Below are 71,946 nucleotides of genomic sequence, written 5' to 3' on the forward strand. Positions count from 1 at the left end.
CGATGAACGGTTTCGAAATTAAAATGTAAAAAAGTTTCCTTTCTTCGACGAATAAAATGTCAAACGCGACAAAAAATAAAAACGGAGCGGCGTTGTTGCATTTCTTCCGTTTGCAAATTGCTCATTTTGTTTTTTTTTGTTTTTTTTTTTTCCTTTTCGAAAACAAACATTTTATGTTGTTGTTGTTGTTGTTGTTAAAAAAAAAAAAAAAAAAAAAAAAAAAAAAAAAATAACAAATCGACAAACAACACATAAATATATATATATAAATATATTTATGAATTTTATTGGGTGTTTTATTATTTTGTTTTGGTTTCGCGAAGCAAAATATTTTCACGCTTATTCCGACGACGTTATTCGACGACTCGGTCGTGTCATTAGAAGGAAAAAAAAAAAAAAATGCATTTACGTCCTCGACTTAAGCCTCCTCGTTAAGGCATTAAAAATTAATTCTTTTTCTTTTCTTTTCTTTCTTTCATTTTTATAAAATTAAACCCCCTCCCCCAAATCTCATTTCGTATCAAAACTCAAAAAGTCTAACAACAACCACAACAACAACAACGACAAACAAAAAAAAAAACAACAAAAAATACAACCGTGTAAGACAAAAAGAAAAAAAAAAATATTAAAAAATAAAATAATAATAATAATAATAATAATAAATTTGATTGTGGGTTTGCCTTACGCAAGACACAAACAACAACAACAAAAACAAAAACAACCTGAAAACTGTGTCCGCGTTCGAGATTCTTCAAGTGCCAACGCATGAAAAATTTTTCGAAACAGGTACTCTCTCGAAATTATTATTAACGATTTGAAGATGCCACCAGATGAACGACAAATAATAACAACAACAACAACAACAAACACGCACCGTAACAATTAATGGGGGGGGGGGGGAAATATATGATTTTGATTAACAAACGGCAAACGGCCGCCACCATTTTTATAAATTACCACTTGTTCTAATTCCTTCATCAAAATTTCAGGTTTTATTCTAAAAAAAAAAAAACGGTAAGTTTCCCTTTTTTTTTTAAGGGTTGCCAACTTAAAAGATCAATCCAAACAAACAATCGAAAAACAAAAGGGGATTTATTCTCACGTAAAAAAAAAAAAAAAAAAAAAAAAAAAATTCTCACGGAGAACTGATTTTTTGACTAAAACATATGGCCGATTGATTTTTCGATTTCATCCCAAAAAAAAAAAAAAAAAAACGGAAACGAAATAATCGATGAAATTTCAAGAAAATTCTAGAAAATATTCAAAAAAAAAAAAAAAAGTAGATCCTCCCCTCCACGATTAAAATCAAACGGTTAAAAACAAAAAAAAACCTGGAATTTATCCATACAAATTTTCTCTCACTTCTCTCTGGAAAAAAGTTACAATAATAATAATAATAATAATAATAATTTTCTATCTCGCGGATTCCATTCGTTGTGAATTCTTCTGCTAATCGAGAGATGATAATCAAGTAATTCTCATCATCATCATCATCATCATCATCGCCGGTACCATAGCCCGAAGCCGTATATAAACCATTTTGGATGAGTCGAAAGAATTTTTTTCCATAAAAAAAAAAAAAAAAAAATTTAACGATGGAAGTGAACGTACGTATGTACGATAGAGAGAGAGAGAGAGAGAGAGAGAGAGGCAACGATTCGATTCGGCCATTTTGTTATTTATAATAATAATAATGATAATTTAAAATTTCAAAAAAAAAAAAAATTTCTTTCTTTCTTTCGCACACACGCACACACATTTTATTTCCAATTAAATCGACTAAACTCTGGAGAAAGAACAAAAATAAAAATAATAATAAAATAAATAAATTTCACCGCCTTCTTAGTGAAAACGATTTTTTATATTATCATTATCGCGTTTCACACTTTTTACTTTATTATTACGCAAACAAAAATTTTTTCTACAGATACGTAAGTAAATAAATTTTCGATTTTCCTTTTCGTACTTAAAAAAAACGACTACATCACAATCATCATCATTATCATCATCATCGTCGTCGTCGTCATCATCATCATCATCATCATCTCCAGTCATTAGAACGGAAAATATATTAAAATTTCGATTACAGTTAAATATAATGAAAAAAAAATAAAAATGGCTGCGAAAAACGAAAATCGTGTCAAGTTCGCGAAAAACGTTTTTTTCCCCCTTCAAAATGGCGGCGATTTGGCGCGGATTTTGATTTTAAAAAAAATAAATAAATAAATTCCCACGGAGTGTCTCTTTTCGATCCTTTTCCGTTACAACCTTTTCGGTTTTGGTAAAAGAAAAGAAACAAAAAAAAAAACAAAAAAAAACGAGTTTTTAAACGTTTCATCCGTTTTTTTTCCTTTCATTCCACGAAAAAAAAAAAAAAAAAACGGAAACGGAAATGAAATTGTTTTCTAAACCGGAAATATTTACCCGTTACGTAATTTGAATTGTTTTCTTAGAGTGAATCTTTTGAATGCTTCTCTCTCTCTCTCTCTCTCTCTCTCTCTCAAAGTTTTAGTGCCCCCCGTAAAAAAAAAAAAAAAAAGGTTTGAGAAACTCTTGAAAGGGTTAGTTCCACGTTTAAAAAAAATATTTAAATTTTTTCTAACGAATTTTTTTTTTTTTTTTTTGTATTTTTAAGGTTCCGTTTTGGATTAAGATATTTCAAGTTTTTCATACCCCTCCCCTTTCCTTTTCCTTTTCGTCTTCTTTTCATTTCCGTTACAAAAAAAACCCGCGAAAATATATTTATTTAAAAAAAAAAAAAAAGTGCACGAACAACTATTAGTATCGTCGACATCAATCAACATAACAACAAAAATAATAATAATAATAAACTAATATTAAAAATTTTTCGTTATGGAATTTCATCCTTTTAAAAAATGACAGCCGAAGCAATAATAATAATGATAATGATGATGATGATGACGTCTTAAAAAAAATGCCATTTTCACGAAAATTTTTACGAAATTAACGCTTAGACCAAATTCAAAACAACTAAATGAGGTTCACACATCTCACGAGTCCAAAAATTTTTTTTTTTTTTTTTTTTTTTTTTTTTTAAGTGAGAGGCAAGAAATAATAATAATAATGATAATGATAATGATAATAAACGTGGATGATGATGATTCGAAAGTGGCAAGTCACGGTCTGATTTTTCATTTTCATTTTTTTTTTTTCTTCTCTTTTTTGTTTCTATTTTTTTTTTTTTTCTTTTTTCTTTTCTCAAGAATTTGACCCCCTGGTCAGACCTTATTTTTTTTTTTTAAGGTACCCGATGATGATGATGATGATGATGAATTTTTTTTTATAAAAAAAAAAAAGCTTTATTATTTTAAACCTGACACACACTCACACACACACACAAATCTTAACGAAATCAAAGATTTCGACCCGACTTAGAGAGAGAGAGAAAAAAAAGGGCTCGTACCTGAATCTGTCGGAAAGGTATATAAGATTTCTATCAAACTACCTTCGAGTCAAAAAAAAAAAAAAAATACGAAGACTATGATGATGATGATGATGATAATTTTACTCACTCGTAGAAAATTTAAAAAAAAAAAAAAAATTAAATACCATAAAACAAAGTGATTTATGATGGTCAAAAAATTTTTAAAAATTTAGTCCGCCATTTTTCCCCTCCCTCCATTTCTTCCTTTCTATTCCTTTTTCGGAATTTATAATACGAATTATAAAAAAAAATTGAAAATCTTAATAAAAGTTTTAAGTGATATGCCTTTCCCCCCGCCTCCCGTCCGGTCCCCCGTCTGAATTCTCACCTCGAACCCTGTAATATAAATTTTATTGGTGTTATTATTATCGTTGGAGGCGAGCCGTGGGGGGGGAAAGGGGGAGCGAGAGAGTGAATAATAAAATTAATACGTACGAAACGCTTCGAGTTATTCGAAGGCTCTTTTTTTGGGGGGCTGGATGAAGGACGAAGGGAGAAAAGACGTGGTGTTCCTTTCACGAGATTCTTTTTTTAACACGCACTCGCGCACTCACGCACGACAGAAATATTTCAAAATCCATCTTATCTTCTGAGCACACGATTATCCCCCTACTCGCCAACCTCCCCCCCCCGAAAAAAAAAACAAATTTATGGCCCTAAAGCGTTTTCTTTCTATCTCTATCTCTCTCTAAAAAAAAAAAAGTTTATGGAGTTGTCGGATGACCTTGTATAATCGTTAGCAAGATAAAAACTCAGGTATACACGACTATTTTAAATGCTAATAATATGAAAAGATTAAGTTTTTTTTTTTTTTTTTGTCTGACCCTCTTCAAAACTTCACTTGCGGTGTATATCATTTTTTCTATTTTACCTCCTTTCCCCCTTCCCTCCTCTCCCTCCGCGAGAAACAACCAAGGGTGGAGATAAATTTCCCCCTTGAACTTGAGAGAAAAAATCATCAAATCATCATCATCGCGATCATCATCGGAGGCGAAAAACGGGGAAAATCTTTTTTAAATTTCCTAACATACAACCTACCACCCCCTTCCCCCAAAAGTGGGGGGAAAAAGCGACAAATGACGTCACGAACGCAATACAAACATAAAGAGCCCACACGTCACCGTCACATTTACACCCATCGCACTCATAACCTTTCTCTACGTCGATTTTGATTCAGTGCCGTGTTAAGGAGACAGAGAGAGAAAGAAAAGTTACAATTATTATTATCATTATTAACATTTTCACAAGGAAAACCGGAGACTTTATGCGGGGAAATTTTAAATCGCATAAATCTACAATTATTATTATTATGATTTTTTTTCCTTTTTTTTTAACCCTGAGTTCTCGTATTTAAAAAAAAAAAATACGACGCCATTTTCTCTTATTTCTTTTCCTACACTCCCCCCCGCGCGTAAGAAATACTAATAATAATAATAATAAAAAATATCAAACGTAATAATAATAATAAAAGTAAAAATAATACTAAAATCATTTTGTTTATGTGGAAAACGTTAACGTTTTTTTTTTTTTTCTGTGTTTTACAGCAATTTATTTTATAGCGCGAACACGTTAATCGTTTTTTTTTTTTTTTCTTTTCCACTCTTCGAGTCGATGACTGTTAAACAGGTAATCGACGAATATATATATACGCGCACGCACTCACGCACACACACACATTATTGATGCATATAAAATCTAAGAAAGGTTGCCATAATTAGAATGAAAGGTGTTTCAAGGCTACAAAGTCGTGGCCCGAAGCGAAAACAAAAATAATAATAATAATGATAATAATATATATATATATGCGTCCGTGAGTGAGTGCGTGCGTGCGTGCGTGCGTCAGTTATTTTTTAAAATTAATTCGGATTCTTCTTCTTCTTCTACGTCTTCTGCTACCATTCCAACACTTTGAAAATAACCACCAACCATTTATTATACATAAATCTATTTCAAGACTTAAAAAATAAAAAAAATTTATTATTATTATTATTATTTATTATTATTTTTTCCCGGTCACGAATAATAATAATAATGATAATGATAATGATAATGATAATAAAAGAAATGAGAATGTGTAAATTCACATACATAATACGTTTTCACACGATCGAAAAATTTAATTTTTTCAAACTCGTGACAAACGGACGTGATTGCGTAAATTAGAGAAAAAAATATGCGTAAGTGCGTAAGTGCGTGTACACGTGCGTAAATCTACGTTTATTCGAGGGCAAACACGAATCGGGAAAAAAAAAAAAAAGAAAATTAAAAAAAAAGAAAAAAGGTAGATCGTTATGGTGCCTGAAGGAGGCGGAGTTGAGACCGAAACTTCGCGCGAGCCACGATTTCTCTCAACATAAAAAAGAACAACAACGAGAACAACAACGAGAACAACAACAACAACAAGAAAAAGGAGAGAAAAAAAACCCATCAATAATAATAATGATGATGATGATAATAATAATAATAATAATAATAGGGATGATGGGCACTAAAAAAAATGTTTCTTTTTTTTTCGACTCTCGGGAATGATGATTTTATCTAACATTCATCATGTTAAAGCCTCTATTTCTTCGAAATCTTTTCCTCTCCCCCTCCCCCTATCTCTCTCTCTCTCTCTCCCATTCCTTCGATGATGATTATCTCGTGCCTTTTTCCTACTTGCAAATATTCACGCAACATCATCCTTTCGACGATTTTTATTTTACGAAATTCGAATGCCCAAGAAAGAAAGAAAGAAAGAAAAGTTTTCAGATGACGAGGATCACAAGTTAAACGTTTACGTTTTATTGCAAGAATATTTGTCGTCATAAAAAAAAACTCGTCGGCACGTTCTAAAATCGTCAAGAAAAAAAAAAAACAAAATGGCCCTCGACGAAAATTTAAATTCCATACGTAAACAACGTTTAAAGTGAACAAGACTACAATAAAACTGGCGTCTCTTTGCGTTACGGGTCACTCACGGAAAGAAAGAAAGAAACTCCAAGAAAGAAAAATAAACAAAAGGATTGATACCATCGCCACCGCCACCACCCCCACCAACCGCCATCATAATTCCATCGGTAACCGATGCCTTCGAAAAAACAAAAAAAAATTCTTTTATTCCAAGAAATTCAAAAATAGCACCAATTCGAGAGAGGGAAAAATCACAAAAAAAAAAAGAAAAAATGTACCTGCGTGGCGTACCTGAGTACGGTTTTTTTTTTTTTCAATTTCAAAAACAACACTACCTTCTAGCCTTCTCTCTAATGCTCAACTTGAAAGGTATTATTATTATTAATAATAATAATAATGATAATACTTAAAAACGTTTAATAATAATAACGAAATCCTTTTTTACCCTCTTTCTCTCTCTCTTTTTTAATTAAAACACCGAATTTTCATTATTGGAAAACGATGAGAAAAATCGGGATGTCTGGGGAAAAAGGTTCGACGGGATGGGGGGTGGGGTAGGAAAGCGTTTAAGGAGAATCGATCATTTCCGGTTAATACCGTTCGAGACACGTTCAAAGTTCAACATCAACAACCCCACCATTTTTACATTGAAAAACGCACATAATTTACTCCACCACCAAAAGGCATGATGATGATGATGATGATGATGATGATAATAATAATAATAATAATAATAAAGGTACGTGGAACGTTTTCCAGCGGTAAAAATTTTCCTTTTTTTTTGTTACTTTTTATTATTATAAAAAAAAGTAAAATAAAATTTACAACCTACGGAAAAATCGTGCTAAGTGGCCCTAAAAAAAAAAAAAAAAATGGCGCCACTATTCAAGGTATTTCACTCACTTATTATTATTATTATTATTAACACAACACGCCAACAACAGACAGGTGATGCCACGATACCTTTTTTTTTTTTTTTTTAAAGTGCATTTTTATTAAACAAAACCTTGAAAACTATTTATTTACTTGTTTTTTTTTTTTCTTTTTCTTCTACCTTTCTTTCTTTCTCTCTTTCCCCCCTCCCCCCCACTCTCTCTCTTTTTTATGGAGTACCTGTTTTCGAAAAAAAAAGAACCTACGTAAATGCAAATAAATTATGTTAATGACGAGTTCTGTACAGAAATTAAAAAAAAAAAAAAAAAAAAATCTTGAAAATTATTTATTATCTTAAGAACGACGACGACGACGACGACAATGACGTCGACTGCTACACAACGACAAACAACAACAACAACAACAACGACAAAAATAAAGACGCAATAAAATAAATAAATAATTTTCCTCTCATTACATCTCATCAAAAACAAATTAAGAAGAAAACGGAGAAAATTTTTTTTTTTTTTTTTTTTAAACGAGACGAAATTTTTTTTTTTTTTTTTTTCAAAATGGCCGCGCCACGATTCTTGTGGGAAAATTTTCGATCGGTTCGTTACGAAACTAAAAAATTTAGGTTTTTGCAATTTGTTTAAATGCTAATCATTTTTTTTTTTTAAATAATAATAATAACCTGTAAACGTATATTTAAAAAGAAAAAAAAAATCCATCTCGTTTCTTCCGCCACGTTATTCAAAAATCGAATGATGATGATGATGATGATGATGATAATCGAAAACGTCAATTTTTTTTTCTTTTCTTTTTAAATGCAATAGAATTATTTATATTATAATTTTCTATAATATCATTTTGCCATGAAAAGAAAAAAACCCCACGCAAATATACAATAATTAAATTCGATATTCAAACTTCCCGCGCTTTTTCTCCCGCCCCCCTCTCCTCTCTCTCTATCTCAAAATTTCTATCCTTCAACTGTCTGATAACACAAGTCGTAATTTTTTTTTTTTTACCTTCCCAACATTCGAAATAAAGTTTAAATAATATCAAAAACCGTTACACGTTATTAAATACAAAAAAAAAAAAAAAATTGTCGTCTGCATGTTTTCCCTCTCTCTCTCTCTCTTTTCGTTTGTCAATGTTGTTTTCTCTCTCGTTTGTTTGCTTACGTCTTATAAATTGAAACGATAAGAAAATTTTTCTTTAAAACGAGTCTTTTTGCATTCGAGTATTATAATAAAAAAAAAACTCCACGCGGTTGTTGTTGTTGTCGTTCCTGGCTGTCGACGATAATAACAACAATAATAATAATAATATCGCATAGACGATAACAAACAACACAAACAAATAAACAAACAAACAAACAATTTACTTATTTATTTATTTTTTCAAGGCGGGAAGGTGGGGGGAATTCGTAACATTTATCGAAACGAACGATTTTAAAGGTCGAATTTATATCGAAATATCGAATTTGTAAGAGTTAAACACGATGCAAATAAATAAAAATGTCAAAGGTTGAGTGAGAATTGAGAGAGATAGAAATAGAGTTACATAGCGAGAGAAAGAGAGAGAGAAAGACAGTCGGAACAAAAGGATTAAAGAAAAAAAAAAACTTCCAGACGTTTCCCTTTTTTTTTCGTTAAACGTTTGATTAACTCGTAATTAATTTAAGCGTTGGGGGTTCGGGGGGAAGGGGAGGGGAGTAAAGAACAAAAAAACTCGAAATTTTCCATCGATCAATCTCTAGAAAAGAAAAAAAAAAAAAAATCGACAAAACTACGAGGATTGACTGATTGTCGAGATTTTTGATGTATTAAAGACTTAATCACGGCGACAGCGTTCAATGGAAACATTTTCGACCTATTGAAAAACTACATCTCCAAACAAAAAAAATTATATTAGAGACAAACAGACAAACAAACAAACGAACTTTTCTAAAACTGCACACGCACATACGCACACGAGCCCATCATCAACGCAAAAATTTTTTTTTTTATTTAAGCAATCGCGCATACCCCGTAAAATCATTTACGGCATCATATAATTCAATTTATTATTATCATCATTATCATTTTTTCTTTTTTAAAAATTGCAGTAATTGAATAAGAAAAACGGGTTTCGCAGTTTCGTTCGTGACCCTTGACATCTTCTTCTGACGATTACATTGTTTCCTCGGTCCGCCATTTTGAAAAACATTTATAAAAAAAAAAAAAAAGTATTCTTTTCTTTTTTTGAACGTTTATCATAGTCACCGTAATGATAACAAATACCATTGGGATCCTCCTCCTCCTACTACCAATCCTCTCTTTCGCACGTTATCAAAACAAATTTTGAATTTTCCCCCCTTTTTTATATAATTATTTATCAATTAAAAGACAATTTTCGAACGTCTACAAACACGTGAACGAAAAGGAAACGGGGAAGTAGAAGAAGAAGTAGAAGAAGTGAAAGAGGAAGAAGAAAAACAAAATGACAATAAGAACTCTTATTCGGTTATCTATTTTCAAGTTCAGAAAAGCAAATAATTTTCTCTCTCTCTCGCTCACTCTCTTTCTTATATTCATTCTTGTGACACGACTTCTCTGCGATATATTAAAAAAAATTCACGTTAATTTGTCGTGTCTCTTACTTTATCCATTCCCAACAATCTCATTTACGCACAACAACCCACCAACTTCTAGAATACGAAACAAGAGGAAGGGTGGTGGTAGTGGTGTTGGTAGTGGCAGTAGTGACAACAACAACAATAATAATAATAACAATGTTAACAGATTTTACGATTCGAATCCTGAGTCGTAAAAGAAAAAAACTGAAGATGAACCAGATTTGATTCGTACGTACGCCCACCTGCACGAGGCAAACAAACAAACAAAAAAAAAGAAATCGTACTACCTACAAAACAGAAAAACAAAAACATTACGAAACGTTTACAACCGGGTGATGAAGATTACGAACAAACAACAACAAACATTTTTATCCAACAGCTGATCGAACCGTAAAAAAAAAAAAAAAACCAAATCGTTCGTATTAGAATTTTATTACGACACTCGAATATTAAAAAAAAAACCCAAAGAAAAAACGAACAACAACAAAAACAAAAACAATCTCGAACAACATACGCACACGCACACACCCCCTCACAGAAACAATCTCTCTCTCTCTCTCTCTCACTTCTCACCTTGAACGTAATAAATAATAACAAAAACAAAAAAACTCTTAAACCTCCTTGATTTTTTTAAACGATTGAAAATTTGTTCAGAACGACAAACAAAAATTAATAATAATAATAATAAAATATTATTACCCAACTTCTGGAAAATTCTCTTTGATAATAATAATAATAATAATGAAATCATCGGTAATTAAAAAAAAAAAAAAAAATTAAAAAAAATTAAAATTTCTTTCGCCATTTACCACGTCAGGTGAAAATTGAATATTTTTTTTTCTCTTCAGGATTTTATACAAAAAAAAAAAAAAAATCCAGGTACGCTTTTTTTTTTTTTTTTGGAAAAATTCACTCACTTTATTTTTCCTTCACGAATATTATTATTATTTAAACTCCCGGAACACAATTAACTCGCGACGACATCATGTTTACTCTAAATTTTAAAAAAATATTCATAACACACACAACAACAAAAAAATGTTTTTCTTAAAAAAAAAAAAAACCTAAAACCTAAAACGTTATAAACAACCTTCTTCCACGGCAGTTAACGACCGACTTGAGAAATAATAATAATAATCATAAAAAAAAAAAAAAAAAAAAACAAGAAAAAACAAGGTACTGGCACGTAACACTTGGAATGTGGATGCAAAGAATTCTGGGTAAATTTACCTTTAGGTACTTAATTAAAATTATAAGAAAAACTCTTACGACATATGCGATAACGTTACCGTGTCCGTCATTTTAAATTTCTCACAACGTTTTAAAGAACAACGTTTTCTTTTGTAAGAGATTACAACGACTTGAAATTGTTTTTTTTTTTCATTAAATGATACTCGTACTCGTACCAAATACTTTTTCAAACGAGTTCTTTTTATAATTTTTTAATTACGTAAATATTCCGAGAGAAATGGTACAGACCTCTTAGGTTCGTTTCTCTCTATCTATCTATCTCTCTCTCTCTCTCTCACTCATTTTTTTTTTTTCTCCAAAACTTCATATCGCCAACTATTATCGTGAATGTTTTTACTTCGATAACAAACAACAACAACAACAACAACCACCGAAATCTTTTCACGATCAATGTTTTCCCCCCATTTTATCTTATAACGATTTTCCGATCAAAAATGGACGATGAAGTAGTACCGCCATATTTTTTCCTCCCTAACGATTTTCAAACACGAACGAACCTTATTATTATTATTATTATTATTATTAACCTAGCATACGTAAATTAATTCATAATATTTTAATTGGTTGATTTAGAAAAAAAAAAAAAAAAAAAAACACGATTTAAGGCCCTTTCACTTCAGGTTAATGCCTTTAAATTACCGGAAATGCCATTTTTTCCAGATTATTCTATTCGAAAATCTTTTTTTTTTTCATGTCAAGGACGATTTCTCTCTCTCTATCTCTCTCTCTCTCTCTCTCTCTCTCTCTCTCTCTTTCCACTCACGCAAATCATTTTGCTTTTTATTCATTTATTTATTTATTTATTAATAATCGTAAAAAGGGAAAATTTAACATATATATAATTTAACCTTTCGACATTTTTTTTTTTTTTTATTTCCTTTCAGGAGATTTTGCAATCGAATTTAAAACGTAGGTTAATTATCGATACATGATGATGATGATGATGACACCGGATCGCGTTTATGCAGCATCCGAAAGAACCAATTTTTTTGTTTTTTACGTTTCTCATTAAAGTTTTACGAAATTTTTCTTTTTTTTTTTTTTTTTTTACTTACGAAATATTTTATCAATTTTAAATAACGACGACAAATTAAAAAAAAAAAAAAAATGTCAAAATGGGGGATGTGAGAGTAAAAAAAATTTCAAAGGGCAAACCGGGTTTTGTAGAGTTCACGTGTAATGTTTATTTATCATTGATAAAAAAAAAAAAAAAAACGTGGGAAAACAAACTAACTTTCCGTTGAGTTTTTTTTTTTTTTTTTTTTTAAATTTGAAATAATATTTTGATTTCGATCAAACGATTAACGATTCAATATCGATACCCTTCTTTGTAAAATAAATAAACTCGAACTCGGATAAACGGAAACGGAAACTACGAGAATCATTTTTCGCGCGACATTTTTCCCTTTTTATGTTTTTAAATTTAATAAATTTATTTTTTGACGAAAAACGAAAAATCATTTTTAAAATTCGAATTCGTTTTTAAAAAAATTTCGTTATAAAAAAAAAGATATTTATATTTTAACCGCCTTTAATAATATTTTACCCGATGATATAACCGCAAATGAAAATTGTTTTTTTTTTTTTTCTATTTTTAAAGAAAAATGTTGGAAAAATTTTTTCAAAAATAAATTATTTTCACATTCCCTCATATTTATACATTCTTTTAAATCGAAAAGTGGTCAAAATTAATACGTCAGCGGTCAAACAATACCCGAAAATTTTTTGGTTTAAAAAAAAAAAAATTGAAATTAAAATTAAAACTTATTATTCTTTTTAAAACGAGCAACGCCTGAAAAAATTTACGGTATGCAATTTAAATGCTTACACGTTTGACTAAGTGCATAGCGTTGAAATTTAAGGCGTTTATCAAATGCGTGTAACGTTTCGAATTTTTTCAAATGTTTAAATCATATCCAAACGTCAGACACGTTTAAAACAATAAAATAAATATACTAGCGAAAATGATGATAATGATAATAATAATAATGACAACAATAGTTAAATAAACAATGATTGAATGAATTTATATATATTATTATTTAATCATCGGAAAGGAGACACCACCACCGATGGAGGCGAAAAAAAAAAAAAAAAAAAAAAAAAATTTTTCATTCAATGGAAAATTGATAAAATGTCAGGCGGAGTATCGTCTTCGATAGTGGAAATATTACGAGTAAATAGAAACCTAATGAGACCGTCCGTGGAGGATAATATGCGAATATGGTTAAACGAAACGCAAAAGAAAAAAAAAATTTACAGCACAATTTTGAAAAGGGAAAAACGAGGAACAAGACAAGAAAGACAAAAAAACTCATACGAATATTCGTAAAAAAGGTAGAAACGATGATAAACATAAAAAAAAAAAAAAAAAAAAAAAACTTCACGGTAGAGGAATCACGAGGTAAAAAGATAGTAAATCCGACACCGAAACCGCTACCGCCACCGCCACCGCCACACACATGATTTTCCAAATCCATTCTCAGTTACACGCACATACACACGCACACACACACACGCGCACGCATACACGTATAAAATCATAAAGAAATAATAATAATCATCGTAAAGACATAAACACAAATTATACAAACGAAGTTATTTGAGTTTCAATGAAACGCGAGATTTAATGAGTAATTTAAATGACGACAAATAGTAATAATAATAATAATAACAATAATTAAAATAATTTTGTATTAATTAACCGTTGATCATTTTAACCATGACTCTTTCAATAAAACCAATCAAATCAATAATGACGCATTGACAAAAATAAAAAACAACAACAACAATCATCATTTTTTAAATTATATAAAAATTTTCTCGTCGACATAAAAAAAAAATTTCTTTTTGTTTAAAAATGGCGGAAACAACGAAATTTTATTTTTTAGTTAAAAAGTCTTCGAAACGCCGTTTATTAACAAAATAATAATAATAATAATAACAATAACAATAACAACAACAATGAAAAAAGAAATTTTTTTTAATAAACGTTCAAACGAACTTAAAAAAAAAATAACGGAAATTATTAAAACGGTAGGAGTCAATGTTTTCGTGTAATTAGAACAATGACGCTGTGCCTAAAAACCTGTTTTTCTTATTTTTGCGGTTAGAAATGCGAAAAAAAAAACAAAACAAAACAAAATGAAAATTTTTTTTTTTTAATACTCGGATCAGAGTATTTTTATTTATCGAAAAAAAAAAATAATAATTTCTATCGAAAATTTTTCATCCTTTCACGATCAATGAACAACAACAACAACAACAACAAACAACAACAATCAAAATCGTAACAAACAAACAAACATTTTTACGCGCGCCATTTTTTTTTTTTACCCTTGGGAGAAAAATGAAAAAAATTTTTAGAAACTCGAAAAAAAAAAAAAAAACGAAATTAATTTTCTTATCCTCTTTGTAAGTAGGCTGTTGGTTGTTGGTTGTTGTTGTTGTTGGGTAAGTCGACCTAAGGACTCCGATATAAAAAAAGTAACAAAAAAAAAAATTCGTACCATGATAAAAAATTAAATTAAATTAAATTAAATTAAATTAAATAAAAACAAACTACTTTCGCTCAATATCGAAAACGCGTCGAGTGTTCTCGAAAAAAATTAAATATATATTTTTCCGTTATAAATAAAATGAAAATAATAAGCGGATTTATCGTCTGCTTATTTATTTATTTATTTATTTTCAAAAAAATAAATATATAAATAAATAAACCAAAAATTTAATTAGTAAAAAATAACTCGTTCTTCAAAAAAAAATTTTTTATCTTATTAATAAAATAATAATAATAATAATATATTAATTTCACGTTATAAATACGTCACGCGAAAATTTACCCCACACGTGTTCCTTTTCACTTGAAATTTATATATAAATGAAAAATAATAATAATAATAATAATAATAATAATAATAATAATAATAATAATAATAATAATAATTGGAATGAATAATATAGATCGGAAATCGATTTCTAATCGATAATGATACTTTTTAAAAAAAAAAAAAAAAATTTAATTTGTTTGTTGTTGTTTTTTCCGGCTGACTCACATGACGTCACGATTCAAAATGGCGAAAGAATTAAAATCATTTTAAAAATCGTACCTGAATGACCTAACGGATGGGGAAAAAAAAGCGTCAGTAGAAAGAAAGAAGGAAAATAAAAAGAACAAACAAAAAAGTGAAAAAAAAAAAAAACTATTTCTCTTCTCCTTTCTTTCTTTCCTTCTTTCTTTCTTTTTTCGATTGTATAAATTGAAGAAATAATTAGTTGAAGGCAGAAATAAATCAGGTCATAGGTTACGTTGAGGAATGAACCATGTTGGCTATCATCGATTAAAAACAATCTTCATTTTAACAACTTTTTCTCTCTCTCTCTCTCTCTCACTCTCTCTTCGTCATATTCATCATCGTTTTGTTAATTAACGACGACAAAAACATTAACCAGACGACGCACGTACGAATTCCAAAAAAAAAAAAAAAAAAAAAAATTTAATTTTTCTTCTTCTTTTTCTTATCAATTTCGTCCTTGAAATTTTCAATTTACTGATAAAATCCCTCCCCCCCCTCATAAATGATACGCACTCTGTGCTGTTGTACCTGACCTGACGACGATAACAATCCTACACCTTTTCAAAAACAACACAAAAAAATTATAAAAATTTTTTTGACAATTACTACAACAGTTTTGCCAACTTTACAAAAAAAAATAAAAAAACGTCGTTTCGTAAATGAATTGCAGCCGATAATTAAGAGACCGAAATTATAATTGGAAGCAAAATTGCGATTGACAAAAAAAAATTTTAATTGTGTCACAGACGAAATGTTTTTTTTTTTTTTTTTTTTTTGTTATGAAATAGCTTACGTGTGATGTCATTAAATGATGGAATAATAAAAAAGAGAGAGAGAGAGAAAGAGGGAGAGGAAGAGGGGGGAGTAATAAACGTTACGAGAAAATAACTAACAAAATATATAAATATACAATAAAAATACAAAAAAAAATTTTCTTCATTTTTTTTTTTTTTTTTTTTTTTTTTTTTTTACGACTAATTCAAACAAAAATTTTAATTATCATCATTATTATTATCATCATCATCATCATCGTGGCAACCGTAAGTTTAACAACCAAAAAAAAAAAAAAATAAAAAACTCGTTCTTTCATTTATTCCATTAAGGCTCTCAATTTAACAGAGAAAAAAAAAAAACTTTCCATAGAACAAGAAAAATTACAGTGAAGAATTCTTTCATATTTGCAAGAATATATACAACAAACACAACAACAACAACAACAACAATTTTTTTCTATACGAAGTGGAAGTGGAAGAAGAATCGCGAAAAACTTGTTTTTTTAAGTGCACGCACGCATTCTTTTCACCTTTTCTCTCTCTCTCTCTCTCTCTCTTTTCTTTTGCTACAATTCATTCTTTTGCTATTACTCATTAAACGCGAATATACAATTTTTTGAAATAAAAAAAAATTTTAATTTAGACGTCGGCCATTTTGTTTTCTTTCCCCTCCCTCTCCTCGTATTCGAAAATTGAAAATCCATTCAGATTCGAATTAAACTAATAATAATAATCAAAGGTATTGTTATTTCTTTAACCCTTCTCCTCTCTTACCCCCCCCCCTCTCGAAAAACGCTGGAAAAAATGAATTCTCCAGTTTGAAAAAAAAATGCGTTCGTGCGACGTGCGTTTAATTAATATTTTATATACGTAACCTTTTTTTTATTTCGTGAGAACGAACGTGAATAAATTTTTTTTTAATAAAAAGCCATTTTGGATTTTTTCAGGTATACGCGGATAATCGTGAATTAATTACGGTCATTAGAAATTTGAATGACACGAACAAATCGTGTGAAAAATCTTTCGCCCCATCCCTTCCTCCCTCCCTCTCTTTCCCTCTCCCTAAAAAAAATCAAAATCGATTTCATGTTTTTCTCAAAACAATAATAATAATAATAATAATAATAATTTTTTATTAACGGGTTAAAATTTAAGCAAACTTTTCCGATCGAAATCAAAAACAAAAAAAAAAAAATTTTCAAAACTTTCGCTTAACCTTCCGGTAGAAAAACCTTCTTTAGATGACTAAGATGATGAGAAATTAAGTTTCCAGCATCCGGAACGATAAAAAAAAAAAAAACTTAGAGGGTTATGAGAGAGATTTTTTTTTTTTTTCCTTTTCACAATTAATAATAATGGCGGAAGGAAATGGGATGATGATGATGATGATTTTGTTTCTTAATACAAAAAGAAAGAAAGAAAAAAATTTATCTGGTGCATCCTTGAACCGTACGAGTTCCGGTTAAACAGGAAACATCCCATTCAAAAAAGAAAAAAGTGCAAAATATATTAATAATAATAATAATAACAAATCGGGGATGATTTTTTTTTCTCATGACGTCATCGTAATCGCGCCATATTTTTTTGTATTTCATTCATTCTCAAATTTTTAAATTTAAAAGAACAAAAAAAAAAATAAAAAAAATTTATTATTTCTCTCTCTGTCTCTGTTTTTAATATTAAATTTATTCAAGAATCGGTCGAGTGCGTCAACAAACAACAAACAACATAACAACAACAACCGTGTGCCCAGAATTCCAGGTACGAAATTTTTTTAACATATATATTTATAATATTTTATATTCAAAGTATGACTCGATCGTAAATATGATTCTTTAGATATTCGATATGAATAATTATTTTTCGTTTGTTTTCCTTGCGTACCTCATACGTTTTCGAAAAACGATTATTATTATTATTATTATTATTATTATTATTATTATTATTATTATTATTATTATTATTATTATTATTATTATTATTAACAACAACAACAACAACAAAGTCATTTTGTTTTCATAAACGAAAGCGAAAAAGTTTTAAAAAATTTTATAAATTTAATATAATTACGAAAATAAATATTAAAAAAAAAAAATATGGCGGCGATGGTTTTTAACCTCCCTCCCCCTCCCCCCACGAAAGATAATAATAATAATAATAATTTTTTCACTTTTTTTTATTTTGATTAATTGAAAATGTTAACAATAAATTTAACAAAAAAAAAAAGAAATCTATCGTAATATTAGAAAAACAATAAAATTTCATTTGTCGAATCGAAAATTATTTTTCCTTATTTTTTCTCACGGTCAAACAAATATTGCAATTCCCCATTTTGAAAATGAAAATGAAAATAAAATTATGCAACAACGTTTTTTTTTTTTTTTTCCTATTCCACAGAGTAAATAAACGACAAACTAAAGATGATCAAATGTAAAACGATCAAAAGAAAAAGAAAGACAATGAATACAACAAAAGGTTTACATAGATCCACTACCACCACCACCGTGACGACAATCACGACGTACCTACTACCACCCACCCCCCCACATAAACAACAAAAACAACAACAACAACAAAACATCCCTAAAACCCTTTTTTTCACGACACACAATTTGTTTCAAAATGCAGGTTGTGTGTGTGTATGTATTCGTATGTGCGTGCGTGTGAATTTACCCGAAAAAAAAAAAAAAAAAAAAACTCTCGAGCCTAAAAACCAAGGTTACAATTCTCCAGAATCAAAAAATTAAATTCCCATGAGTTTCTCTAAATTGAATTATTTATTTAAAAAGAAGGTAGATGAAGAAGAAGAAGAAGAAGAACATGTTGTTGAGATACCGAATCGCACCATCGTCTTTTATTATTTTTTCTTTTTAAATGTTTTTTTTTTTTTTTGTTTTTGTCGTAGTCTCGTAGCCGTCGTCATCTTCGTTATTATTACGGTTATAAAACGTGGAAGAAGATACGGACACATATAAAAATAAGGTGAAGGTTTGTACATACAGTCAGTCAGTTCCCAGGCTCCAAATTAAGGTCTCGCGAATCTTAAGAAGAAGAATAACCGAAATGTTTTTTGATTCTTCATCATCTTTGCATTTTACGACAGACAAATGTTTTTTTTTTTTCTAAACTACTACAGATGTTTTCGGTCGGAAAGTGTGTTCACTCACATCTTCTCGTAAGGTTTTAATAACCCGATTTTTAAAATCCGCTATGAAGAAGGACTCCATTTTTTTTTTTCTCTCTCTCTCTCTCTCCTTTATCTTCAAGTTAACCAACCCCCTCTTAAACGATTTGTAAATAATTGACTCATAATAATAATAATAACAACTTTTTTTTAAACCTATAATCAATATTTGGCAAATGTAGTATTTAATTACAAACGATATAGATTAACGACAAGGGCGATTACTAATCGAATCGAACAACAACGACAACAACAACAACAACCGAAAAAATCCTTTTTCAAGCCGTCCTTTTAACATCCTAAAACGGCTTTTCCTAGTCCATTTTTTTTTGAACTTTGACACTTAATAATTCATTATTATTATTATGATTTTTAATCATTATCGCGCGTTTTTCTACGGTTATCAGAAAAGAGTTTAGAAATGAGTTTAGAAAATATTGACATTCTTACCTTTTTCTTCGATTGTTCCGCATTCATTTTCCTTTATCCAATTGAATAAATGTAGTAGAGTCAACCATAGGAATTTCGAATTCGTCCAAATCTTCATTTTCACGTCGCGTCGCACATTTATTATACAAAAACAAAAACAACAACAAACACAAACACAAACACAAATACTTAATATATATATATTTAATTAAACTCCCGATTCGAAAAACATATTCGCGACACAAACACACGCGAAACTAACGAACGAACAAACAAACAAACGAAAAAAAAAAACCAACCCCGTTATTAACAAACAACTTTTTTTTTTTTTAAATCTTCGCGAAATAATAATAATGATAATAATTAATTATAAATTTAGAACAAAGTTAGTTTTTTGTTATATTGTGTTACGTTTATTCACATAAAACTCGCGTTTTTTTTCCATTTGAATTTTAATAATAAATCCGCCATGTTTTTTTTTTCTTTTTTTAAAGTTGTATTAAATCCAACGAACCTGAAAAAGATAAGAAAAAAAAATTAATTAATTTAAAAATTATATAATTAATACCTACAATAATAATAATAATAATAATAATATAATGGTAGGTTTTTTGTTTTTATTCTTATACACTTCGGTTTAGAATTTGGATATTTTTTACGTCACGTTGGCAAAATTTATTTTGTTTTCTTATTCAGGTATAATACTAAAATGCTGACGACATCATCTCAAGTATCTTACTTCTTATTATTTATTGTCTGTCCCGTCCCGCGTTTTCTATCTCTCTCTCTCACTCACTCTCTTTGTTTCCAACACGTGATTATATAAAAAGAAAGAAAAGAAAAAAAAATTGCGTTTCCGGTTTTTAAATAAAAATTAATTTTTTCACCGGGGTTTTCAAAATAAAAAAAAATATAGTAAAAAATTTAATCCATTAGCCGCAAAATGAAAAAAAAAAAAAAAAAAAAAAAAAAAAAATCAGGTTCATTAAAAATAATAATGATAAACCTAACGCACGTATGTATATATATATATATAACTACGTGTAAGCCAATGTAATTAACTACTACAAGTAGTCGAAATTACCACTTGGCCACCGCCACCGCCACCACCGCAACCACCATTACCAACATCAAAAAAAAAAAAAATACCATTTTGGTATTTTATCTTTTCACTTTTTCAAAAATTTTTTTTTTTTTTTTTTCATTTCCGTCACGACGTTTCGAAAATATTATTCGATATACATATATACATATTTCTTCTCGTTTTGACATTTTTGACCTTTTTCCCTCAATTCTTTTTCTTCTCATCGTAATACCTTCTTCTTCCTCCTCCACCTCCTCCTCCGACGATGACTCTCTAAGAAATCGTAACAGAGAGTGTAAAATGAATAATGCGAATCCATATTACCGTGACCGAAAGGACTCCACCCAAAAAAAAAAAAAAATTTTATCCTGAAACCCTGGCGAGGTTTTAATAATAATAATAATGATAATAAAAAACCTTCGGGCATTTCTTCGGTGAGTAATACCAAACTCTTCTGGTTTTTTTTTCTTCTTTTTTTTGCCATACCATCGCGGCTTAACCGTATTATTAATATTATTATTATTATTATTTTCTTTTAAATTCAAACAAAGAAATTTCCCATTTTATTATTATTATTATTTTTTTTAAACCGGATATAATTTTTTTTTTTTTTTACGAGTGCGAAAAACGTTTTTTGCCTTTGTCCACCCTCGTAATAAAACCATAGAGAGTCGGTCGTCGTTAAAAAATTTTAAAATGTCATAGATTAAACAAAACATTTACGAAATCCGTTACATTTTCTTCAATTGTTGTTTTACTTAACGTTTGTTTTGTGACTACATTTATTTATTTATTTATTATTAAACATTTAAACCCGATTGATTATTGTTCGATTCGATAAAAACAACAACAACAACAAACGATATTTAAATAATTCTTGGGTGGTTGCATTTGTGTTTTTCTTTCGAAAATTCTGTAACGAATCGCGCCATCATCATCATCATCATCATCATCGAATTTTTTTTTTTTTTTACTTTGATTATATAATTGGCATTCAAAATATAGAAAAAAAAAAATCGAATCGTTCGACCGAAACGAATTCACGTCCCATTATTTTTTCGAAAAAAAAAAAAACAAAACAAAACATGAAATTATTATTCGTGATATTTAAGGTTTGTCTTTCGTACCTTAATAAAAATCCCTTTTTTTTTTCAAACATTCTTTTTCTTTTGTTATTTCTTATGTTTTAACGATGGATCCGAACCTGAAAACGAAAAACATTTCGTTTGTTTTTTTTTTCCTTTTCTATTCATTCGACAAAAGACCGCCTATACGATTTATATACTACATTTACATGATTACAGATGTTATTAATAATAATGATAATAATAATAATAATAATAATAATAAAATTATTACGATCCGCAGTAAATCTTTTTAATTCTTTTTGACTCGAACAATTAAAGAGAGAGAGAGAGAGAGAGTCAGACCCCCTCCAGTCATTAATTGAGACCCCATCGATCAAAAAAAAAAATTTTTCATATTTGGTTAATTTTTTTTTTTTTTTTCAAGTTATTAATTACGAATGGCGGCATGTTTCTTTTCTTTTAATAATTTTTTTTAATTATTTTATTACTCTATGTTTCTACCCCGGCTTCCCCCTCTTTCCACCCCCGCGTGGTTTACAAACTTCCAGTAAAAAAAAAAAAATATATGAAAGAAAGAAAAATTCAAGGAACCCATGTATGTTATCGAACATAATTCAACAACAACAACAATCAACCAAACAACAAACAATAGGAAGAGAGTGGACAGATGGAATTTCAAATAATAATAATAATGACAAAAAAAGAGAAGAAGAAGAAGAAATAGAAAAAAAGAAAAAGAAAAAATACAGAAAACACCGATCGTTCAATGTACAAAACAAGGTATTTTACACCTGCGCATGAACTCAATAAGAATTTTTTTTTTTTTTTTTTGTCCTTTTGAACCTGATTTTTCTGTCTCTTTTGTCTGTCGCACTCTCTACTCGAGAGAGTTCATAAAAGGGGATCATAAACAAAAAATACACATACACATATATATATATGCGAACGTATTAGGAGGTGTCGAACAAATTCAGGGGATTTTTTTTTTCTTTCTTATTCGTATCAAACACCATATGGGAACATATCCGAAGGAAGAACGAAACCTTGAAATACGTTGTTAAATTAAATATTAAACGCAACATAAAACATAAGAAGAAGAGGGGAGGAAAATAAAAAAAAATTATTAGAGGAGGAAAATTTTTTATATCTTTGAGGAGGTAAATTATTAATAATAATAATAATAATGCCGTTAAATAATTTCTTAAAAGGGCAACAACCAACAATCAGAAAATAAATATTAAAAAAAAAAAAAAAAATAACCTGTCGAGGAGAATTATGAATGGAATTTTCAAAACCGCAAACTTTTAAATTGACTTTCCTCCTTCACCGTTCTCCCCCCCGTTCCCGCTCTCACTCCCACTCCCCGGAAAAACCCTCAATTTTTCGTTGCCTTCAAATTATTTGTTTTTTTTTTTAAAAGAGTCATAGAGTAACAAAAAAAAAAAAATAAAAATCGTAAGAAATTTGTCACAAACAAATATTAATTAATAACTTTTCCTATTACTACTTATTATTATTTTCTTTTTGTCGTTGTCGTTTGTTGTTGTTGTTTGTTGTTGTCGTAATAAAAAAAATATTAAAAAAATAAATGTGTGTTGTGTCGTATATATACATAAAACGTATATTTATCGATTTATTGAGATTCAGGGACGTTTATTATTATTATTATTATTATTATTTCGATTGTTTCAAATTGAATTTAAATTTGACTCGATCGTAATGTAATGTTTTCGACTTTCAATATGATCAATACGTTCGATGATGATATTGGAAAGTCGGTTTTCCTTTTTCTTTTCCTTTTCCTTTTTTTTTTTTTTACCTTTTACTCGACATTGTTCGATCGAAAACTTAGAAAAATAAATAACAAATTCAATTTGTTTAATTTTTTTTTAATAAATAATAATAATAATTTGTTTTCGTTGTTTTCCTGCTCGCGTACCTTTACTATTCCTATCAATTTTTTTGTTTTTCTTTCCTTCTCTCACATTCAGTACATACGCACACACTCTCTCTCTCTCTCTCTCTCTTTTTAACCAATCGTTTAAAGTACCCTTTATTGAAAACAACTAGTAAAAAAAAAAAAAACAAATACTAATAGATGAGTATGAAATTTCTATTAATTTTTTATGTACGGCGTAAAATTATAAACTCTCTCATTTGATTTAACGAACTGCAAAAAAAAACAGAAAATCATTTCGTCCCATTCTCTCTCTCTCTCTCTTTTTCTGCAATTTATTAAAAATCATTGAATTCTCATGAGGAAAAAAAACCGTTTTATTATATTTTTCATCGTCGTTATCATATAAATATAAACATAATAGAACATCGAAAATATAATTTTTTTCCTTTTAAATTCGGACGCCATTTTGAAAAATAAACGATTCCGTAAAAATTATTATTATTATTTTTTTCTCAAATCTTTCTCGCAACCATAACTTTATTACAAAAAAAATTTACACACACACACAGACAAACTGGAGAAATTTATAAAAAAAAATGATAATAATGATAATAAAATAACAATCGTTTTTTTTTTTTACGTAATTAAATTCCCATCGTTCTTTAAAAAAAAAAAAATGATGGCATCCGACGACGACTTTTTAAATCGTGGGGGTTATTGTTTCGGCCCCTAAAAAAAAAAAAAAAAAAGTACCTGACGAATTTCGGGTCCGCGTATAAAATAATAATAAAAACTTTTGGGATCCAGTTTGATCTTAAGGGATAGAGAAAGAGAGAGAGAGAGAAGTTCCCATCATCATACAAAATTCATTCAAAAAAAAATTTTTTTTTTTTCTTTCCACTTTCATCTCGTTCGCATCGGAGAGGGGGAGTTAGTTAAAAACGAGACAAGACGATATTTTTTTTTTCTATTCGAGAAATCTAATAACCCCCCGACAAATGCTAAAAAATCGTAATTCGATATCGAATAATATACTGGGACATAATATTTTTTTACAATAAGAAAGAAAAAAAAAACTCGCCAACATATATATATATATCGAAATAAGACGGGATTTCCCTCGATCATCCGGATATCATCTTACTCAACCGACGAACATCATACCTTTTCTCATCATATCATTCAACTATTATATTTCCATTACAATTTCACGTGTAAGAAAAACAAAAAAAGTACAAGAATAATAATAATAATATTAAAAAAAAATGTTCTTAAGTCGTCGATCGCGGTGAAGATGAACCCGAGCATTACAACAACAACAACAAACAACAACCAGGAATAAAAAAAAAAAAAAAAAATGGCACACGCAATTCACTGTTTCACGGCCAAGTGATTTTCATTATTCAGACTACTATATCTAAAAGTATATATATAGTAGTAGAGTTTAATAGAATTTCGTGTACCTTGCCTAAGGTCCAAATATCAATGATAAAAAATTGTATTATCATCCATCATTCTTATTAATAATAATAAAAATAATAGATTTTCGATTTTTCCCAACAATCCTTCGTACGTTTAAACCAATTAAATGAGAGGTAGTATCATTATCTTATCACATACCGAGAAACAAAAACAAAAGATATTTAAACTTTTAAATATATATATATGTACGTAATATCTAATTTTAAAAATTCGATTACATCGATATCGTTTTAATTATTTAAATATCTTTTCTTTTTTTTTTTTTTTTGTAATTAGAAAAACAAATTTTAAATGAAACTTACCGAGTTTTCTTTGCCGGAAAATTTCCAAGTAAAATCCTATAAAAATTCTTTTTTTTAATATTACTGGCACTTTATATTTTTCCCGCCACTTTAAACAAAAATCACTTTTTTTTTTTTTTTTTTTAATCGATTATGTTTGTTTTTAATAAACGTTTCACGTTACCGAAAAATAATAATAATTAATAAAAAGAAAATTACTTATTAATAATTTAAAAAAAAAAAAAAAAAAATACCTACGACACCCACGATATAAAATCAAACTAACCGAAAAAAAAAAAAAAAACTTGAAGGGTGCGCAATAATGTACAACATGTGTGCGCCGAGTTGAAAAGTTATTTCGTAATAGTTCGATAAATTGACGCTCGCAGCGCTCTACGACGAGTAACAACACCATCTTGCGGATTTTTTATAAACTAAAACGCCATCTCCCTCATGAACTTTTTTAATCTTTTTTTTTTTTTTTTTGGGAACCTGTAAATTGAATATCACATTCAGTATATGAATTTAATTCTTGCTGAAAAGAAATAATAATAATAATAATAATGATAACCACAAAACAAAACAAAAAAATAAATGAAAAATGTGGGAACTCATAAAAATAATGTACCTTCCTAAAATCCTATTGCAAAAGAGCAAAGACCTTTTATATGAGAGAAAAAAAAAATACAACTTTTACCTTCTTGGTAACAATAAATTTTTCTTTTCCTGTTTTTTTTTTTTTTTTTTTTTTTTTTTACTCGTACGAGTTAATGAAATTCTTAAAATTATTAAATTGTCATATCACGACAAATAATAATTAACGTTTATTTATATTATCATCATCATCATCATCATAATTAAATTAATAAATAAACGTTATTAAAAAGTGCAACACAACAAACGTGAACATTTTAAATCATAATTTTACATATAATACCATTCAAAAACATTTTTTTTTTTTTTTGTTTAAAATACGTTTTTTGATTTTTAAATATATATATATGTATCAACGTGTTATTATCGTATAAAATTTAAATATTATAATAATAATAATATTTCATAAACTTAAAGTTTTTTTTTTTTTTTTAAAAAAAAAGACACAAGAATTTATTCATCTATCATGACATTATTTATCTTTTCCTTTATCACGATTATATATTAAAATTATGAATTAAAATGTTTGTTTTTTGTCCAGACACACACACACAAATTCAAGGTGAAAAATGTTATTGCATAATAATGAAATTATAAAAAAAAAAAATAAAGTTACATTTCAATCCCTGGAAGATGTCCAGTCCTTATAATATGACAAGTTTTTTGTGCCAATAATATCAGTGAATTGTATTTTATGAAATTCTTTAACTCTTCACCTAAAAAAAAAATAAAAAATAATTAAATTAATAAACCAACTTGAATAAAAAAAATAAAAAGTTTTTGTCATAAATATTTACATTTCTCATAACTGTTTTCTCATCATGAGTGTTATTTAAATTTCAAATAATTGCAAATTCATTTAAATTGAATTAAATAAGATTGAGTGTAGTAGCAGAAGTAAATAAATCAATAAGTTCCATGTTAAAAACTCTCTTGTAAAAAAAAAAATTTTTCTTCTTCAAATGTCAAACCCTTGTTTGAAGGTATTCACAGGTCATTTACACTTATTTTATTAATTGATTGATTTTATCATCATCATCATCATCATCATCCTACATTCATATATCGATCGGCCCTCCTTGATTATAGTTAATATCTATAAACAAAAAAAAAAAAATAATTTAATTAATTCTGAAAAAAAAATGATAGCAAATGAAATAAAATTGAACAAGAAAATGCTTTATTTGCTAATGATATGTTATGAAAGGGAGGAGGACCACACACACACATATAGAAAAAGAGAAGGAAGAAGTGGATGAAGGGTGTAAGGAAGGGATGATTTTTTTATCCAAATATTAAAGGATAATCTATCAGGAAATTACATTCAATTCTTCCCCTTTTTTTTAAATAGATATTTTTATATCATTTATGTTGCATTATAAAACTTCATCAACTACCTGAAACAATTAATAATTAACCACCAAATCAAAAAAAATAGAAAGTTAATCATCATGACTTTAAAAGAGTTATAAATAATATTATTTATGTATTTTTTTCTTTATAATTACCTACCTCTTGGTTTATTTTAATAAAAAGTATACAATTAAGCAATTATATTACATTTTTATTATAGTTTTATAAACTTTTATAGTAATAAATTTTATATATTAAAACTTACATCATGGCATCATCAAAGTCAAATTCAAATTCAAATTATAATTATTATAAAAATTACAAATAAGTTACAAATCAAATCATTTCTTTTATATTATGTTTTTTTCTTAAAAAAAATTCTGCAGTATGATATTTTACAAATAAATATGAATTATTAAAATCAAACGTGATGAAATTTTTTATTACATAAGTTAAAATGTCTTTCATTTGAATTCGTTTTATTATATATATATATATTTTAAATTAAACGTATATTTGAATCGAAAACAAATATTTTATTAATAAATTTTAATTTTATCCTTCCTTGGCAATAAAAATTATGTTAAAAAACAAAAAAAAAAGGAAAATCAACGCTATGAATTATAATTACCCTTCTTCGAAGCTTCTAGAAAGTAAAATGGCCGACTCCGTGAATCGAGTATCATTTGATAAATTCTGCTTATGCTAACATAAAAAAAAATGTTTGGCTCATTTTTAACCTTAAAAAAAATGTCGTTGGAAGAAAAAAAAACTCAAAATAAAAACCTGATTAAACAAAAAAAAAAATGTCAGCATTTTTAATAGATATGGGACACGAGGAAGCTGCGATAATTTTTTTTTTTTACTTACTTGAATAAAATAAAATTTTGAAGTTAACGGATTTGGAATGCGTATGTTGAAGCCACCGCCTTCTAAAAAAAAAAAAAAAAGTAATTAACCGCCAGAATTTTCATTGTTGCAATTAATTTTTTGAAAGTGGTGACGTTTAAGCAACGCATTTGTAAAATTAATTTGAATAATAAATAATTTTTAGCGCAATTTAACAAGTAAAGAGTGTAATAAAACTGTAAGAGGTAATATTAAATTTAATCTTATTAATTATATAGTTTGATTTTCAATTAAAAAAAAAAAAAAACTTCATTTGTCATTTTTCATATAGTAGCTTCTTGATTGCTCAACCCTTGAAATAATTTTATGTGTCCATGAGAAGACTATCAAGTAAAAAAAAAATATATTACTTTAATCAAAAGGCAATGGTGGAAATGAAACAACAACCGAAACCTTATTAACTTAAGATAAGCATTTCGACAGTGATAAAGTTTAATTGTTGAAGTTAACTTTGATAGGCCGGAACTTTCTGGAAATCAGGTAAGATGGCCGCCTTTTTTTCCCCTCATTTTATTTTGTGTTTTAATTTTTACTTCGATCTGTAAATGTTTTGCAAGTTGATATTTTTTTACAAAAATATTTTTTCATTGTTATTATTATTATTTTTCGTTAATATTCAGGTTTAAAAAGGTTTTAAAAAAAAAAATTAAACTTCATAAAATAATTAATTACATTTTGTATACCAAATGAGAAAAAAAGAAACCTTTTTTGTTTGCCATTATTTGAATAATACAAAGATGTGTTTGCATGTTCAGGTATCATTTGTAACAACAGGTACAAGTTTTTTTTTTTTCAAAAAAGTATATGTGTGAGTTCAATTCAAGGGTATTATAGAAAATATAATTAATGAAATATAATTTGGTTGGCGTTAAGACCACTCACTCACTATTACTTTATCAATATAATAAAAATTTCTTTTGTTCAATCAAAAACACAATTCATAAAAAATTAAATGGTGATTATTTTGTTTAATTTATTACTTTATTGTCATGCATTTTATTTATTTAATTCATAATAATAATAAATTATTATTATTATGTATCACAAAATTGTTTGAATTGAACAGTTGGAGTTATTCAACCACATATCTATCAAATATAATTCACTATTTAAAAAAAATTTGACACTTAGGATTTGCAATACATGTACACACACACATGCACACACACAAACACACACACACATGCACATACATGCACACACACACACACACAAACTTGCACACACACACACACACACACACACATAAATTTTCATTTAGTATCATATTTTAATTTTATTTAATTTTTTTTTAAAACCTTTACATATAGTAAACAACTCTTCTGATAATAAATTTGTTTTTCTTTTTCAGCACAATAAAATCATAAAGGTATATATATGAAAAAAGGAAGCAAATAAATTATGAACATGTTAAGATGTTTAAATTCATCTCTTAGTAGAAGAAGAAGAGGAGGAGGAGGAGGAGGAAGAAGAGGAGGAGGAATATTATTTAGCGATATACAAAATAATGGCGAAACAATAATTAAAACTATTTCCATCGATGAAAGTAACGTTAGTTTAATTAGTTATTTTATTTTCGTATAAATTTTTTTTTTTTATACGATAATAATATAAAATAAAAAATTTTAATTAACTATTATAAATTATAGAGAATTAAAAAAAAAATAAGAAAAAGTTAATTAAAATTTTTTTTTTATTATTTACAGGGGATTATTTAAATTTAACAATTATAAAAAAAAAAATTCATTGTGTAGGATATATTTATTCCTATTTCTTCGATTCAATTATTTAAAAAATTAATTGTTTATAAAAAAAATTTTTTTTAACCTTGATATTGAAATTTTTGCAAGACATCTTGAACCGGCATGTGTGTTAACATTTCAATTAAAATAATTTTTATTAAAAAAAAAAAAAATTTCGATGTTACAGGGCGTCGAATCGACAGACAACAATTTAACATCGGTAAAAAATGAAAAAAATTACGCCGAAGGATTACAACAAAAGGAATTGAGAATGATGCAAGGGAAATATATGAAAAATAATGATGATTCAACTGGAAAAATTAATAAATTTAATGGAGAATTATTATGTTTTCTCACGGAAAGTCCTTTTCGAATACTTAGAGTAAGTGTAAAAAAATTTCATAGGGTATACATAGGTCGGGAGATATCCAGAGATGTCGTCTTAAACATTACAAAGATTTTGTTATTAAAAAAAGAAAGCATAAACACGATCATGATAAACACATCGTAATAAAAAATTAATGAATAAGAACGGAGAGGGAGAGGGTGGGGAGGGAGGGAGAGAACAAACAAACGCGCACGCATGTACGCATTTTGATACGCATCAGACACTCCCAATTGGTTTCAATCGTTTTTTTTTTTACTTTTTTTCTTTTCCAAAAAACCTTGACCCTCCTCAATTATATATACATCACGAAACGACGAAATATGTATTTTTATGTAAAAAAATTATTATTATTATTATCATTATTGCATGACGGAAATTAATTTTTTTTTATTAAATTTAATTATTTTTTGTTTTTTGCGAGTTATCAGGGCCGTGGTCACTATAATTCAGTCTCGAATAACCCCAAAAAAAAATAAAAATAAAAAAATAAAAAAATTTTTTTACAACTTGTTGACCAATGTCTTGTGTGTGGGTGTGTGTGTGTGTGCGTGCCTGCGTGTGTGCGTGCGCGTGAAATTTATCTTAAATTAATCCGGGAAAAATATATGTGTATGACAGATGACTATTTCCGGGCGGATATGCTTAAATATAAGACGAATTTCGGGGGGGGGGGTTGGGGGAAAGCGGAGGGTAGTGTGAAGGAAAATTTTTTTTTATATGAAATTTTCCGGCAGACTTTAAGGAAAATAGAAAAATTTTGTTAGTTCCGATTTTCTCCACAGGTGGTTTTGGACCAATTTTCAAATATCTCATAACAACAGTTTCCTGTTGTTATCAGATGTATTCGTGCGATGATAAATCATCATCATCATCATTATTAAATAAATCGGTGAAAGATAATATTTTATTTATTTATATTTACTTATCGATATTATCGTTACCTCGAACTCGTATTTTATTTTTTTTAATAAATAATTAATAATTATTTTATTATTTAATGGATTTATTAACTGTGTAAAATCAATTTTAAATATTTGTGTGTTTATTATTCGAAAGAAAATTTTTTTTTTTTTTTGGAAAATTTCTACGTCATCGAGTTAAATTTTTCATTTTGCTTTTTATGACAGACGAATACTCTACGAAACGATTATTTTTTTTATCATTCGTTATTTTTTTAATTTTTTTTAAAAAAATTTATTTCCGCGAAAGTTTTCTTTTCTTTTCTTTTCTCTCTCAAAAAAAAAAGTGAGGAAAAGTTTTTCTAAAAAGAAAATATCCGAAGAATAAAAAAAAAAAAAAATGAAGAAAATGTGAATGATTTTGACATTTTATTATAAGATTTTTAACATTAACATCTTTAAATATAATAAATATTATTTATAAAAAGAGAAAAGAAAAGAAAAACTTTAAAATTTATAAGAAGGATAGAAAAAGGAAAAGGAAAAGGAAAGAGAAGGAAAACACACAAAAAAATTTGAAAACCGAACGATGGGAAAATTTTTTTTTTTTTTTGAAATTTAAGATTTTTTTTTTTTTAAATTAAACCCGTTGCCAGTTAATTAGTCTCTTTATAACAGTCGTTTTACTCTCTCTCTGGATTAACACCCCCCTTCCCCCCCACAATAAAAAAAAAATTTATAAAATTTAAGCGTAAATTAGGGGGGAAGAAAAAAGCAAAAAAATTTTAACGAAAAAGGGATAAACAAACAAACAGAGACACAAAAAAGATTTAAACCTTTCTAACAACTTATTCAAATTCTAAATCAAAGAAAATTATTATTATTATTATTATTATTATTATTATTATTATTATTATTATTATTATTATTAGTATTATTATTATTATTATTAAAATGAAAAAAATTCGTTTTTTTTTTTACTTTTAAATCTTATGAATATTTAACAAGAGATACACATTCAAATATTTTATTTTTTTATTTTTTTTATTTTTCAAAGGTTGGACACGAACGAAAACGTGAATTTGGAAACTAAAAATTATGAGAAGAAAAAAAGAAAGAGAGAGAGAGAGGACGAGAGAGAGAGATAGAAAAATTTATTGTTTTTAAAAATCAGTATAAATCAAATCGTACCTGACAAATTTAGCAATGGATACGTTAACAAGAATAAGGAAAAAAAACCTGAAAATAAATAGTAGGAAAAAGTTTATATCCGGTACTGTTTTTATATCGATAGTTATTATTATTATTATTATTATTATTACGTTCACGTTATTATTATTATTATTTTTTGAAAAATTTTAATGCTATTTAAATACTTTTGGGGGTTGACTAAGTAATGAGAAAGAGAGAGAGAGGGAGAGAGGGAAATTTTATAAATGTAACAACAAACTCACGCAATTTTATTTAATCTCAATGAAGACAAACAAACAACAACCACAACCACGAAAGCAAAAATTTTCTTTTGTGCGAAAAAAAACATGAGAAGGAAAATAACAAAAAAAAAAATTTTTTTTGTTCTTTTCATTCGATTGTGTGTGTGAGTGTGTGAGTGAGTGTTGTTGATCGATGTATTTTTAGATTCAAAATAAACTTTCTTCTTTGTAAAAATCTGTCGGGAGAGTAAAAAAAATTCCCCCCCCCATCCCCCCATCCCCCCACTCGTTCGCCATTTAATTTTCAAAAAAATGTATATATATAAAACACAAAACAAAAAAAGAAAAAAGTTTATCATAAATTTTGATATTATTTCAAATCGGCTTATTATTTATTAATTTTTTTTTTTTTTTAATAACTAAAACAAACGAACAAACAAACAAACAAACAAACGCAATCGTGCACGCATGCGTGAACTAATGAATTATTAAAATTTATTTTTTTTTTTTTTTTTAAATTTTATTCGATCATCCATTAATAATATTTTACTTTAAATTTTTTTTATTAAAACTCATCGACCGATTTAAATTTATTTATTATTATTATCATCATTGATGATAAATTTTTATTTATTTATTTTTGATCTCGATTATTAATAATAATAATAATAATTAATAATTTTTTTTGTTTTTTAATAAATTTTTCGTTGGGTTAATAATGACGACACGATCATTTATTTAATTTTAAAAAAAAAAAAATGGCGTAGAAAAGATTTTAAGGTTTTTTTCGCAAGGTTATAGGGAGATGTAATTAATGGGTCGTGAGGAGAGGGGGGGGGGTAATTAAAAAGGGGGGTGTAGATGGTTAATAATTAATTCGTTTGTTTTTCTCTTAACTTTAAGAAATGGAAAGAATGAAAAATATGACGAATTTGCGGTTGTTGCTGTTGTTGTTGTTGTTGTTGCTGCTGTTTGTCTTTTAATAATTAATTAATTTTAGAAAAAAAAAATCCATTGGGAAATTATTTAAAATTGTTTGTACCATGAAAAAATATTGATTAACTAATGAAAATGTTAATAATAATAATAATAATAATAACAACAACAGCAACAACAAAAACAACAACAATCGCAAACTATAAAATTATATATTGAATTATGTTTCCTTTTTTTCGAAGGTTTTATCATTATCATCGTTATTTGTATTATTATTATTATTATTATTATTATAGTTTTGAAAAAGGAAAGAAAAGGTTTCGAATAAAATTTTTGTGTTTATGACCGACAGGAACGAGATTTTTATTAAGTAAGGTTCTTTAAAATCGAACGAATCTTATTTCAAATCCATAATTCGTGTTATCAAATCAAATATTATTATTATTATTATTATTATTATTATTATGTACGTACGTAATAACGATGGGAAATTTATGAAAAAAAAAAAAAAAGGAAAAATTATTATTATTATTATTATTTGTTTTCATTTCATTTCATTTTTTTTATAAAATCGATTAGATTTCAATTAATTTTATTATTTTTATTATATATATCTCATGAGATTTTTTTTTCGGGAGGGGGAGAGGGGGAGGGGAGGGGAGGGGAGGGTTTCCCTCCAATCATTTTATTTTGAATTGAAAAGTTTTTTATTATAGGAGATCAAGTTGTTCGTTCGGGCAGGTTCGGGCAGAAGAAAAGAAAACTTCGATAATATAAAATAATAAGAAAAATTTTTTTTTTCTAAACAGGAACGACATTTTGTCGCAAGTTTAAAAAAACTATTATTATAATATTTATTTATTACGTATAAGTGTTAAAAAAAAAAAAAAAACAAAATGGTTCCTCTGAGAGACAATATAAGAAATTTTTTACCTAATTTTATATGTCGAAGAGATACGGTGACACCGAAAGTCACACCACCGACAATTGTCGTTAGAAATTGGAAAAAAGTTTTATTAGGTTTTCCATTTTCACAAAAATTATCTCCCGACGAACTCATAGAGGTATGTCCTCGATTTTCATTTTTTATAATAATTATTACTATCATTATTATCATTATTTTTCTTGTTTTTGGTACGCAGGCAGCTGAAAGTGGAAATCTAGAAGATTTCGGTAGATTATTTATGGCGGATCCGAACAGATTAGAAATTCGAGATTCGAAAGGTAGAGCAGCAGCTCATCAAGCAGCAGCAAGAAATAAAGTCAATATTTTACAATTTATACATTCGCACGGCGGTGGTAATTATTATTATTGTTATTATTATTATTATTTACCGCTGGAGGGAATATATATATATATATATTTTTTTTATTTGAACGAACGGTGATTTAGATAATATTTTTCACACGTCAAAGATTTTCAATTAATGATATTCGATGACGTATCATTTCGATCATTTTTCCCTTTTTTTTTTTTTCAGATCTTAACATAAGAGATTATGCCGGAAATACACCTTTACACGTGGCCATTTTAAACGATTCTTATAACGTTATGGATTTTTTATTGCAATGGTATGAAAAATTAAAAAAAATTTTACGTACGTGCCACGCACGTACACACACACACGTGTGTGTACGTATGAGTCTCAAATAAGGGAAATTTTTGATTTCAGCGGCGTAAACACGAGTATTTTAAATGAAAAAAATCAAGCACCGATACATTTGATAACGGAATTGAATAAAGTCAAAGCACTCGAAGTATTGAGCAAACATCGTTCGAAAATAGACATACAACAGGGTGGAGAACACGGGAGAACGGCATTGCATTTAACGGCTATTTACGATTACGAAGAATGTGCCAGAATACTGGTACGTTATTAACGTTTCAAAAAAAAAAAAAAAAAAAAAACGGTGAGACAAAAAATGAAAAAAGAGAGAGAGTGAGAGTGAAAAAATGTTTGTTAATTACTTTGTATGTTTTCAATGAAAGATCACCGAATTTGGAGCATGTCCGAGAAAACCATGTAATAATGGATACTATCCGATACACGAAGCAGCTAAAAATGCATCGTCGAAAACGATGGAAGTTTTTTTACAATGGGGAGAATCTAGGGGATGTTCGAGAGAGGAAATGATGAGTTTTTACGATTCCGAAGGAAACGTACCACTTCATTCGGCCGTACACGGAGGAGATATAAGAGTAAATTTTTTTTTTTTTTTAATTTCAATGTGACAAAATTAAAAAAATTGAACGAAAGCCAGAGAAAAAGAAAAAAAAAATGAATTTTAATGTCAGAAATGTGGATTCATTCAAAAAAAAAAAAGAAATATTTACTACGTTTTTTTAATGTAAATAATTTTTTTTTCTTCTTCGTTTCGAAAGAAGAAGACGAGAGATAGAGAGAGAAAGAGAGAAGGAGACATTTTGTTTTTTTTTAATTAAATTAAAGTACTCACCCGGTTAATTTTTTTTTGCACCTTCAGGCTGTCGAACTCTGTTTGAAATCCGGTGCTAAAATATCCACGCAACAGCATGATCTATCAACGCCCGTTCATTTGGCTTGTGCTCAGGGTGCCATAGAAATCGTTCGTCTCATGTTTAAAATGCAACCCCACGAAAAAGAAATATGTTTAACTTCTTGCGACGTACAAAAAATGACACCCTTACATTGTGCCGCCATGTTTGATCATCCTGAAATAGTAGAATATTTAATATCAGAGGTATATTGGATAAATTTATTATTATCATGAAGCGAATGAAAACTTTTAAAATGATAATTTTTTTGCGTTTGCGTTTTTTTCCAGGGAGCTGAAATCAATCCACTGGATAAAGAAAATAGATCACCTTTACTACTTGCCGCTTCTAGAGCCGGATGGAGAACAGTTTTGACATTGATTCGACTCAAAGCAAACATTCTTCTCAAAGATTCCAGTTACAGAAATATATTGAGTTTGGTCGTCATGAACGGTGGAAGATTAGAAGATTTCGCACAAGAAGTGTTGAAGGTTTGTTCGTTTTCGATCGAATCATTACGACGTGATACGACGATTATTTTGGCATTTTCAGGTACAATCTAAAAAGGATCTCCTTTTGCTTCTCAATGAAAAAGATATATCCGGGTGTTCGCCGCTTCATTACGCGAGTCGAGAAGGCCACATAAAATCTCTTGAAAGTTTGATCAAGTTAGGAGCTTGCATAAATTTAAAAAATAATAATAATGAAAGTCCTTTGCATTTTGCTGCAAGGTACGGTCGTTACAATACCGTAAAACAACTTTTGGATTCTGAAAAGGGAACTTTTATAATTAACGAATGCGACGGTGAAGGTTTGACTCCGTTACACATCGCTTCAAAAAATGGTAAGAAAATCGTTGGTTTAATTTTTTAATATGAGAATTAATTATTCGGTTATTATCATCATCATTATCGTTATTTTTAGGACATTCGAGAGTTGTCCAATTACTTCTTAATCGTGGAGCATTACTCCACAGGGATCACTACGGAAGAAATCCTCTTCATTTGGCTGCCATGAACGGTTACACGCAAACAATGGAACTCCTTCATTCGGTTCATTCCCACCTATTGGATCAAGTGGACAAAGATGGAGTAAGGAAAAGCGGAAAATATTCCATTTGTACAATTTACGAACGCGGTTCGTTTTCCTATCGTTTTTGTTTTTTGTTTCGACAGAACACGACGTTACATTTGGCATCGATGGAAAACAAACCGAACGCGATATCGTTGCTCCTTTCGTTAAATTGCAAATTGCTGTATAATTATTTAGAAATGAGCGCCATTGATTATGCCATTCATTATAAATTTCAAGAAGCCGCACTCGCGATGGTGACTCATCCGACGCGATCCTGCGAAGTGATGGCACTAAAATCGGATAAGCATCCGTGCGTGACACTCGCACTCATAGCATCCATGCCGAAAGTATTTGAAGCCGTACAAAATGGTTGCATAACAAAAGCGAATTGTAAAAAAGATTCAAAATCCTTTTACGTCAGTCGACATTTTTAATTTTTTTTTTTTTTTTTTTTTTCATCCACCGGAAACGAGGAAAAAAAAACCGGGAAAAATTTGAATTTTCTGATTTGTTCCAGGTTAAATATCATTTTTCCTGCTTGCAGTGTCCGACCATATACGCTCAAGTCGATGAAAAAACAGGAGAAACATTAACGATAACAAATCCAATACCTTTGCCAGCATTAAACGTACATTCTTTTTAAAAATTCTTACGGGGGCGGGGGAAGAAGGAGGGAGGGATGTAGGGGAAGATGGAAAAAAATTAATTTTTTGATTTTTGCTTTCAGGCTATGGTATCGCACGGTAGGGTCGAATTATTGGCACATCCCCTAAGTCAAAAATATTTACAAATGAAATGGAATTCGTATGGGAAATATTTTCACTTGATTAATTTATTATTTTACACGATATTTCTAACCGTCGTAACAACATTTACGGCACACCTGATGCATTCAAACATAACGACGACCTGCGAAGAAAGTAATCAAACTGTTGTTTTATCTGTAAGATTTTAAACAAAAATCGTAACACCAAAAATCAAAAAGAAAAAAAATTTTTTATAAACAATAGAGAATCATTTAAAAAAAAAAAAAAATGGAGGGAAAAATTAATTTTTTTTTTTTTTTTTTTCGTTTTTTCCAACCGAAATCTTTTTTGTTTAAGGAAATCTCGCTGAGATTGGAATCATCGTCTAATTACACGATAATATATACTACGGCCGTGGCAATAGCCGTTTACGTATCCGTTCAATTATTTCGCGAAACTATACAAATGTATCAACAAAAATGGAATTATTGCATGGATCCGAGTAATTTCATATCGTTGGGATTGTATATTTCTTCGATAACTATGATCGTTCCCATTTTCATGGATAAATGTACGGATTTGCAATTTTCCAGCGCCGCCATCACAGTTTTTTTAAGTTGGTTTAATTTATTATTATACCTTCAAAGGTAAAATAAATTTCTTAGAATGCGATAGGACTAGTCATAATGATAATAATAATAATAATAAAAGAAAATTTACGAAAACAGGTTCGATCAGGTTGGAATATACATCGTCATGTTTTTGGAAATACTGCAAACTCTTATCAAAGTCCTTTTGGTCTTTTCGATATTGATAATAGCTTTCGGATTGGCTTTTTACATACTCTTATCGGGGGTGAGTCGAACCGGAAGGAGAATATTCGAACGAGTTAGAAAAAGGAATAATGATGAATTTTCCTTAGGGATCTCATTTGTCGTTCAGCACGGTCCCGATGTCTCTCATGAGAACTTTTGCCATGATGTTGGGCGAAATTGATTTTTTGGGAACGTACGTTCAACCGTTTTTTAGAAAACCCGAAGATTCGGACGACGTGTCGGAAGATAAAATAAAAACCTTACCGTATCCGTTTCCGGCTTTTTTCATACTGGGAATATTCATGGTACTCATGCCGATTTTACTTATGAATTTACTCATCGGTTTAGCCGTTGGTGATATAGAATCCGTGCGGAGAAACGCTCAACTCAAACGTTTGGCCATGCAGGTGCGAACCTAAAAAAAAAAAAAAAAAAATTGTAAAACGTAATGATAATAATAATGTTAACGGGTTTGTTTTGAATTCAGGTCGTTCTTCACACGGAACTCGAAAGAAAATTACCCAAATGTTTATTGGATAGAGTTGATAAAATGGAATTGATTGAATATCCGAATGAGAAAAAATGTAAATTGGGATTCCTGGATACGCTCCTCGGGAAATGGTTTTTCAATCCTTTTTCAGACGATGGTAATAAGTGTGTGTGAGATGTGCAGAGCGGAAAATTGATGATTTATTATTATTATTGTTGTTGTTGCAGTCGGTTGGGAAATGGTCGTGGACAACACGGAAGATTATCTAACGTCGGAAATGGCAAAACAAAAAAAAAAATTAAAAGAAATATCATCGTGTCTGGAAACGCAACAACTTTTCCTTCGTCTAATAATACAGGTATGACACACGTGATAATAATAATAATAGTCGAAAATTATGTTTAATGATAATGATGATAAAATGTGTAGAAAATGGAAATAAAAACGGAAGCGGATGACGTGGACGAAGGGATATCACCGAACGCATTGAAAAATCTATTAAACAGGAGCAGTTCTAGTTACACGTCACCGTACGCAAGGAAAAAATTACGTTCGTCACTTAGCATTACGAAATCATCGAATTATTAGTTTAAAATTTTTCACTTTCTTTTTTTATGTGTAATAATAATAATAATAATAAATTTTTGATAGTCGTAAAAAAAGGTGAGTGAGAGAGAGAGAGAGAGAGAAAGAAAATCTCTCAACGATTTTATATGTTCCCGAAGGAATAAATTCTCACCTGAAAAAAAAAATTTTAATATTATAAATGTTTCGTATGATAAATATATATTTTAATTACAAAAACAAAAAATTATGTTATGCTTATGATGATAAATATATTAAAAAATATTTTCACTGATAAATATACGTTTGTGTATTTTCCATTGAATTTTATCCATTGAATTTAAAAAAAAAAAAATTTTTTCTTTCCCCTCGATCGTGTATTGAATTTGATTTGTTTTTATTTAAAATTTATTACCGTTAGATTTTTAAAAAAAATATAATTTATTTATTTTCCTTTGAAATTTTACCTTTTAGATATTATTATTTTCTATTTAAATTTTTTTCCATTGAATTTTTAACTTAAAAATTTGTTTTTTTATGAAGTCGGTTTCTTTTTCAACTTGAATTTCCCTCCTCCTTTCCCCGCCTCCCCCCAATCACACCCCCCACCAGTTAAATTCAAATAAAACTTACCATTGAATTTATTCCATTTGAAATTTTCCTTTGAATCGTTTCAATCATTTTTTTGTTTTGATTTAAATCAAGTTAAAGAAATTTTTTTTCCATTGAATTCTTTTCCATTCCTTTGTAATTTTTTTCCATTGAATTTCAACCATTAAATTTTTCCCGTTCCATTTCGCTCCCCCCCCCCCACATTAAATTGTAATAAGTCCAATATTAAAACATCATACAAAATTTATCCATTGAATTTATTTCATTTGAAATTTTCCTTTGACTATAATTATTAACATTAAATTTTTAATTCCGAGATATATATTTGCAATTCCCCCCCTCCCCCCGCGTTAAAATCAAAAACATTAATTAGAAAATTCAAATTGGACATAGTATGTTTTTAATTTTAAAGAAATTATCCGATCGCTTAGTATTTATTGCAAAAACGGACTATGTGAATAGAGAAAAAATTAAAATTTAATAAAAAAAAAAATTTTTATTTTTTTTATTTTTTTTTTCAAATATATATATATATATATATATGTAATCAACATTATTAATTAATTAATTAATAAATAATTAATTAAACTAAATTACAATAAATAATTAATTAACAGTATCTATTTTACATAGATTATTTGTCATACAATTGAATTTCTTTTTCTTTTTTTTTTTTTTTTATACCCCAAAATCTCTCATTAAATCTTTCTATTTAACCGTTATAACGAAAACAAACAACAACAATTGTGAGAAAAATAACAAACGAACAAACAAACAAAATGATAAATTTTTCTTTTTTTTACAATAACAAACAAATCCTTTTACTACCTTTTCATTAAATACCCAACAAAACAGAAAAGAGAGATAGAAAAAAAAAAACTAAAAAATTAATTTTATTTTCTTCCTTTGTTTTCCTTTTTTCCTTTTCTACAATAATAAATATATATATATATTAAAATTAAAACTTTTTTAAGCAAAAATTAATAACAACAAAATTTCCTTTTTTTTTTTTTTAACCAACTACTCACACCAACAACAACGAAAAAAAAAATAACAAAAACAATTTTCCTTTTTTTCCTTTTTTTCCTTTTTTCCTTTTTCTAATTAATTAATTTTCTATCTTTCTCTTTCTTCTTGTTTTAAAGCACTACAAAAAAACAATTTGCTCTACGTAAAAAAAAAAAAAAAAAAAACAATTTTTTATCATCATTATTAAAAAAAATTATTAGCAATTTATTTATTTAATAATTTATTCGTAAAATTATTAATTAATTAATTAATTAATTAATAATTAATTAATAAATAAATACAAATTCCCTGCTATTAGTTTGTTTATTTATTTTATTTTAATTTAACTAACTCATGATTGTACGCCAGTAAAATTTTTTTAAGCTTTAAACAAAATTTTTTTTTTTTAGTTTTTATTTTTTTTTATTTTTTTTTTAAATATTTTTTTTTCTTATTTTATTATCAACGGACAAAAAAAAGCAATTCGTTAATAATAATAATAATATATAAAATAAAACAAACAAACAAACAAACAAACAGAATTTTTCTTAACGTTTTTTTTTTTTTCATTTAAAATTTCAACAATAAAATGATCTATATGTATATGTATATATATAGAATCAAAGATGGCGTCTTTTGTTTTTTTTTTTTTGTTATATTTTCTCTTTTTTTTTATATAAAAAATTTTTAATAAAACCTTCAACACAAACTATCTAACTAATGCGAGACGATAACATCGATCTAAATTTTTTTTAAATAATAATAATAATAATAATAATAAATAACGAAAAACCGAAAAAAAATTAATTGAAAAAATAATAAAAAACGTTTCAACTTTTTTATTTATTAATTATTAATTATTATTAATCATCGTCCATGTCAATAAGTTCACCTTGGTATCGACTTTTCGTTCTACAGAACATTGTCAAACAGAATAATCTGAAAAAAATTCTAAATTGAGGGCTGAACGTTAGAAGAATTAAAGATTTCCATGCGGAATTTGCAACGCCTATCCAAACGATTCCAAATTGTAAAAGCGGTATCTGAAAATGAAAGACAAAGGATTCGATATATCGATATATCGATTCGATCGATTTCTCCCACATCGACATACATACTAACCTGTAATTTACTTCCGGTTACGTATTCGTACAATCTCACGCCTGCGTACGGCGTCCAAGATATCCAAAAAATTGCTATTAATAGAAACGACATGACGTGACTCGGATTCGCGAGATTTTCCGCGAGCGCCGTTGCATATTCTTTATCGTGTATGGGCACGCCATGTTTTAATCGTCTCATCATTAAAAATATGTACCAATACGTGTACACCATCGTGAACAACGTTGGCACCAATACCTGAAAATAAAAATAAATAAATTACTTACGGCGAAATTTCCCGGAGAATCGTCCGGAAAATGAGACAAAACTTACCAAAATGGCGAGCGTGATAGTGTACGCCGCCATGTTTCCCCAATCTAACATGCATATGTGAGCTTCTTTATTGTACAAAGGTTTGTAAAATCCCAACAGGGGTGGACAGCATAACATCAACGATGAGATCCACGTGAAAACCATCCAACACTGACATCGAGTTTTCGTTTGTACCGTGTCGTACCTCAACGGTTTTCTAACAGCCAAATATCTATCCACGCTCATCCACATAAATGAAAAAACTGTTACAACCCAAAGTGTAACCTGTGGAAACAATCGAACAGAAACGTTAAGATACCTCATTCGTAGGAAGATGAAGAGATTTATAAATGGAACGACGACAAACTTCGACGTATCCGGCCAACATGCAAATAATGTCACCATATATCCACCGTTGAACCATGGCGGGATAAACGGATAAGGGCACGACAAATAAACCGCATATTAGATCAGCAGTAGCAATCGAAAGAATATAAATGTTAATCACTTCTTGAGGGCCTGTAAGGAAAACAAAAACGACATGATCCGTCGCGACAAACAGAAAACAGAAAAATCATATTGACCCGGGTCAAGTGCGTAACGTACCGTCATTCATACAAAGATGAAAGGAAAAAGGAGAAAGAAGAAAGAGGAAGAAGAAGGAAGAAGAAAGAGGAAGAAGAAGAAGGAAGAAGAAGGAGGAAGAAGAAGGAAGAAAAACGCATTTCATTCACGGTCTGCTAAAAAAAGAAACGACAGATTCATCATTCAAAAGTTTGTCAATTGTGCGGTCAACCAAATCCCCATATACAAACGTCGACAAAACGTTTTCTCTCTCACTCACTCTCTTTCTCTCTCTTTTTAAAAATAATAATAATAATGAAAGATATTTAAACGCGATAATATTAATAAGAGTTCGTACAAAACAAAATATCCCGATCGATTACAATTTTGGAATTTTAAATGTAAAAAAAAAACTTTCAAACAAAATCGATAAGAATTTTTCCAGCTGGAAATAAAAAGAGAGAGAGAGAGAGAGAGAGAGAGAGAACCATTAAAAATTTTCCATTTTCCATACACGAGGCTTTAATAATTACCTCGGGCGTTTAGAAACGTAGCAATTATGACGACATTTGACACAATGATGGCGACTCCTAAGCAGGAAATAACGGTTGCTTCTGTAAGAGCCTCCAGATTGAAATCTTCGTCCTCTTCGTCGGTGAGGATAATCATGCCTGTAAAAACAAACCTTTTTTTTTTTTTTTTTTTTTCGTCGTTTGTTTTGTTTGTTTTCTTTTGTTGTTGTTGTTGTTTTTTTTTTTTTTTTTTTTTGGCGTTATGAAAATAAAATCTCACCGGGGTACATCCTCTCAACTCCGTTTTTAGGCCATTTGACCGGTTCGGTCAACCACCCGATGCCATTTTTAATGGATCGAACGTGGGGCACAAGCCCCGAATCCTTTGATCACCGACTCACAAACGTAATCTCCTTTGACATTAGTACCATCGATCTGTAAACAAACAAACAAACAAACAAACAAACAAATTATGACGAGGGAACGTTAACGATTTACAATAAATATTTAAAAATTTCGAAAAATATATCATTATTTCTTTTACTCTCCTTCACACACACCCCCCACGTTCTGCCACGTCTCGCACCCCCCCCCCGAAAAAAGGCAAAAAAAATTAAAACCTTTACCTTACCCCCTCCTCCTTTCCGAGAAAACGAAAAAAAAAAAAACAATTCTTAGCATGATCATTATACCTTTTTAATAACAACCCTTAATCAAAGACGTATTTATTGCAGTCACGAAACAAACGTTCAACAACAACAACAACAACAACAACCACAACCAAACAAAGAAAAAATAAATTAAAATTAACGCGATGTAAATGAACAACTACAACGAGGGATTTTGAGGTCGTGACCCCGCCCCCCCCCACGAAAATCGTTAAATATTTTTTTTTAATAATAACAAACAACTACCCGTTTGTTCAACACACCAGACGACAAACACAATTTTTTCAAAAATTAATTTCACCTCACTACCCCCCCCTCCGTACACGACAAACTACTACAACCGACTAGAGAGAGATTCAATGGATTCTCATAAAACGTTTGTCCGATAAGTCGTCGTGAACTAAGAAAGAATCGTCGTGGCATTAACATTAATTAACCTCCACCCCCTCCGTTCAAATCCTCCTCCTCCTCCCCCTTTTCGATTACTTTCTTTCTTATCCTCTTCCTTATCGATAACAACTTTTTTCGCCTACCATCACCACCACCACCCTCCTTTCCTCCCACGATGATTTCATTGTATTTGAATAATTTATAGAATATCATCATCATCATCATTATTGTTCTTTAAAATTGAAAATAAGTTTTGCAATTGAGAGAGAAAGCGAGAAAGAGAGAGAGATAGAGATAGAGAGAAATAACTTTTGTTTTCGGAAGGGAGGAGGGGGAGGGGGGGGAGGATTTTCCCATCGAAAATTTATTCGTTCCTTTTTATTAATTTAAACAATTAAAAATTAAATTTTCAAATTCGAAAAGATTATTAAAACGATGACGTCACACATTTAAAATACGATTCCTATTTCACATCGTCGTAACATTTTATATATATTATAATAATACGAGTTGTAAATAACGATAAGATTATTATTATTATTATTATTATTATTATTATTATTATTATTATTATTATTATGCGCGAGAGGAGGGAGGGTGGGGTAATGCGGGGATCATAACGATCGAAAAAATTTTTATTTAATTAATGCGAAAAAATTAATAATAATAATTTTTTTTTTGGTGGGTGGGGGAGGAGGAGATCCGGTGGGGGGAGGGGAGGCGAATAAGTGATGGCGGTTGAATCGGCGTGTCGGCGGTGAAATGTAAATTGTTTCCGGTAAATAAAAAGGCGGTTACGAATACGGAAATGGGGAACGGAGGAGGAGGAGGGAGAAGGAGGGGGGGAGGAGGAGTCGATGGAAACGAACGGCAGTAAAAATTCATGCAAGAAACGTCATAAGAAAATAACGATAACACGCATCATCATCGTTTCGTGATATTACATTTTTTTTTTTTCTCCATTTTTCCATTTTTTTTTTCCTTTTTTTAATTTTATTCCTTTGAATTTTTTTTTACGAACGAACGAACACGTCGAAAAATCAAAAATTTCCTTTTTTTTTATTTTTTTCTTTTTTTTTTTTTTTAATTATTAAAACTTCTTGAAAACTCTTCGAAAAAGAAAGAAAAACTTGAATGGTTTTCCTTTTATTTTCCCTAACAAGAAAAAGGAAAAAAAGGAAAAAGTTAATAAATAAAAATTTTCTTTTCGGTGAATTCTTTTCCCCTTCCTCCTCACCCTCCTCCTCCTACTTCTTACTCCTCCTCAACTTTTTTTTTTTTTTTACCCCATCAAATTTCCTAATAAAACAAAAAAAAAAAAAAAAAAATCCTCCCGAGAGTCTTTCTTTTGCCAACTTGATTTTTTTCATGTGACAATTGAGACGTTTAACAACAACAACAACGACAACAACAACAACAAACACGACGACAAACGACGTCAAAAAAAAAAAAAAAAAAGAAAATTTATCAAACGACCAAATAAAATTTTTACTCCATTTTCTCTCTCTCTCTCTTTTTCTCCCTCAAAAAAAAAAAAAATTATTTTATTTATTTATTTAAAATCTCCCCAACAATTTATAATAATAATAATAATATTTCTGTGAACGGATTGTTTGTTTTCCCCCTCCCCCGTCTTTTTCTTCTTCTTTCTAAATTTTAATTTTCTCACGAAAATTAACATAAAATTATGCAAAATATTTTTCCCTTTTTTCCCTTTTTTTCCTCCTACCAAAAATATAATCAAAACAATTTTCAACCCTTAAATTAATTTAAATTTCACGGAATTCACCACGAGGGCGGGGGGAAGGTGGAGGAGGGGTTGAGAGAGAGAGAGGGGGTTGGAAAAGAAATAAGAAAAAAAAAAAAAAATGAGAAGGAAACAAACCGAATCGTATTTAAATTTTCTTTACAACACATTTCCTTCAGCATCTTAATAAAAATTTTCCCACATCTCTCTCTCTCTCTCTCTCTCTTTCATCCCGTCTATATATTCTACTATCCCACTTTTTAAAATTTTTAACTTCTCTCCTTTTCCCCTACCCCTACCACCACCACCACCACCATCCCCACCATCATCCACACACGATTAACGTAAAGAAAAAGGAGTGCGAGGGGGAGGGGAGGAGGAGGAGAAAAATCCTCTTTTATAAATTTTCCAAATGCAAAAGAAAATTTTTTTTTGGAATTGTTAAAAAATGTAAAAATTTTCGTCGTAATTTTTCCTTTTTTTTTCTTCCTTTTTTCCTTTTTTTTGGCGGGAAGGGAAAAAATTTCAAAAAAAAAAAAAAAAAAAAAAGAATTCGGGGAAAGAAGGAGAATAATCGATTTTTCGAGAGTTTAAAAAAAAAAAAAATTTCAACCTAGTCCTTTAACAATAACAAAAAAAAAAAAAAAAAAAATTCCCAATAGCTTCTTCGCGTCCTAGATAAAAAAAAAAGGTGAATAATAATAATAATGATGATGATGATGATGATGATGATGATGATGATAATAATAATAATAATAATAATAAAAACATACGCAAAAAACAAACAGAAAATCTGAAAAAACTTGTTAGAGAAGTGAGACAGAAATCATTGAAAAATAAATGAGAGAGAGAGAGAGATAGTTCGATAGAAAATCTACTTTTTTTTTCCTTTTTTCCTTTTTTTTTAATAATAAGTTTCCTTTGATTTCGTACGATAATAACAAAAAAAAAAAAAGGGGAAAAAAAATTGGAATATATATACAGTTTTTGCTCCAGTTCACATAACCAAAAACAAAAAACAAAAAAAAGAAATTTTTTCTTTCTTTCCGAATGTAAAATTATTAAAATTTTATGCAAAAGTTGAAAAAAAAAAAAAAAAAAAAAAAAGTTTTCATCTAATTCCACGTCAAAAAAAAAAAAAAAAGAAAAAAAAAATTTCTTTTTTTTTTTTTATTTCACGGCTCAAAGGAATTTGATGTCCTTTAATTGGAACGAAAACTTTTTTTTTTTTTTTTTTGTTCCACCCCCATTTCCTTTCTCTTATCCTCTCCGCTATCCTCTCCCTCTATCTCTCTCTAACCTTACCTACATTCAAAAGAACTTTTTTTTAAAGGGGGAAGCGGGGAACAGGGAGTAACGTAATAGGGGGCGGGGGCGGGAAATAAAAAGTCGATGTCGTTAAAAAAAATAAGACGATATAAAATAAATAAAAAAAAATGAAAGATAAAAAAACTAAAAAATGATGAAATGTTTCAAACATTCGGAAAATATTAATAATAATAATAATAATAATCGTTGTCAATTCAACGCTGTCGTGAAAAAATAAAGAGAGAGAGAGAGAGAGAGAGAGATAGAAAAAGGAAAATTCAGCACGATTCAAACTATTGATTTTCATTATTATCGTAACCTACTACGACTATCAACATCATCATCATAATCATCATCATCATTATTATTATTATTTCATTATCAAAACGTTTTTTTTTATTGCTTTCTGTAATAATTAATAACAACACGACCTGGTATTGTGGGGGGAGGGAGGCGGGAGAAAAATATTAATCCGCAAGGATAATAGAAAAAAAAAAAAAAGAAATGAGTAGAGAGGAATAACTCGGGGGGAGGGAAATGAGAGGGAAGGGGAGGGGAGGGGAGGTAGCAGAGGGGAGTACGGATGAAGCAAGCTAAGAAAATAATAATAATAATAATAATAATAATAATAAAGAAACAAAAATTGCGAAAACGAAACCTAAATTCATAATTAAAGTAAAAATTTTTTGCTAAATACGTAAGTAACGAGTGTAATTTTCCCGGGGGGCGAGGTGGGGCGGGAGGGGAGAAAGAGGGCGGAAAGGGAGAGGGGGAAAAGGAAAACGTTAATTATCAATTAATAAAATTTTTCAAAAAAAAAAAAAAAATTATTAAAACTTTCACGTTTTGCGACGACGACGACGACGACGACACAATTTTTCCGTCAGAAAAAACAGTAAAATGGTCGGTGGAGTAAAAACAAAACCTTTTTGCCTTTTTTTTTTTTTTTAATTCTTTTCCTTTCTTTGCAATTTTTTTCTTTTTTTCTCCATAAATTATTACAAAAAAAAAAAAAAACAAAAAAACAAATAGAGAAAAAAAAAAAAAAATGAAATCCCATTCATGAAAAAGGTTTTATTTTACGTATTAATCTCAGGTAAAAGTCAGCAAAAAGGCTGAATCGATTTGTCAAGGTCTAAACGTACATACGAGAGGACAATGCCAAAAAGGATTCATCCTTACCCTTATTCATCCTAATATAAATAATAACGACGACGACGATAATAATAATAATAATAACAACGGTAAAATAAAACGCGTGGAATAAAATAAAAAAAATAAAATAAAAAAATGAAATTTCGTCGACTCCCCCCCCCCATTTTTACAGTCTCGGATAAGATGTCGGAGAGTCAAGGTTGAACCTTTCGTGTTTTCCTATCATAAAAACAAAAAAAAAAAAAAAAAACCTTTTCTTGTATTTAAAATAAAATGGGTTGTGCCTTTTCTTTTCCTTTTTTCCCTTTTAAATAATAACATTTCACTAACAACACCTTACGAATAATAATAATAATAATAATAATAAAAAATTAAATAACCTTTTTTCACATTATACAAAATTTAAAATAAAAAAAAAAAAAACGTCACGTGGTTTATTATTAGCAAAAGTTTTCCTTTTTCTCTCTCTCTCTCTCTCTCTCTTTCTTTTCCCATAAAATTTTTGTATTTTTTTTTTTTTTTCCTTTTTTTCGTCACCGTCATCGTCATCGTCATCGTCGTCATCGTCGTCTTTTGTCGATAAATCGAAATCAATTTTCCAAAAAAAAAAAGTCACAAACTTAACAATAAATAAAACGCGACGAATTATTATTATTATTATTATTATGTATTCACGATTACCAACGAAAATAATTAAAAAAAAAAAAAAAAAAAAAAAAAAAAAAAAAAAACGTGACATATGAAAAAAAAATTAAAATTCGACGAAGACGTTCGAGGAGGACGTCGAGGACGTCTTCGTCGTCGTTTTCCGGTACCAAATTAAAACCTTTAAGAACCTTAAAGGAAAAATTATATTTTCGTTGATATAACGTGTGGGAAAAAAACAATAATAATAATAATAATAATAATAATAAATAGAATAATGAAATTAAAAAAAAAAAAAAAAAAATTAAAAATAATATTAATTACGATCGATCGTTCCTCGTGGAAACATTATTTAAAAAAAAAATAATAATAATAATAAATAAATAAATAAATAAACTTACTGATAAGAATCCAAAGGAATTGCATGTGTTGTAAAGGTTCGAGCAACGAATTATATGTCAAAAAAAAAAAAAAAAATTTTTTCTTTTCTTTTTTCACCGACCGAATCCTGGGCTCGATACGTGCGCGAGCTTTTCGCGTTGCCCGGGCGAAACCCACCAAAAAATTTTTCCAACAAGTTTATCTATACGCAGAAACACAGCGCTTTCTCCAGTTCTATTCTATCTTTCTCCCTCTCTTTCCTTTTTCTTTTCCCTTTTTCTCTCTTTTTTTTTTTTTTTTATGTATTTTTCCGTTTTCGAATCTGTAAAAACAAAAAAAAAAAAAAAAAAAAAAAATCACAATCCGAATAAAAATAAAAAAATTCAATTACTAAAAAAAATTAAAAATCGTCGTTATCATTATTATTATCATATTCTTAATTTTTTTTTAATCCCTTAAAAAAATTTATCATTATTATTATTATTTCTTAAGCTCCCATAAAGAATTTTTTTTTTTTTTTTTTTTGCATTTGTTGCCAAACATAATCATCATCATCATCGTTATACGATTTATACGGCTAATTAAGTTTTTATTTCCGGTTATTTGGTTCCTTTTTTTATCCCACACATCCTCCCCCATACGCCCTCCCCATTTACAGACAACAGCAAAAAAAAAAAAAAAATTTGCTGTTTTTATTTATTGTTTTTTTTTTTTCGCATGAAAAAATTAATTTGTTAACTTATTATTATTATTATATACCTTTTCACAAAAATATTTATTTTATTATGTTGTCGTCCTGATTTGTTTCTTTTTTTTTTTTCCTGTCAAAAAATCGACGGAGTGAATTCACGTACGAATAATAAATGTTAAAGAAAAATAAATTTTTTCTCGTGCTGTCGTCTTCCTCCTGTCGTTAACATTTTTTTTGTTAATAAATATTTTCCGTTGGTCGAAAGTTGACGACGAGAGTTTTTCCAAATTGTCGACAGGTTCGATATTTAAAATTTTTTTTTTTTGGATTTTATCTGGAAGAAATGATTTTATTAAACATTTAAAAACGTTGTTTATAATTACTTTACGATATTTAATTACGTTAATTAACCTGATTAATTATTTACTTATTTAAATATTCCGGCATGTTTTCTCCCCCCCCCCCATGTTGAAACTTTTTTCCCTGGATTTTTCATTCGAGAAAATCTGGATAAACGCAGGTTCCTGGAAAGAAAAAAGAGAAAATCTCTATATAAAAATTGTAAGTGATATTTAACGTGTTTATTTACATAGACAAAAATTTATGTCTCAAAATTATTCCTTCCTGTGGCAAATAATAATAATAATAATAAGTCAATGATTTTCACCGAGCCCGGCCATATGATGAAAGAGTAGTAGTTAATTTAAAAGCCACCGTAATTTAATTTTTCATAAGCGATCGTGCTGCTCTCACGTGAGTAAAATAAAAACTAAAACAACTTCTTCACAAAATTGAAAACGTTTTAAATTTTTGTTAAAAGATGTCGCGATTGTATTTTTTCGTTTTCCATTTTTTTTTTTTTTTAGTAAAACTCACTTGATTTTTTTTCCTTGATTTTTTCGACGAAGATTGAATCATCATGAAACTTTCTCCATGGTCCCTCTCAAAACTGAAATAATAACAATTTATTATTATTATTATTTTTATAAAAATTAAACCTCATTCGAATATATAACAAAAAAGTACCCATGAATTCAAAGAAAGAATCATTATTATTATTATTTAAATGCGTAATAGTAAGCAATTTTTTTTTTATGATTTTCATTTCAGAAATTTTTTTAATTTAACCTGTTTTGCACGTTTTTTAAATGCTATTCTTTTTTACATTCAAAATAATATGTAAAAACGTTTAAGAAAATTCTCTTCTATGCAAAACAATAACAACAATTATATTTATGTGTTATTAATAATAAAACTTACTATGTGTGATCGATTTCGAAATTTTCTTCTTTTTTTTAAAATTTGGGACGAAATATATATATATATAAGCATGGCATAGAATTTTGTCCTCTTGCGTCATGAGCTCAGATGAAACTTAAAATCAATAATTTCTACAACAGATAAATGACAGGGTTTTTGTTTTGTTATTGTTATTATTTTTTCAACATAAACTTTAATGAAAATGAATTCAATATAAACTTTAAAGTTAATTTTACATGAATATACTCACTTGTTTGTCAAAAAAATTGAGTGCAAAGAAAAACCTATTCATGTAATGATTAGAATTACACATTCTAATACTTTCACTGGCAACCAAACACATACTTATTTATTTTCTTCTCTTCTTTACTTTAAAATGAGATAAAAATAGGTAAATGTTTGTCAACTTCATCTGAAAAAGAAAAAAAAAAGTCAAAATTTTACATGTGAACATTTAATTAAAGGTTATGGCATCATGGCAGGTCTTTCATAATTCCATCACAATTAGTAAAAATTAATTATTTTTACATATTCATACAACGTAATAATGTATTATATAAATAAAATATAATATTTAATAATAATAATTCATTATAAAAATCAAATAAAATTGACAAAAAATAAAATAAAAAACCCACGTGTGTTGTAATGGCCTATTGCAACAATTACTGCAATGAATATGAATTAATTTGCATAAGAAAGTTTCTTCTATGGCTAACGATATTTATTTAATAAAAAAAAAAATATCCATCAAAAGTAATATTAATAATAAAAAAATAAAAAACATTCCATGTAATTAAATATTTAAATAAAAAAAAAAAAAAAATTGTAGTAAAAGAATCTGGTTTGATTAGTCATACGGCATCCGTTTCTAAGAAACTTCTAGAAAAAATCTAAATTGTTCCTATAAAAAACCCGCGATTTCAGACTGTTTACACCGGTCACTACGTTAGTCAAATAAGATTTCATCACGCGTTTTATTTTCTATTTACGTGGCGTTTTAGTTTTTGAATTTACTCGTTAAAATTATTTCGTAGTTTTTAAAATTAAATTGAAAAACGTTCGATTAAAAAAAACAATTTGAAATATATCGTTCAAGTGCCTTTATAGAAACGTAGAAGGGTAGAATGTTCTAGAACATTGGAGTGAGAACCAATAAGATGGCATTTATTAAACGCGTTTCCGGTTTTTTCAAAGCGCAGCGCACAAATTCTTGTAGAATGTTCCAGAATATTCTACGAAGTTATTTAAAGATTGCTTTCCTTCTGGATCATTCATTATTTAATTGACTGCGTGAGAGTTTACTCCAAGTTTGTGCTGTGCTAAAATATATTTAATAAAAAGTATTATTATTTCCTTTTGTGTTTTAAAAGCATTCTCATTAGATTTGATTAAATAAATATTATTTATTTCACAAAGGTAAGATCAATATATTTTATTGTTGTTTATTTTATTCGAAATTATTTTGTTACAATGGTGTCATGGTGTTGTTATTGAAATTTTTTTTTTTTTTTTTTTTTTTTGTGAGAAAAGGAATTTGAATGTGATCAAGTGTTGAAAAAATGTTTGTAGCCATTCTACCATTTGCATTATATTGTTTTTTTTTTTTTAAAAAGTGAGTGCTTGTTAGTTTATATCGGTTTTTTTTTTTTTGCAGATGCCGGAAGACGTACAAATGAAAGAAGCCGGTGAGAGCGAGGGAGAAACCTTTGCCTTTCAGGCAGAGATTGCTCAACTTATGTCTCTCATTATCAACACCTTTTATTCAAACAAAGAAATATTTCTTAGAGAATTAATTTCAAACTCATCTGATGTAAGTAATTATTTTTATCCCATTGTGATATGAATAGGGATAGGGGAATATGTAGTGCATTTAAAAATTTCATTATTTCTAACTTGCTCTCTTGTTTGTCGCAGGCTTTGGATAAAATTAGATATGAATCCCTCACTGATCCTTCTCGTCTTGATAGTGGCAAAGAATTGTACATCAAAATCATTCCAGACAAAGAAGCTAGAACTCTTACCATTATTGATACTGGTATAGGAATGACAAAGGCTGATCTTGTCAATAATCTCGGTACAATTGCTAAATCAGGAACCAAAGCTTTTATGGAAGCTCTACAAGCAGGAGCTGACATATCGATGATTGGTCAATTTGGTGTGGGTTTCTACTCTGCTTACCTTGTGGCAGACAAAGTCACAGTTACATCCAAACACAATGATGATGAACAATATTTGTGGGAATCATCTGCTGGAGGTTCATTCACAGTCAGACCAAGTCCAGATGAACCGCTTGGACGTGGAACCAAAGTTGTTCTTTACATTAAAGAAGATCAAACTGAATTTTTAGACACTAAAAAAATTAAGGAAATAGTCAAAAAACATTCACAATTTATCGGATATCCAATTAAACTCCTTGTCGAAAAAGAAAGAGAAAAAGAATTGAGTGAAGATGAAAGCGAGGAAGAAAAAGAAGGATCCGAAGACAAGGACAAAGAAAAGCCCAAAGGTGTAGACATTGAAGATGTCAACGAAGAAGAAGAAGAAGGAACAAAGAAAGAAAAGAAAAAGAAAACGATAAAAGAAAAATATGTCGAAGATGAAGAATTGAACAAGACTAAACCCATTTGGACCAGGAATCCGGATGATATAACTCAGGAAGAATATGGTGAATTTTACAAATCACTTACCAACGATTGGGAAGATCATTTGGCTGTCAAACATTTCTCAGTTGAAGGTCAATTGGAATTCCGTGCTCTTTTGTTTGTTCCAAGGAGAGCACCCTTTGATCTTTTTGAAAACAAAAAGAAAAAGAACAACATTAAATTATACGTCAGAAGAGTTTTCATTATGGACAACTGTGAAGATCTCATTCCCGAATATCTTAACTTTATCAAGGGTATTGTCGACAGTGAAGATTTGCCTCTCAACATTTCAAGAGAAATGCTTCAACAGAGTAAAATCCTCAAGGTCATAAGAAAGAATCTCATTAAAAAATGCCTTGAATTATTCGAAGAATTGGCCGAAGACAAGGAATTGTACAAGAAATTCTACGAACAATTCGGTAAAAATTTGAAATTGGGTATACACGAAGATGCTCAAAGCAGAAACAAAATCGGCGAGCTTTTGAGGTATCAAACATCCGCATCCGGCGACGACATTTGTTCCCTTAGTGACTACGTCGGGAGAATGAAAGAAAATCAAAAACACATTTACTTCATCACCGGTGAAAGCAAAGAACACGTCGCCAATTCATCCTTCGTCGAAAGAGTCAAGAAGAGGGGATTCGAAGTTATTTACATGACGGAACCCATCGACGAATACGTCGTTCAACAATTGAAAACGTTCGACGAAAAACAATTGGTTTCCGTGACGAAGGAAGGACTCGAATTGCCGGAAGACGAAGAGGAAAAGAAAAAGCGGGAAGAAGACCAAGTCAAATTCGAAAAACTATGCAAAGTCATGAAAGACATATTGGACAAGAAAGTTGAAAAAGTTGTCGTCTCGAACAGATTGGTCGAATCCCCGTGTTGTATTGTCACGTCGCAATACGGTTGGACGGCCAACATGGAAAGGATCATGAAAGCTCAAGCTCTCAGAGACATGTCTACGATGGGTTACATGTCCGCGAAGAAACATTTAGAAATCAATCCCGATCACCCGGTCATGAACACGCTTAGAGAAAAGGCTGAAGCTGACAAAAACGACAAAGCCGTTAAAGATTTAGTCATGTTGTTATTCGAAACGGCTCTACTCTCTTCGGGTTTCGCATTGGAAGATCCGCAAGTTCATTCCGCTAGAATATACAGAATGATTAAATTAGGTTTGGGTATCGACGACGACGACGACCCCGTCGTGGAAACTCAAAAAGTTGACGAAATGCCAGATCTCGAAACGGTCGATGCAGACGACGCAACGCGAATGGAAGAAGTCGATTAAAAGCCGCAATCGCATCCCCCATAAGTTAAACATTACCAACCACCGCAACAACAACAAGGAAAAGTTTTACGAAAATGTAAACATGTATTCTTCTGACGTCACAACAACAACAACAACAACAAGAGTACCTTCAACGTAATTGTTTGTTTGTTTGTTTTCTTTTTTTTTTTCGAGAAGGGGGAAGAATGGAAAAAACAAAATGGCCGTCGCAATTTTCCCCTATTTGCCTATTCTTTTACACCTGTATCCGTTTGTTTTTTTTTTTTTTTTTTTTTTTTTTTTTAAATCACAATCAGCGGATAAATAAAATAAAAAAAAAAAATTAAAATGTCGATAAATTTTTTTTAAAAAATAATAATAATAATAATAATGATGATGACGTAACTAATTTGCGTCACACAAAGAAATTTTCGGTTAAATTCGCAAACAAATATTATTATTATTATTATTATATTTTATCCGCGTTTTTCTCTCATGCGTTACAACACACCAAAGAATAAGAATAGAAAGAGGCAAAATAATGATGACGTCATAAACAATACGTCACGATCTCCCTCCCTCCCCTCAATATAAGTAAAAAAATTTCAATAAAAAAAAAAATTAAAAAATAAAATAAAAAATTTGAAATAAAAATAAATAAAAAAAAAATTTTAAATTTTAATTATGTGTGTATTTTTTTTCTTCTCTTTCCTTCTTTATCATTCTTCATCTTTCCATCCTCTTTTAAATATATAATATATATATATATATAAAACACAAAAGATAATAATAATAATAATAAAAGGTACAAAAAATAAGTAAAGTAAAGTAAAAAACAAAGTAAGCGTCCTTTGGTTAAACAATAATAATAATAATAATTTCTTTTACAATATAGTTATCATTGTTATCATTATTATTATTTTCATAGTCAGGTAATTGGAAAATCTTACACGTCCGTTAATCAATCAATCAATCAATCAATCATCGATCATATATATATATATATATATAAAAACAATAAACGTAGAATTTTCTCTTTTCCTCATCATTTTTTTGTAAATTATGTACAATAAGAAAGCAGAAAAGAATGGCTTATAATAATAAAAAAAAAAATGGAATATTTACCCCGTCACGAATCGTTTTTAACGGGAAAAACGACATTAAAAGCCTCCATTTTCTTTCAAATCTTAAATATCGTGTCTACACGTAACTCGGCTGCGTCCGCCATTTTGTTTACCCGCTCTTTTAAAATAACAACAACGTCTAATCGATTAATCGTTCGATATATCGATTCTTTAAAAATATTTGTTTTGTTTTGTTTTGTTTTGTTTATTTACATTAGTTTTTGTTCTTTGAGGCTTGTTTTCTTTAAAAAAAAAATTTAACAAAATTAAAAATTAAAAAAAAAAAGGTTTACATATATATATATATATATATATATATATATATATATATAGATAAACAAGAGGTAGGCACAAACCTTTTTTTTAAAACGAGGGGGAGACGACGATGATAATAATAATAATAATAAAATAAAATACAATTTTTCTTTTTTTCTTTTTTTTTATACAAATTTCTTGAACGCGATTCAAATTGTTTTCGATTATTATCGATTATCGATTTTTCTTTCTTTCTTTCTTACGTTTTTCTCCTCCCCTTTTTTTTACTCTTCGCGTTTCTTGCACTTTTTTCTTTGTCCGAAAAAAAAAAAAAAAAAAACGAATAAAAAAATTTAAAAAAAAACACGTTTCCGCGCGATCGACACATTTTTTTTTTTTTTTTTTAACGTTTTTTAATAAAGTTTTTAAAAATTAATTAATTACGTTTTTTTTGTCCTTTTTTTGTCCTTTTTTTTCTGTTCCCCTAACTGCTAAATTTTCACATCTTCGGAAGCGCCTAAATTGGCCAAAGTCTTTTTTATCCTAAGGGCAGTCAATCTTGCGGCTTCGTTTTGATACCAACATTCTTTCATTAATTTGGACATCACGTGAAGAGCCTGCAAAACACACACGCATAATAATAATAATAATAATGATAATCAACATTTTTCGGTTTTTCGGAATGACTCGCATACCTCGCACGAACCCCATCTGTTGGGTATGGATGGCCTTTGTTTATCGACGCAAACGACCTTTCTCATTTCTTCTATCGTCGGATCGCTAGGAACTAGGTCGTAATATGGTAATTGGTACTCGTCGTATACCCCTCCGACGTTGCACCTCCTCGCTATTTCCCAATATATCAAACCGAGAGCATACACGTCGGCTCTTTTGAACGATTCGAAATGATTCATGTTTATCATTTCTTCTAAAACCTGAAAAACCGTGAGTAAATGACAAAGAAGTCAAGCCTTTGAGTGAGTAGGTTCAAGAGAGTGAGATGGAGAGAGAGAAAGTTTGCCTCTCTCTCTCTCTCTCTCTCTTTCTCTCTCTGTGCCTCATTTTACTAACTTCTGGCGCCATGTATCTCTTGGTGCCTACTCTATTATTAAATGGAATATCGACGACGTTTAAAACAACATCGTGTCTAACGGCGAGTCCGAGATCTCCGATGGCGCACTGACCGTTTGATTTAACGAGAATGTTTTTAGATTTTAAGTCTCTGTGAGCAATGGCCGGCTTTCCTATACGAACAAAAAGACTTTATGAAATAAAAAAAACGAACGAATGAATGAATGAATGAATGAATGAATGAATGAATAATTAACCCTGGCTTCCTAAAATATCCATATGGAGATGAGCCAATCCCGTGGCTATGGACAAAGCCATACGGATCATACCGGACACGTCCACCGTGGTCCGATTTAAAAAATCGAATAAACTACCATTTTCGTGGTAATCCGTTATCAACCACAATTGCGTCCACGTTCCATTATCTGGAGAGAGAAAAAGAAAAACGTGGAAATAACAGAAATCTTTTATTTCCCTTCCCTCCCTCCCCCCCCACTCACCTTTATTATCGGCTGCTATAAACCCTAATATGTTATCGTGACGCAACATGACAGTCTGATATATCTCCGCTTCTCTAAACCACGACCTTTCCTCTCTCGATGAAAATATTTTAACGGCAACATTTTCACCTCTCCACCTTCCTCTCCAAACCTCCCCGAACCTTCCCTTTCCGATGATATCAATTAATTGTATCTGACGTGCGATGCTTCTTTGTACAAGTAAAGGAAGACCTACGAACACACAAACCCGTTACTCCTGCGTGCGGACATCATCAGGGGGGGAGGGTGGGGGAATATGTATATCCTACCTGACCCGGACCCGCTTGTTGTCATTTCAATCATATCCCTTATTGAGTTGACACCTAATATCGGATGATCTGGATCATCCACGGATTCGTCCACCCTGAGCCCGGTATGTACTCTTTTCCTTCTTCCGCAAAGAGTATATGCCACGACGACGACGAAACATATGATGGCGATCGGCAAGGCAACGGCAAGTGCGACTTCGACCGAAGTTAAATTGGCACCAAATCTACTTGACGGTTCCTCTACACAATAAATAATCATTTAAAATAAAAAAAAAAAAAACGAGGAAATCACCCTCTTCCCCATCACCCACCCCCCTTACGTACAAAAAAAAAAAAAAATTTCTTATTTTTTTGCTACAAATAAAGCTTTCGACCTTTTTTTTTTTTTTTTTTAAACGCTCGTGATGACTTTTTGCCCCTCATCGGTCGATTCAGCTCCCCACCCACCCTCGTCCCCTTTTTTCCCCCCATTACCCTACGTCATCACAATTAATAAAAGCATCACCGATCGGCGGCCCTATATATATAAAAAAAAAATTAATAATTACAAAAAGCTCACGATGCAAAATGAATATATATGCACAAAAGACGGGGGGGGGAGGGGGAAACAGGTACATCCATTCCCCATATGATATTCATGCAACATGCAAAAAGCGACAGAATTTTTAAGAAATTTTTTTTTTTTTTTTTAATGTCGGGTAAATAGAAAGTGATCGTAAGTCTTTGTCATCGTCATCATTCAACCGTCAAATTTTTTAAAACCATTTCCCCGCTCCGCCCCCCGCCCCCCTTAACAATACATCGAAGACATAAACCCGCGAAAATGAAAATTTTTTTTTAAGATTTATATTACCGGGTTTAATACTTACGACCAATTTTTTTCATCCGTGTATTGTTTGTTGTTTAAACAAACAACCGACGACAAACAATCGAAACAAACGAACGCATTTATTCCATTCCAAGATCGTGGAGGCAGAACAAAAAAAAAAAAAAAAAAAAAAAAAAAAAACAATCCCGGAAGAAGAGGACAACTTGAAATTCTTCTTAAACTTTTTTTTTTCCCCACAAAAGCAATCGGGTTCTATGAGGAAAACAAAGTGTGTGTCGGTCATGGAGGAAGAGGAGGATACCTGTGGGAGAGAGAAAGAAAAAGAGAGAGAGAGATGGGATGGACGTTTGTATTCTCAAAAGCAAACACAAGCAAACGAGGATCACGACATTTCTTTGTAAAAAAAAAAAATTTTCCCTTAAAAGCAACAAAAACGAAAACTCTTCAAACAGCGACAGCGGGCGCCCCAATTTTTTCTTCGTCTTCTCCTTATTCCAACCTTTGTAGATCTACCAAAGCGATCGCTGTTGGAAAAACTTATTAAATATAATAATAATAATATTATTTTTAAAAAAAAGCACGACGTGAGGACCAACGAAAGCGACAGAACGTGACGGTTTTGTTTTTTCCCCCTTGCCCCCCCCCAAACGTAAGGTTGTTGTTGTCTCACCTGAAAAAGGTATTTTGGGAGATAAATCCTTGTTACAATAATTGAAATTCTTGCAGCATTGAACGACGTAATACTCCTGTAGGTCGACACCGATTTCCAACGTCTTATCCGAGATGAGAGGGCACAACCATCCCAAATTTGGATAATCGGGGGGGAAAAGCTTGTCGCGATGAAAACACCTAGGGACATTTTTCACCAAAAACCGTATGTATAATCATCAAAGTTTTTCATATATATATAATACGCACACGCACACGCACACGCACAAACTGCGCGCGTTTATAAAAAACAAAACAAAAAGATGGAAAGGAAACATTTAAAGACGAATGTGACAATTTCCGGTTTTTTTACACAGTATCGACAGACAGAACAAACAAACAAAAAAAAAAAACATATCGAGATGGAGGAGGAGGAGGAGGAGGGTAAGGGGAGGGAGGTAGAGAGCCGATATCGAACTTTCGAGAATTGTCGATACGTCGACAATCAAACGATACGAAAACAATCAAACAATATAAAACGATTTCATTTTGTCTCTAGTTCGTTTGTTCGTTCGAATACGAAACAAACGACAAAACCATCAAAACAACCAAACAAAAGAAAAAAATGGCGACGAAAAAATTGAGCCGAAAACAAACACGAAACAAACAAACTTTGAGAAAAAGTCTCGAAGTTTGTAAAAAATTACAAACGAGTAAAAAGCGGAAACTATTTTTTTTTTTTTTTCCGCGAAAAAAGAAAAACGGAAGTGAATCGTTACTATTATTATTATTATTATTATGAGTGAACGACTACAAACAAAAAAATACCTGCACCACGACAAAAAATTTAATTACGAATAAAAAAACAAACAAAAAGAAAGAAAAAGAAAAACAAAAAAAAAAGAAAAGAAAAACAAAAATAAAAAAAAAGAAGTTAAACAAAAACTTTTCGTTTGTTTGTTTGTTTGTTTTCTTCCTTTCACACGCACTCACGCACGCACATTACGTAATGTTAACAACTACTTCCGAATAATAATTACAAAAAAATTAACCACAAAAAACAATCACAATCACAACAACAACAACAACACTTTTTTTCGTTTTTCTATTCGTTTGCTTTTTCCGTTTCGCGCGCGTTTGTTTGTTTGTTTGTTTGTTTGTTTGCGTGAGTAAATAAAAAAGAAGCTTGCTTTGCCTATGTCTATTTATATACAACAGAAAGTTTTTTTTTTGTCTTTTTTTTTTTTTCTCGTTTTGTTCTTGTGCAAATTTTATGAGCAAAAGCCTTAAGTAAAAACAATAAGAAAGACAGTAAGAAAGTAAGAAAAGAAAAGAAAAGAAAAGAAAAAAAAAATAATAATAATAAATAAAAAATGGCTGAAAAAAAAATTTATATATATATATATATGTACAATTTTCGTGTCTCCCCGCTAATTAGGATGCATATAACAATTTTTTTTTTTTCTTTTTTCCGTTACGTGAATTTTATGTATAAAAAAAAAAAAAAAAAAAAAAAAAAAACAAAACAAAACAAAACGTACCTTCTTTCCCGACATGTAGAGGTGGCCTTACGTCCCTATTACAATAGTCGACATCCTTACAACACACAACGACAAACGTTTCGTTTTTTTTGTCCGAATAATGACAAACAATCGGGTTGCCAGGAGGTTGGGAAACATTTGGCTCCACACAACTGCAGAAGCAGCATAGATGGCGGCATGGAGAAAACACATACAACGGATTACGGGAGGTTTAAAAAAAAAAAAAAAACAAAAAACAAAAACAATAGTAATAATGATGATAATGATATGATAATAATAATAATGATCGATTGTAAAATAAAATACCGAAATTAATAAATAAAAAGTTTCAGAGAGGCAGAGTGAGAGAGAGAGAGAGAGACAGAAAGAGGGGGGTGAAATCATATTATTAAAAAAAAAAAAAAACGTGGCAGAAGAATTCGCGATGGCATCGATACGATTTGAACCCATGATCGGTTCGGTTTCGTCGATCGCCATTTTGTTTATTTGCCTTTTCTTCTTCTTCTTGTATTTCAACACTTTTCCGAATGTTTCACAAAGCGAGATATCGTTTCGATTCTCGAAATCTCCGATAGTGAACCATTCGATTTTCGATAGAAATACGAAGAAGATAAAATTTATTTATTATTAAAACACAAAAAACAATTTTTCAAATCTAACAAGGACGGACGTGAGATTCCATATGAATAAACACGGTCGTGAAAATTTATTTAAAAAAAAAAAAAAAAAACGGGGGCGAGAGTTGATGTAAAAAAAACAAGAGAGTGTCTGATGTATCGAAACTGAGAGAGAGAGAGAGAGAGAGAGAGAGAGAGATGAAAAAAAAAACCGGAAGTAATACGTCATCAAATTTACATTTCCCCTAAATATTTTTATTAGTTGTGAAGATGATTTTTAACTTCTTTTTCTCTCTAACATAAAAGATTTTTAAAAGATGGTGGTTTGATGGGGAGAGAGAGAGAGAGAGCGAAAGAGGGGGAAAAGGGGGGGGGAAAGGTCAATATTTGGTTTTGTTGTGCTCTCAAATATAATCGTATTTTCTTTTTCTTTCCTTTCCTTTCTCTTAAATTTATTAATAAACAAAACAACAAAAATATGCACGAATATTAAACAAAAGTGATGACAAGCAATAATTGAGCAAAGGATATTTTTATACTTTTCATTTACTAATGTAAGAAAGCTATAAAATCATTTTTTTTTTTGAAAAAACGCGCCAAAAAGGACATTTAAAAAAAAAAAAAAAAACATTTCCGGTTTATCGATGGGCATCAGAAAGAAAGAAAGAAAGAAAGAAAGAGAGAAAAATGTGCAATTTAAACGTAAAAATAAAATTAATAAATAAGACTAATTAAACTAATAGTTTGTCGTGATACTTTTTTAACTTTAAGACACTAGGTTTCTGTACCTGTGTCAGGTACTTTTAAAAAGAATAATAATAATAATAATAATAATAAACGCACACGTTCAAGTGATGATTTTAATAAGCTAAAACAATTGATTCGTTTCCATTCATAAAAAATTACACACACACACACACACACACACACAAAATTCGAACAGTAACATATTGGTGCATGAAGCCTCACATTTGTGTGACATATACACAAACAAATACAAACACACTCACGCACTCACGCACGCACACACGCACTTTAATTTAAACGTAAAAAAAAAAAAAAGAAACAAAAGAAATTTTCAGCGTAGCGTACGAATAATCAACACTGTTAACAAAAAAAAAAGTTGTCAAATGATTATGATAATTACATAATTTTGTTTGTTTTTTTTTTTTTTTTTTTTTTTTTTTTTGACTAAAAGCATTAGAGCATGACTAGTCAATTGGTTTAACAGGTAATGAGACAAAATATATAAATCAATAATAATAATAATAATAATAATAATAATAAAACAATATAAGATAGAGATAAGTTTATCATCAATATTAGTATCACATCAAACTTTTGTTTAAAAAAACACATGAAAGTAGTAAAAAACCCACTAGTTAATAATTATTATTAATATTTCAAGGACAAATTCAGTCAGATTAAAGCAGGTACATAGATATAATCATCATGCTGCCAAAAAAAAAAAAAAAAAAAAAATTAATAATAAATAAAATAATCAAAAATCTACTACTGGATTTACATCTAAACAAAAAAACAGGCAGCAGATTTTTTTTAATATATATATATATTTAAATAAAAATATATATATATATATCTTCTTTTCGTCTAAAAATAACATTTAGAGTTTTTCATTTCATTTTGTTTTTGTTTAAAGAAAGAAAAAAGGGGGCAAACAGAGTACAGCTGTGTTCAGGGTTACTAAAGAATTAGAAAGAAAAAAAAAAAAAAAAAAAAAAAAAAAAGAAAAGAAACAAAATTAAATCGAAAAAAAAAAAAAAAAAGAAAATTAATCATGTTTGAAAACAGGACCACTCTTATCCTACCTGAAGGGGTACTTTCGTCGCTAGCTAATGTTGGCATAAGTTTTAAATTGCACCAATCTGAATCTTCACAACATAACACAGAGGATTGGTCGGGAACAATTGATGGTCGAGTACACCATCTACTCTCGTGGCCAAGAAGGAAATTTTTCTTCGCGAGGCAGCTTTCACCCCACAATGAAAATATCAATGTTTATTCATACTGAATCTCTCATTGTATGTCAAAAACTTTTCACTTATTAAATTATTGGTATTTTACAATGAGTAACAAATAATAAAAAAAAAAAAAAATTTGAATTTTATGAATAATCAATCAATCAATCATGTAATTCACACTTAAATCAAATTCATCTCGATATAGTTTTCATTAAAAATTTTATAATGAACCAAATTATTAGAATTACATCATTGATGATTTGGTCGAATATATATATATATAAAAACAACACCTACATATATAATAGTATGAGAATATTTTAATTACCTGTATGAGTGCCTGAGAATCCCTGTCGATTTTTCTAAGGATGTCGATGCGAAACACAATCCATCTGTTTCGCATGTAAAATTTGTGCTTTCGCATATGTCACAATGACATAAAAGCCCTAAAAAAAAAAAAATTACAATTATCAATAATGTTATCAATTTAAAATACATAAATAAGTTTCAATCAATACATAAATGAATTTTTTTGTCGTGGCATTAAATCATTTAATAACTTATTAACATACATAATGTTTATGATTTGAATTATCGAGTAAACATATTTTTAAGCAATTTCTTTCTTCTACCACGTTTCAAAGATTAGAGTAAAACAAAAGAGAAAATTAATAATAAATACATAATACATAAAATTTTAAATTAAATAATTAATTAACATCATAAATAATAACCCTACAACGATTTATTCCATATATATATATAATGCTCTTACCTTTGACTTTAAAAGCCTGAAGTAAAACGATAATAAAAAAACTAAATAAAAAATTGAGTAGTATCATTTTTTTTTTTTTTTTTATATAAAAATGCTAAGAAATGGAAAATAAAACAAAATAAAAAAATTGCGTAGAAACAAATCGTTCCATGATAAATTTTTTTTTTTTTTAAATAATATTCGGCACTAAGTTATCCCGTAAACAATGTGTCAGACCAACAATTTGCCGAGCAATCTGGATAACACATAACTCAAAATATAATTTTTATTTATTATTTACATACGATATTAACATTATTAATCATTTTGTATAATAATAATGATAATACGTCATTTAATATTTAATATAAACGATGATAAAATAAATGAAATCATATTGTTTTAAATGCAATTACTTATTAATACAGTATAAAAATAAATACGGCGTCTGCTTGATTTTCCTTTGAATTTTATTACCATTTACATTTAAAAAAAAATTTTCCATTGAATTTCACATCTCCCTTCCGTTTTATTTTATTGTGATTCATATTATTTTAGTTACCTTCAGAGTTTTTTTTTTAAATATTTTTTATTGATCAATTATCGTTTCCATTTTAATTTTTTTTTTTCGTTAACATTCCCAAAATATCTATTCGTATGTGAACATCATCAACCTTTTTCATTTTTTTTTTTTTAATAATAATAATAATAAAAAAAGTAAAATTAATAAGTAAAAAAAAAAAAAAAAAAAAAAAAAAAAAAAAATGGAATTCAACTTTAACATCAACAACTTTTTCAAAGATGAAATCACCAAAGTCGGATCCAGACTCATACCTGATAATTTTACAGGAGATAGAAGAGAAGTTCAGTAAGTTAATTATTATTATTATTTTAAATAATCATTATTATTTTTTGAATCAAAATCATTACGTTAAAATACGTGTCATTGAAGCGTATGGTAATTTTGACGTTTCTTCAAGGTTAAATGATGATAGTTTTTGTCACATTATTATTATTATTATTATTAAAATAAACAGTTTAAACGTTGAGAAAAAGGAAAAGAATCAAATTATTAATAATATTTTATTTTAGGGATTGTTTATCTAAAGTGAGTTATGTATTAACTATCCTTGGTGAAAAATCAGCAAGAGCTCAAGGTCTTCAAAAAGTTATTACAAGTGGAGAAAAACTTAGAAATTCAGATCATATTGTTTATATATTAATCGATCCGAAAGGTGGTTCCAAGTAGGTTTCTCTTCATTTTAATTTTACTGCCAATTATTTATTTAAATATAAAAAAAAAATAAATAAATAATTTTTTAATTCAAAGGGGTTATGGAACAGTTTTGGGAATGTTAAAAATGGGTTTAAAACATTTATACGTATTCGATACTGGAGGAAACAATCATGAAATAACAACAAAATGCGTTTTGGATTTTTATGTTCACGAATCAAAACAAAGAATGGGGTTGGGAAAAAAATTATTTGAATATATGTTAAAGGTAAGAAAGAGAATCAAATTACTATCAAAAGTAGTGAAAGGGCCTTAGAAATTTTTTATGCATCTTAATCGATATTAATGATTTTTTTTATCAATTTTTTTTTTATGCGATATCTTTTCTAAAATTATCTCTTCCCTATAACCTTGTAAATAATCTACGACTACTAGTAAATATTATTATCATTTGCAATTTTTTTTTTGTCTTCTGCTTTGAAATAACAATTTTTATGGATCATTAATTTTAAGGTTTAATCTTTTTAAACGCATACATTATAACTCACACACACCTTTCGCATAAAGTCGTAACATGTTTAATATATTTTAATGGTAATGTGTTTGATCCATTTCCTGCCATTATGTTTTTTCAATAGTTGAGTACTTCCTGTTTTCTCTCTCTCTCTCTCTCTCTCTCTGTCTCTCTCTCACACACTCTTTCTTCTATTTAAAAAATCCCATGACCCTCAAATACATTCAAAAACTCGACACGAAAAAACGTAATTAAAATAATATAAAAAAAAAAAAGAAAGAAAAAAGTTTTTTTTTAAATTTCAAATTTTTTTTTTTTTTTTCAAAATCAATGTCGAGGATTATTATTATTATTATTATTTAAATGACGTGCAATTTCCACGTCTCAAAAATTTTTCTTCACTTTCTTTGTTCGTGAAAAATAATAATAATAATAACACGGTGAAAATTTTTTCTTTTCTTTCTTTCTTTTTTTTTAGTAATAATTTGCATACAATTGATCGATCGATACACACATGAAAAAACGATAATAATAATAATTTTAGCACGGGTTCAACGTGTAATTTTATTAATTAAAATTGTTTTGCTTGTTTTCAGGAAGAAAAAACCGAACCTGTACATTTAGCTATAGATAAACCATCTCCAAAGTTTTTATCATTTTTAAATAAACATTACGGATTGCAAAATATAATACCGCAAATGAATAATTTTGTCGTTTTCGAAGGATTTTTCACCGGACGATCATTTGGTAAAAGTCAAAATCAAAAAAAAAAAATTATTTTTTAACCTGAGACTAAAATTATTATTATTATTACTACTACTACCACCACCACCACTACTACTACTACTACTACTAGTACTACTATCATCATTATAACACGCATTAATGTTATTAAATCGGTTATGGAATTATGATAACCTACAATTATTATTATTAACAATTTGATTAAAAAGAAAGTGATAATGATGATAAAGAAAAAGTTGAAATTTCGATTATTATTATTATTATTATTATGAAAGGGAAAATAATCGATCGTCGCGTATCCGATTTTGTAATTTTTTAAATGATTTTTAATTTAAAAGAAAAAAAAAAAAATGGTGAAAAAAAACTTTTGTCATTTTTTTAGGAGAAGATGCAGAAGAAAATTCAAAATTATATTCATCTCGTATAAGTAATATTAATAGTACGTATGGAAATCGATATAAAAGGTTTGTTAAATAACGTTTTATTATTATTATTATTATTATTCTTTTTTTTTTTTTTTTTTTTTTTTTTGAAATTGTTCATGATGATGATGATGACGGTGATGATGATGACGATGACGATGATGATTTGATTTTGGAAAAAAAAAAAAAAAAAAAAAAAAAAAAAAGGAAAATTCAAGGAGCGGATTAAGGGACCCTCGTTTATACATTACCCTCGTTACGTGAATTATAAATGATTTTAATTCGTGCAATAATCGTCGATGGTTTATTATTATTATTATTATTATTATTATCATTATTATTTTAGTTCTTAACTTATCGTGATTATTTTAAATGTCATGTTTTTTCCTTTCGTGATTTTGTTTTTCTTAATAATAATAATAATAATAATAATAATAATAAATCGATATTATTAATTTAATTTGAAAAGAAAAAGTTTGAATAACTTTCTGAACATTTTTTTTTTTTTTGTAATTTTTAATAATTAACTTTAACTTTTTTTTTTTAGGGGGGGGGTTTACGAAAGCTCATCACAAACTCTAATAATTAATCCTAACTATCTAATTATATATTAATTAAATTAATTAATTAAAATTATTTACAATATCGTAATATCATCGCGCATATTGTGGTTTTATTATTATTATTTGAATCGTAAAAAAATTGTCATTTACTCGAGATTATATTATTATTATTATTATTATTATTATTACCAACCATTTTCTAATGTAAATAATAATAATAATAATTAACACGCGCGCATTTTTTCGAACTCATTTTTTTTTTTTGTTTTTTTTTTTTTTTTTGCAGTTAACGGTAGCAAAAAAAAATTAAAATTAAAAAAAATGGATCTATGTCGTCACACCGACGGATTCTTTTTTTTTTTAATGGTATCATTATCATTATTACTATTATTATTATTATTATTATTATTACGAAAGTTTTTTTTTCCGACCGTAATTACGTTTTTTGCGTGCGAACAAAATAGCATTTATATTTTTTGTAATGGTCGTCGAACCCTTTCATTTTTCGACCGAAAAAAAAAAAAAAAAAAAAAAAATTAAGAAAAAAAAAATTTCTAAAATTTAATTTTCGAAAAGTAGAACGTAATAATAATAATGATGATGATGATGATGATGATGATGATGATAACAAAGAAAGAGAGAGAGAGAGAGAGTCCGTTACTATTACTATTACTATTTTTTTTTTCGACTGACAAAATGTCACTTCTTTCTTTCTTTCTTTTTTTTTTTTACCATTCGTGAGTTTAGAAAGTTTTTAAAAGTTTTAATTTAAAAAGAAAGAAAGAAAGAAAAATAAAATAGTAATAATAATAATAATGATAATAATTCTGAAGTTTTTTTTTTTTTACATGAACCGCAAAAGAAATTCAAACGTTTTTGAGAAAAAGAAAAAAGTGTGTTGTTGTTGTTAATTTAAAGTTGAATGTAATAAAATTTGATTGTTAATTCTCTCTCTCTCTCTCTCTCTCTCTCTCTCTCTCTCTCTCTCTCTCTCTCTCTCTCTCTCTCTCATTTGTGGTTTTGTTTTGTTTGTTCAGAAAGTAAATATGAAAAAAAAAAAAAAACGGTAAATTAATTAATGATGATGATGATGACGATGATACCATCGCGGATTCGAATTTAAAAAAAAAAAAAACAAAACAAAAGTGGAATCGAATTTATTATTATTATTATTATTATTATTATTATTATTATTATTATTGTTATTCTTATTATTATTATGATTATAGCGGATCTTCAAGGTGCTCAACACAATCACAGTCACCGACACAACACCACCAAACGTCTCCTTCAATCAATTTAAACATGTCTTATTACGGAAGACAAGCTCTTCACAAACCGGTTTCGACAATGGGAATGGTGAGTAGTCCCCCCTCGATTAGTATTATTATTATTATTATTATTATGTATTTATAAAAAGTCGGAATTGATTATCTTTGTTTTGTCCCCCCCCCATTTTAGATACTACAACACAAGCCGGCACCTAGTCAGACACCTCAAAATGGAAGCAACAGGTACAGGGACGTACTACCCGTGGTTTACCACTCTTAACGTCAGCTTTAATAATTATTATTATTATTTTTTTTTTTTATTACTATTACTATTACTATTATTATTATTTTATTTTTTTTATTTTTTTATATATATATACACGCACACACAAACACGCTCGCGCGTATATATATACACATACATGCATAAAAATTTTAATTGATTGATTGATTATTATTATTTTTTAATTTTATTATTTTACAATTTTTTTTTTTTTTTTTTTTTTTTATTTGGAATGACACACGCGAAGCATGAAGTTTAAAAGCGTGTAAATTATTATTATTATTAATATTGTTATTATTATCATTATCGTTTTTGCACCGACGGAAAACTTTTTCCCACGCTTGATTTGCTTTTTTTTTATACATGCATACATAAAAAAATTCGATTTTTTATTTGATTAAAAGAAAACAATATGGCGGAGAGATTAGATCAAAGAATAAAATCGATTCGAAAAGAAAAAAAAAAATTTCTATTATTATTATTATTATTGTCATTATTAACTTTTAACGTCTTTCATCGACCCGGTAAAACAAATTTTTTAGCTTTAATTTTCAATAAGAGTTGTGATGAATTATTATTATTATTATTTTACATTAACTCTGCTTTAAATATATGTATATATATTATTCGCATTGTATATTATTATTATTATTTTTTGATTTACATTAAACGAAAAAGTATTATTATTATTATCATTATTATTAATTATTTTTTATATATATATATTGTAATTTTATTTTATTTTTTTTGTTTGTTTATATTATTTGCACGAATTATTATTATTTTTTATAATTTATTAACCAAATTTATATACATAAAGAAGAAAATTATTATTATTATTATTATTGTTTTTTTATTATTATTATTATTGTTGTTGTTGTTAAAGCCTGTTTTTTTTTTATTTTCTCTCTCGTTCGCACATTTGAAATAAAATATATATATATTACCAAAAAAATTATGTATATTTTTTATTTAAAAAAAATTATTATTATTATCTTATTCAAAAGAGCTTCTATCACGAGTAGTAGTAGTAGTAGTAGTTGATAATGATAATAAAAAAAAACCGTTAAACGCATTCTGGAATGCTATTTATTTATATTGTTTGTAAATAAAGG

General features: G+C 28.7%; 7 protein-coding genes across 7 annotated transcripts; 4 read left to right on the top strand and 3 right to left on the bottom strand.

Moving 5' to 3' along the window:
- Positions 1 to 30,217: 30,217 nt before the first annotated feature.
- Positions 30,218 to 30,561, top strand: Phum_PHUM581060 (uncharacterized protein; the record flags this gene model as incomplete). Its single annotated transcript, XM_002432300.1, has 2 exons — positions 30,218 to 30,421; positions 30,445 to 30,561. 2 exons carry the CDS (start codon positions 30,218 to 30,220, stop codon positions 30,559 to 30,561), a joined length of 321 nt encoding a protein of 106 aa, XP_002432345.1.
- A 4,030-nt stretch (positions 30,562 to 34,591) lies between these two features.
- Phum_PHUM581070 (uncharacterized protein) lies at positions 34,592 to 39,923 on the top strand (the record flags this gene model as incomplete). Its single annotated transcript, XM_002432301.1, has 18 exons — positions 34,592 to 34,759; positions 34,838 to 34,994; positions 35,177 to 35,267; positions 35,369 to 35,564; positions 35,686 to 35,895; positions 36,180 to 36,416; positions 36,501 to 36,701; positions 36,763 to 37,054; positions 37,135 to 37,301; positions 37,386 to 37,700; positions 37,802 to 37,912; positions 38,012 to 38,227; positions 38,388 to 38,677; positions 38,759 to 38,885; positions 38,953 to 39,252; positions 39,333 to 39,492; positions 39,563 to 39,693; positions 39,765 to 39,923. 18 exons carry the CDS (start codon positions 34,592 to 34,594, stop codon positions 39,921 to 39,923), a joined length of 3,528 nt encoding a protein of 1,175 aa, XP_002432346.1.
- A 2,459-nt stretch (positions 39,924 to 42,382) lies between these two features.
- Positions 42,383 to 44,165, bottom strand: Phum_PHUM581080 (class A rhodopsin-like G-protein coupled receptor GPRnna2, putative; the record flags this gene model as incomplete). The annotated part of the gene is made up of 5 exons (XM_002432302.1): positions 42,383 to 42,562; positions 42,642 to 42,878; positions 42,954 to 43,217; positions 43,300 to 43,451; positions 44,030 to 44,165. The coding sequence occupies 5 exons, from the start codon at positions 44,163 to 44,165 to the stop codon at positions 42,383 to 42,385; spliced, it is 969 nt and encodes a 322-aa protein (XP_002432347.1).
- Positions 44,166 to 53,910: 9,745 nt separating this feature from the next.
- Positions 53,911 to 56,192, top strand: Phum_PHUM581090 (Hsp90 protein, putative; the record flags this gene model as incomplete). The annotated part of the gene is made up of 2 exons (XM_002432303.1): positions 53,911 to 54,066; positions 54,171 to 56,192. The coding sequence occupies 2 exons, from the start codon at positions 53,911 to 53,913 to the stop codon at positions 56,190 to 56,192; spliced, it is 2,178 nt and encodes a 725-aa protein (XP_002432348.1).
- A 1,849-nt stretch (positions 56,193 to 58,041) lies between these two features.
- Positions 58,042 to 60,314, bottom strand: Phum_PHUM581100 (SAX, putative; the record flags this gene model as incomplete). Its single annotated transcript, XM_002432304.1, has 9 exons — positions 58,042 to 58,167; positions 58,246 to 58,485; positions 58,622 to 58,794; positions 58,879 to 59,046; positions 59,122 to 59,352; positions 59,430 to 59,669; positions 59,722 to 59,744; positions 59,904 to 59,946; positions 60,299 to 60,314. The coding sequence occupies 9 exons, from the start codon at positions 60,312 to 60,314 to the stop codon at positions 58,042 to 58,044; spliced, it is 1,260 nt and encodes a 419-aa protein (XP_002432349.1).
- Positions 60,315 to 64,718: 4,404 nt separating this feature from the next.
- Phum_PHUM581110 (uncharacterized protein) lies at positions 64,719 to 65,470 on the bottom strand (the record flags this gene model as incomplete). Its single annotated transcript, XM_002432305.1, has 3 exons — positions 64,719 to 64,768; positions 64,894 to 65,041; positions 65,375 to 65,470. 3 exons carry the CDS (start codon positions 65,468 to 65,470, stop codon positions 64,719 to 64,721), a joined length of 294 nt encoding a protein of 97 aa, XP_002432350.1.
- Positions 65,471 to 66,564: 1,094 nt separating this feature from the next.
- Positions 66,565 to 68,769, top strand: Phum_PHUM581120 (uncharacterized protein; the record flags this gene model as incomplete). Its single annotated transcript, XM_002432306.1, has 5 exons — positions 66,565 to 66,668; positions 66,893 to 67,045; positions 67,131 to 67,302; positions 68,145 to 68,295; positions 68,675 to 68,769. The coding sequence occupies 5 exons, from the start codon at positions 66,565 to 66,567 to the stop codon at positions 68,767 to 68,769; spliced, it is 675 nt and encodes a 224-aa protein (XP_002432351.1).
- Positions 68,770 to 71,946: the final 3,177 nt, after the last annotated feature.

This window comes from Pediculus humanus, genomic scaffold (genome assembly GCF_000006295.1).
Source record: "Pediculus humanus corporis 1103172108309 genomic scaffold, whole genome shotgun sequence".
NCBI lineage: Eukaryota > Metazoa > Arthropoda > Insecta > Psocodea > Pediculidae > Pediculus > Pediculus humanus.